This window comes from Polypterus senegalus, chromosome 14 (genome assembly GCF_016835505.1).
Source record: "Polypterus senegalus isolate Bchr_013 chromosome 14, ASM1683550v1, whole genome shotgun sequence".
NCBI lineage: Eukaryota > Metazoa > Chordata > Cladistia > Polypteriformes > Polypteridae > Polypterus > Polypterus senegalus.
The window spans coordinates 139,305,742-139,377,830 of record NC_053167.1 but is presented as its reverse complement, the minus strand read 5'-3'; the positions used below and the strand labels follow the sequence as shown (position 1 = coordinate 139,377,830).

General features: G+C 43.4%; 1 protein-coding gene across 1 annotated transcript; it reads right to left on the bottom strand.

The window, feature by feature from the left end:
* Positions 1-13,042: 13,042 nt before the first annotated feature.
* On the bottom strand, positions 13,043-49,997 carry LOC120514892 (tetraspanin-1-like). Its single transcript, XM_039735523.1, has 8 exons — positions 49,837-49,997; positions 45,072-45,134; positions 29,029-29,235; positions 25,035-25,109; positions 24,332-24,430; positions 19,968-20,111; positions 14,986-15,069; positions 13,043-14,905 (listed from the first exon to the last, which is right to left on the bottom strand). Exons 2-8 carry the CDS (start codon positions 45,126-45,128, stop codon positions 14,843-14,845), a joined length of 729 nt encoding a protein of 242 aa, XP_039591457.1. The 5' UTR covers positions 45,129-45,134; positions 49,837-49,997; the 3' UTR covers positions 13,043-14,842.
* Positions 49,998-72,089: the final 22,092 nt, after the last annotated feature.

Below are 72,089 nucleotides of genomic sequence, written 5' to 3'. Positions count from 1 at the left end.
TTCTCAAGTTAAATAAAGAGAAAACTGAAATCTTAGTGATTGGCAATAATGGATATAATGAGGTTATTAGAAATAAACTTGATCTGTTAGGATTAAAAGTCAAGATGGAGGTAAAGAATTTAGGGGTAACTATTGACTCTGACCTGAATTTTAAATCACATATTCATCAGATCACTAGGACAGCATTTTTTTCACTTAAGAAACATAACAAAAGTCTTATCCATTTATCTTTATCCGCCTATTAAACTCATCAATTTATGTATTTTTACAAGCTTTAAGTTTTACTCCATTGGCCATGCTCTCTTTCTCAGGAGTGGGGGTTGATTTGTTTTCAATCCTATTTTTTGTAAAAATCGATCTACCTGTATGGAATGATTACAATAAAATTAACAAAAAAAAAAAAGAAATATAGCAAAGGTTAGGCCTCTTATAACATTACAAGGTGTTGAGAAACAAGTTCACGCTTTTGTTTTCAGTCGACTAGATTACTGTAACGCACTCCTCTCAGGACCACCCAAAAAAACATTAATCGATTACAACGAGTGCTAGAATCTTAACTAGGAAAAGAAAATCCGAGCACATCACCCCAGTCTTAACGTCACTACACTGGTTACCTGTGCCATTTAGAATTGACTTTAAAATACAGCTGATGGTTTACAAAGCCTTCGATAATCTGCTCCATCTTATATCTCAGAGTGTCTGTCACTTTACACTCCAAATTGTAACCTTAGATCTTCAAATGAGGGTCTGCTTAGAATTCCAAGAGCTAAACTTAAAAGAAGTGGTGAGGCGGGCGGCCTTCTGCTGTAATGCACCTCAAATCTGGAATAGCTGACCGATAGAAATTCGCCAGGCTAATACGGTGGAGCACTTTAAGAAAGTCATTACTTTAACATGGCTTTCTCACAGCTTCATCGTAGTTTAACCCTAATATTCTGTATATGCATTGAATTCTCATTATCATTCATGGGGTCTCCATAATCCATACTCACCCCCACTTTCTCTTCTATTCTTTTTCTGGTTTTCTTTGGTGTTGACCTGCACCCCCAAACCACCCAATCAAAGCACCGTGATGTCCCTCCATTGATGGATTAAAGGCCAGAAGTCCATATGACTGTCATCATCAAGTTGTTCCATGTGAACCCTGAATACCATGAGGACTGATTGAGGTCATTGATGTTAGGTAGAATGCCTACAGTGGGCTGGGTGGTCTTGTGGCCTCGTGGCCCCCTGCAGATTTTATTTTTTTCTCCAGACATCTGGAGTTTTTTTTTTGTTTTTTCTGTCCTCCCTGGCCACTGGTCCTTACTTTTATTCTATGTTAATTAGTGTTCCCTAATTCTATTTTCTAATTTATTTAGTCTTATCTTGTCCTGTAAATCACTTTGAGCAACATCATGTATGAAAATGTGCTCTAGAAATAAATATTGTTGTTGTTGTTGTTCCCCACAGGGTGACAACTCTTATACTAAACTGTAAGAGCAGCCGGCTGGCCAGACAGAACTATATGGCGTTATTTCAGTGCCACTATTCTGAGTGCACGTAAAAAAATATTGCAAGTGCAAGTGTTGCATTTTGAGGAGAAATTTATTTTGAGCGTACAAAAGCTGAATTTGAGTGAACAAAATTCATTGCTGCGTGCAAAAAATGTATTTCAGTGTTTGCGCTTATCCATATACACACACACAATAGCACCTCCTCTCGCTCAGTTTTTTCATTTGCGCTTGCGCAATGTGTTGCTTGCGCTCACAACATTCTCTGCTGCGAGCGCTCAACTCTCTGTACACCGTTATAAGTGTGCCACAAAACCAACCAATCACAGACTTGGTTTCAAAAATTCTGATTGGCTCTTACGGTTTTCAATCAGCTGCTGTTCAGTATTCGACGACATAAAAGAGAGCTACTCAAATATAATTTGGAGAGTCAGTTGGCATGGTTGTATAATGCAACTACATTATACTACACCAACGATAGTCTTAACAAATAATATATTTTAAAATAAAATAATTAAAGATATTATCCGCAAATTGGGGTTTAATTGAGTTTAGCTGGATTTAGCTACATTTCGGACTGTTTCCGGAATGCAGCAGCTAGCGAGCTGATTGGAGACCGTAAGAGCCAATCAGAATTTTTGAAACCAAGTCTGTGATTGGTTGGTTTTGTGGCACACTTATAACGGTGTACAGAGAGTTGAGCGCGCGCAGCAGAGAATGTTGTGAGCGCAAGCAACACATTGCAGCAAGCGCAAATGAAAAACTGAGCGAGAGGGGGTGCTATTGTGTGTGTGTATATGGATAAGCGCAAACACTGAAATACATTTTTTGCACGCAGCAATTAATTTTGTTCACTCAAATTCAGCTTTTGTACGCTCAAAATAAATTTCTCCTCAAAATGCAACACTTGCACTTGCAATATTTTTTTACGTGCGCTCAGAATAGTGGCACTGAAATAACGCCATAGAACTAGTCACATGACACGACCAATCGCTACTCCTCCTTCCCGCCTTCACCGTTTCCATCAAAAATATGACCGTGCAGAAACTTTTTGAACACACTTGTGTAAAAAATTCACAAAACAAGTGTCCCAGAGTGGAAGGACTCAAAACATTCAGGAAATAAATAATCCATAAAAAAGTGACTCTGTGGAGGTTAAAATCAGAATAAATCAAGCAAGGTTAAAATTCCAATGGGCAGGAAACCATACTCTTCCTAAAAAGCCTAGTGCCTTCCTTTAATGGGCAGCTCCCTTGCTTATCCCATACGGGCCTGGCAGTTGAGGAGTCGCCCTGCAGACAGACACAGACACAGCTGACCTTCAACAGGTCCGTGTTCCTGACGTCATATTGCTTCAGTAACGGGACGCCAACGGCCATCCCGCCTTACGATGGAGCTTTCCACCCAAGTCTACTCGACCCCTGCTGCCTTCCTAGCCTTCTATGATGAGCCTTCCAAACTTCTTCTCGTGCTCTCCCGGAGTTTCCCATTTCAACTGTAAAAAGTGTCGGCCACACACTCCTATCCAGGGCTCTTTTCCCAGCTGCCTGCCTTCTCTCCCTTCAGCTCATTCACACCGGCTCCTTCCATCTCCTGCCTTGGTCTCTTACTCTCATTAATTCCCATTACCTTCTGATTCTCTTCTCGATTCTTTCTTTCTCGAATCTCCTCTCTCACACGCGTGCTTCCCTTTTAAAATGGGGGACGTGGCACAGCTATGGCAACCAGCATCAATTAGGGTCACAGATGATCCTAGACCTGTGCACTAAGTTTCCGTATTGAGCACTGTAAACCGCTCTCGCCATGCTGCCACATCCCTGCACAAAAACCCGAAGAGCTCTGATGATTTATTTAAAATGTCTCACCTGCATGCAAAACCCACAGAGCGGGACAGTCGAGTGCTGAAATGTGTAGCAATGGCAGACCCTCGGTAGCATCACTCACAACAGACTTACAAACTGCGTCTGGAAGCAACATCAGCACAGGAACTGTGTCAGGAGCTTCATGAAGAGGGTTTCCATGGAGTGTCATACAGCAGGTCACCACAGGACTCTGGAATTGTGTGGAAATCAGTGTGGATTGTGTGGAAATCAGTTAACGCCTGGGAGATGTTCATTTCAAGCACATTAAAGTTCATTGTCATTTCATCAAAATAAACGCGAATTCAGAGGTTTAGTAGATTCAAGGAGTGTGTTGTGGTGCTTGAAGGGGTAGGCGAAAAGAAACCCTTCTAGTCCTCTCAGTGTAAATAAGATAAGATACAAACAATGGAGTTTTTGTATTTATTACAGAAAGCACAGCTTGATATTTCAAGTGAAGAAGACACGAAATACCACTAACACTTTCAGCTCACAACAAAATGGGAAAACTGCAGGTCCAGATGGCTACCCACCTGAATTTATGAATAATTCTGTGTTCCAGGAGCTTCACAAAGAGGGCTTCCTTGGAGTGGCATACAGCAGGTGACCACTGGACTCCAGAGTGGCGGACTGATGAATTGTACTTCACTATCTCACAGTCTGGTGGACCAAGCGGAGTTTGGAGGCAGACTCTACCTTCAGGGCTGCATAGGAGCTACTGTAGAGTTTGATGGAAGATGAATGATGGATGATGTCAGGGTTTTGGACTCTGCCCTTTAGCAGACAAAGACATTTCAGACAATTGACCGCTTCAGTTTGTGAAATCCCTTTTGTGTTCCAGCATGACTGTCACCCCCTGGTCCATAAAGACGTGGAGCAACTCTAGTGGACTGCACAGAGCCCTAACCTCAGTTCCATTAAACTCCTTTGGGGTGAAGTGGAATTTCCGACTGTCAGTTAGGTCTCCTCATCCAAATATCCCACACTCCACAGTAATGCCCAGGGTTTTGTAATCGGGATCCCATCAAACTCACGGACGTATGATGGTCAGCTGACCTGCAAGCTTTTGGCCATAAGGTAAGTTTTTAAATTTTATATTTCTTTAAACCAAAAAGTGTGGAATGATATGATGAGATGTCAAAAGCAATAGTGGTTACATAAAAGTAATATTAAAACTTCCTACTGAATACATTCCAGAACTTTATAAGATTGTACAGTAAATAAAATGTAGATAAGTGTAACATGAGATGAAATCACTGGCCACATAAAATGATTTAAAAAGTATATAAAAAGCTTTATAGTCAACATATTTTATTGTTATAAAAGATTAAAGTTCAGTAAGTATTGAGATGGGTGGGTGAATGGCTAACTTTATTAACCATATCCAAAGCCCGTTAAATCCAGAGCAGGATCACAGGAAGTAAACATTGGGTACAAGGTGGGAACAACCCAGTAGAGGGCGCCGGTCTATCACACACACATACACACACACACACACACACACACATCAGGGACAAATTTAGACTCACCAACCCACCTAACCTGCATGTCTGTGGGAGGAAACCCACACAGACACAGGGAGAACATGCAAACTCCATTTAGCAAGGAGCTGGTTTGTAAACTATGGTCTCCTTACTGCGAGACAGAAACTCTACCACTGCACCCCATGAATTACAAATACCACAGCTTGATATTTTAAGTGAAGAAGAACTTGAAACACCACTAATACTTTCAGATCACTCCGAAATGGGAAAACTGCAGGCCCAGATGGTTACCCACCTGAATTTTATGAAAAATTCTCAACCAAGCTGCCTCTGTCATTGTTAACAATGTTTAAAGAAGATAAAGAAAGCTATTTTTTACCATACAAATCCCAGCAGGGCATTAGTAAGAGTTTTCCAAATAAAAATAAGGAGTTCATAGTGTAGCATATCGACTGACTTCACTCCTGAGTAATGATGTTAAAATACTAGTGAAAGTCCTACCTAGAATAACCGAGAAAGCGTTTCCTTTGGTAATATCACTGACTTGTTAAAATACACAGAAAACATGGTAATATCACCGGATCAAACCGGATTTAATAAGTGCAGACACTCAACCTTCAGTGCATGTAAAATGTAATATACTCGTCCACAAAATCCAATTAACCAGACATCTTATTACCTCTGAACACAGAAAAAAGCCTTTGAGTTAAACGGAATTTTCTAATTACTACAATATACAGATTTAGGTTCGACCCCAATCTATTTGTACAAATTAAATTACCCTACCAGTCCGGAAACCTCAGTCCACATTCATGTAACAAACTCCAAATACTTCAAATTAGAAAGGGGTACTCAACAAGGGTGCCCCCTTTCACCAGTGCTTTTTGTTTTATCCATTGAACCACTGGCAATTCATCATCAGTATAAAGTAGAGATAAAGGGGATTTTCAGAGAAGGACTCGAACAGTAAATATCACTGCAAACTATACTGTGCTTAATACATCAGACCCACAATCATCTTTACCGCCAGTCTTAAGCATGTTACTAGAATTTCATAACATCTAGAATTGAGAACGAGCCTCCCTTGGTTATATCATCACATCAATCCAGATTTATTAAGGTCAAACATTCAACATTAAATATTCAGAGTCTGTTTAATGCAATATGTTTGCCCACAAAATCCAATTTACCAGATGACCTATTATCTTTGGATACAGAAAAAGCCTTTGATAGAATTAAATGGGATTATCTGTTGTCACAAAGATCACACAAAGACATCAAGAGGGTTTGGGGCAGCCACTTGTATATTATGCCCTGGCTGCAAAAGGTTAAAGTATTGCACAGATCTTTACAGATCGGAGTCCACAACTGAACTGATTCTTGTAAGTAAAGATGACATCTTTATTTGCCAGCACCAGAAGTGACATCATCGGAGGTTCCCAGAACCGGAAGTGACGTCGTCTGAAGTGCCAGAACTTGAAGTGGTGTTATCAGAGGCTCTGGAACCCAGTAGGATATCCAGAGAAAGGTCTGCAAGGGATTGAGAAAGGCAGTTAGTGCACCCCGTCGCCCCCTGGTCGGATGTGGAATTACCATTGTTCAGCCCCTTTAGCTGTCTCTTACACGTGTGTGACACTATTTATTATAATGCAGAAATTTTGGTTTGGTCCCAATATGCCTGCATGGATTAAATTACCAGTCCAGAAACCTCAGTCTGCCTTAATAACACAAACTCCAAATATTTCAAATTAGGAGGAGGTACTTTTGGGATGCCCCCTTTCACCAATGCTTTCTGCATTATCCATTGAACCACTAGCTATTCATCTTCAGAATAAAGCAGAGATAAAGAGGATCAACAGAAAAGGATTTAAACAGAAAATATCACTGCAGAAAATATGGTGCTTTATATATCAGACCCACAATCATCTTTACCATCAGTTTTAAACACATTACTAGAATTTCATAACATCTAGAATTGAGAAAGTACTAGCCTTGGTAATATCATCACATCAAACCAGACTTATTAAGGGCAAACATTCAACATCAGCCCTTCACTGTCTGTTTACTGCAATATACTTTGTCACACATATATGCCTGGGAAGCAGTCAAAAGGCTTAACCGGGCGTGAAACGGTGAGTCAGACGTTGACACTGTGCAGTAACACCTCTTCTCCTTCCTCTACAGATCACCAGGAAACAACAAGACCTAAGTCTTAACCAGCTTCCTCATTCCTCTCTAGACCACGCCCTCTTCCTGACCTCACTTCCATCTCTTCCCTCCTGGACCCGCCTCTTCCTCTCCACTGGCTGTAAAAACCCGACCTCTATCCTTCTGTTTCAGTCGCGTGTTGGACACAGTCTCGTCTCAATACTCGCTGGCATTATATTATATGGGGAGGAATCCCCAAATGTTTTCCTATCTTTGTGTTCTTGTATTTACAACTTGCGCACAAAATCCAAATTAGCAGACAACCTATTATCTTTGGACACAATAAAAGCCTTTGACAGAATTACATGGGATCATCTGTATACTACAATGCTCAGATTCTGGTTTGGCCCCAATATGTCTGTATAGCTGCGGTGGGCTGGCACCCTGCCCGGAGTTTGTTTCCTGCCTTGTGCATTGTGTTGACTGGGTTTGGCTCCAGCGGACCCCCATGATCCTGTAGTTGGGATATAGCACGTTGGATAATGGAAGGATATCTATATGGATTAGATTACTCCATGTCAGTCCAGACATCTCAGTCCGCATTAATGACACAAACTCCAAATACTTCAAGGATGGACAGGATTAGAAATGAGAACATTAGAGGGTCAGCTCAAGTTGGGCAGTTGGGAGACAACGTTAGAGAGGTGAGATTATGTTGGTTTGGACATGTGCAGAGGAAAGATGATGAGTATACTGATAGAAGGATGCTAAGGGTAGAGCTGCCAGGGAAGAGGAGAAGAGGAAGGCCTAAGAGAAGGTTTATGGATGTGGTGAGAGAGGACATGCAGGTGATGGGTGTGACAGAACAAGATGACAAGGACAGGAAGTTATGGATCTGCTGTGGCTGAAGAAGAAGAAGGAGTGGAAATCAGGCAGGGGGCTAATACTTTTTCCCAGTCCAGCATTTGTTTTATTTGTATAATAACGGTAAACAGTTCCCTGATGCCAGCAATGGACGAGTGTCCCACCCGGGGTCCCGCTCACTTTTTGAGACGGACCTCATCCAGAAGAATGGCGGTCGGTGCTGCTCGTGAAGTTTTCTCTAGAAGACGCCATCTCTGCTGGGCTAATTGCAGAAGGTTTTGTAATTAAAACAATTGTTTTTTTTTTTATTCCTAAACAAGCCTTTTCAGTTATTGTTTTGTTTTATCTTCACAAATATTTTAAGGGAAGTTGAAAATGATTTTGTTTTGTTTTCGGCTCACGATGTAAAAGATTAGCTAAGCAGAAACTGGTAGAACTGGAAGAAGGAGCAGCGGGTCTTCCCGATTTGGTGCGATTTTCACCGTTTACCGCTAAAGCCATTTCAGTAGCCAGGGGCACAAATGAGGACTGAGCAGAGTGTGTGTTGCGTGGAGGACATCGACCACTGCGGGACTTCAGGAACATTCAAACCTAAATGAGACAAAAGGGTGATTTCCACGCCAACACCCCCGCAAAGAGCCTGTGATGACAACGATGAGATGAAAGTCCATCCCGCTGTGCCCGAGTATCACCCGCAACTTAAAACGACTTTCGGCTCACATCCAATTTTTTTTACCTTGGCTGATCAAATTCATTTTTTGGACACAATTAAAATAAAGTAAATAATAGGACACCGAGTATTTTTTGGGGGTGGTTTGTCATTTGATTGTCCTTGCAAGGTGTCAAGAGGAAGAACAAGCGCTGTATAGACGTGAGACTCCGCTGGTTGATCCCAGATTAGGACCCGAGTGAAGCTTTGAGACGGGCGACACCTCAGCACCACATTTGTTCAGATGGAATGGAACCAGTGGGAGGAGTTTTATGGTGGGTAAGCGGCATAGCGAGTCAAACGTGATATGAGGATGTACGGATAATTGTCTTTAAACAGCAAAATAAAGAAAAAATGCATTCATCCTGTAGAAGTGGCCTAAAAGACCAGAAGGAATACCAGGAACTCCCCAAACTGACGGGCATGGAAAGGGGGAATCGCATCACAGAGTGAACTGTGGAGGTCCGAGGGCCCCGTGGTGGTAAGGCTGCTGGCATTGATAAAATCCGAGCAGGGATGATGAAAGCACAGGATGTTGTTGGCATAGGGGTGTCCATTCAGTGTCGCATGGAAGGCAGCAGGAACAGCAGGCCTGGTTGGTGGTCCTCCTATTTAAGAAAGGTGACCAGCTACAGACGGACCACACAAAAGGCACACGCAAGGGTACTGGAGGGAAGAATCATCCGATGGTCGAGCCAGAGATACAGGAGGAACAATGTGGAGTCCATCCAGGCTGTGGAACATTAGTGAAGACCTTCTCCCTGGCACGGTTGCCAGAGGGTTCATGTGGGCGTGATAACCCAGTCTAGAAGTGTTGTGTAGATATGACAAAAGCGGATGGCCGTGTTACTGCAGGAATACAGGGGAGCAGTGCTACAACTTGATGGACATCATTTCCCAGCTGCCCCCAAGGGTATTGCCCTCATTGGACTTCTGAAACGGGCACAGGGGCTGCTGGGGACAACAGGGGCCAGCAGGAATCTTGAAAAGGAGCAGCAAGAAGGGCTGTCTGTGTTCCTCTTTACCCGTTTGTCCCATCTAACATAACCCCTGTGGAATGTCATTTATACACCCGTAAGGATGGATGGAGCGTCCCACAAATCTCACCCCTCGCCACTCAGGACTACTGGTAGGACTGTTTATTGCATTATTTATGGAAAGCCATTCCCGGGACTGTCACCGTTCACTCCATACCACTTCTTCTGTTACTGCTGCGTTGGGACCGACTCATAGACATTGTTGTGGGTGTTGTGTGTTGTATTTGTTATCACTGAAGAGGAAGAGGAGGGTTTGTCTGATTCTCTGTTGTGTGCAAACTGCTCAAACAAATGAAAGGAAAACAGAATCAGATCTCAATGCAGGTTATCTCTACTGCGATGAACTGATATGGTGATGTGTGAGGAATGAAAGGACGGAAATGGAAAGGATCAACCTACAGAGACACACCCCGAAAATCAAAATGAAAAAATGATGCAGCAGGCAGGCAGCCGAGTCCATTTGGCCGAAATGTCATTGCAGCAACTCCAAATCATACTCAGTAGTTTGTATGCCCCCCCACCCACAGGCATGACAACGACCTAATGAGATGACAGATGGTGTCCTGAGGGATCTCCTCCCAGATCTGGACCAGGGCTCCACTGAGCTCCTGGATTGGCTGAGGTGTCAGATGGACCGAAACATAATGTCCCATCCAGAGGTGTTCTATTGGATTGAGGTCAGGCGAGTGAGCGTTTTATGGGGGGAGAGGGGGCAGTCAATGGAATCAATTCCTTCATCATCTCTCCACATGGGGCCGGGCAAGGAGGAATCAGCATAGGGTCTGTCAATGGGTCCAAGGATTTCATCCCGATACCTAATAACAGTCAAGGTGCCGTTGTCCAGTCTGTAGAGGTCTGTGCCTCCCTCCATTAATATGCCTCCCCAGACCATCACTGACCACCCCACCACACCAGTCAGGCCGAACGATGTCACAGGCAGCATAACGTTCTCCACGGCTTCTCCATACCCTTTCACGTCTGTCACATGTGCTGAGAGTGAACCTGCTCTCATCTGTGAAAAGCACAGGGCACCAGTGGTGGACTTGCCAATTCTGGTATTCTATGGCAAATGCCAAATGAGCTCCACGGTGCCCACTAGAGGATGTTGGGCACTCAGGCCACCCTGATGAAGTCTGTTTCTGATTGTTAGGTCAGAGAATTTGCACCAGTGGCCTGCCTGCCTGCTGGAGGTCATTTTGTAGGCTCTGCCAGTGCTCATCCTGCCCAAAGGAGCAGATACTGGTGGGTCCTGCTGATGGGTTAAAGACCCTCTACGAGGGGCCCTGTCCAGCTCTCCAAGAGTCACTGCCTGTCTCCTGGAACCTCCTCCATGCCCTTGAGACTGTGCTGGGAGACGCAGCAAACCTTCTGGCAATGAATCGTATTGATGTGCCATCCTGGAGAAGTTGGACTACTTGTGCCAGCTCTGTAGGGTCCAGGTATGGCCTCATGCTACCAGTAGTGACGCTGACCGTAGCCAAATGCAAAATGAGTGACAAAACAGATAGAGGGAAAAATGTCAGTGGCCTCCAGCTGTTAACCCATTCATTCCTGTTTTGGGGGGGTCGTCTCGTTGTTGCCCCTCTAGTGCACCGAAGCAGCTGAAACTGATGAACAAGCCCTATCCGTGTCTCTATCCGTGAGTGGGTGAGAGTCAGGCAGGCCAAGGTTGGTTGCGCTCCTGGAATCCCCACCAAAAAAAAGAAATAAATCACCATCCCGCCGTGTGAATCTGAGCAGCACCGGACTGCTACGGTGGGGTGACAGGGCTGCTCCTGGGTGCTGCTCGTTTCCTGTAGGCATGCAGTGAGAGTTGGCATCACGTTGGATTTGTTCACTCCGTTCAGGTCAGTCCATTAGGCAACAAAGGCAGCCACTCATCTGAGGGGCATCATTTATAAAAGTTAAAGGGGGTTGTCTGATGGATTCCCCCAGAGTAGTCAAACTCTGATGATGCTGAGTGAACACTATGTACCCGCTGGGCACCAGGACCTTCTTAACAGCATCATTGACCTCCTGGGCGAAGTAGTGCACTGATGCCCCATTTTTGATTGCAAAACAGAAATGTTCCTAGACATCGGAAACTTGGTGGACCCCCAGCCAGTGCCCATTATGACCATACATTAAGACAGCCCTGCCCAGTGGGCACCATTTATTAAAGTAAAAGTGTGCACGTTCTATACACCAAGGAGCATGTGCTCCTTAAGGTCTGTGGTATATACACTAAGGGACACCAATGGTGCTACTGAAGGGGTACATGACCCAGACACTGAGGGGGACCCCCCACCCACAGGTTGTCCGCAAACCTTTTTTTGATGTCTTTCAACTATTATTGTGACACCATTCATTTGCTAACTCACTTATCCAGTTTTGGATCACAGGGGGCTGGCACTGCTCCTGGTAGTGCTGGGATGCAGAAGGGCAGCCAGCTTTGAACAAAGCGCCCGTTCCATTGTGGGCACAACACCAACTAGTTCATTGCCAGTCTTGTGCTGCCCATAAGCACGCAGACATTTTTACGAAGTCAAGTGAAACCCCCTACACAGATACGAGGGAGAACATAAAGACCCCCACACAGGCAGCTCCCCCAGACCCTGGTCTTTGCACCATCAAGCTTACCCTTGAAAATATAAAATAAAAAACTTAAAATGGCAAAAGATGCCCAGATTGGACTGAAAGTTAAATTGTGCTATGCCATGGAAGGTGCCATATATTGTAGATGCCAAGGTGAATGGTCTGGCATCCTGAATGGGATGGAGGCTGGGAGGTCATAATGGAAGGACAGCATTAAAGGGGCTCCAACCTGGCTGAGATGGTTAGCACCTGGTATCCTAGTTGGGGTAGAAGGGCAATGGATGAAATGGGCAAACATGGAATGTTGCTGGCAGTTCATTCCTCAAGGCTGGTTCCAGTTGGCACTCCCGCAGGGTTTGCATAGGAGTTGGAGTGTTGAAGAGCAGCCATGTCGGGGTCCATGGGTTGCTGCAAGAGGGCACTGCCATTGCCCTGATTTCCATACAACCCAGAAATGCTCTGGATGAACCCTGCTCTGGCACTGGAAGCATTCCGGGGTCCGGCTTAAAAGAAATTCGCAGCCCAATCTCAGGGAGTTGGAGTCCGGGGGGCAGTGAGCAAAACGTATCTGGTGGTTTGGCCAGAGGGGAGAAAAAGAGAGAATGCTTTTACTTTTTGTGTAACTGATGTTGTGTTCACCATTGAGTGTTGTTGGGGAAAATAAGAATCCTTTATTTGGGGTTCAGTGGGACCCCCTACTGGTTACAATGTGTAAATTCAATAAGAGCCAGCATAGTGAAGGAGACTCGTCTTTTTTGGGTAGATTGAACTTCATGGGCACTCCACTGCCTGTTAAACCTTGCTATAGCCCACCCCCTCAACCCCCCCTTCCCCCCATCGTTTAATCGAGGTAAGACACCCCAAGGGTCAGAAGTTGCAGAGGTGCGTTTTTATTACATTCTTGTTTTATCGTACAAAACTCAGGCAAGTTAACAATAAAATAATCATCTTTTATTATTCACATTTTCATAAAACGACAGCAATCAAATAGACGAGACAGAAACAAAATCACTGAGCGCGTTCGATGCGGGACCCTCACGTCACACTCTCGCTCCTTAAACTGTCAGGCCATCTTGATTCATTCTAGTGGCTTTGATTTTTGTTTTGTTTTATTTTCAAAATACCAAAATTACAGGAGGAGCCTTGGAATCGGAGGATGTCTGAGAAGCGGCGGGACCTCGGACCCCCCGCCCACTGAGCCCCCCCCCAAGGTTTAAGAGGTCCGGCCGTTTGGGGGCTAGCAGCCGAAGTAAACCCTGAACCTGCAGGGGTTGGAGTGGCAGAGCTAAGTGGGCCTTGATGGCAATAAGCACTGATGTGATAGCCCTGAGGTGGACAAGAAGCCCCTCCGCCTGTGGATTGGAGACCCTCAAGTCCATGAACTGCTCTACTTAACTTGATGGGCAGGTGACAACATTGTGATGGTCACAGGTAGAGCTGGAGCTGCATGTGAGCTTCGAGGTAATGATGGGCATGAATGAGAATTAGAGCTGGATGGGTCACCTGCTTGTGATGGACAGCACTGTGAGGAAGAGGTTGCCACACACGGGGGCACATGAGGGGCAGCTGAAGGGCTCACAAAGGAACAATTCCATGCCAGACCACGGGGTGGCAGGGTGCACTAATCCTCCTTCTTTTTCATCGGCAGACCAACCACGGGAAATTTCATCTGGACTGGAAGGCATCACTTCTGGTTCCTGACCCGATTACATCACTTTTGTGTCCTGCACCCAATGACATCACTTCCAGTTACTGGCCCGATGACGTCACCTCCGGTTTCTGCCCCAACGACTCCACTTTCATTTCCTGTACCTGATGACGTCCCTTCCAGTTCCTGCCCCGGTGACATCACTTCCCCTGCCCTTGCTTTAAAACCGCCATCTTTGCCTGTTAAGTTTGTTCTATTGTTGGACTGAAGTCTGTTGACGCCTGCTCTATGGAACCGACTTTTCAATTCTGCCCCGAAACCTCTTCCTGCGTCTGTCCAGTCTTTTCACAAGGTGGACCATTCTGTTTGACTTTCCTTGGTGGGCTTGTTTTGGATCTCCAGGTCTGCTTTGAGGCTGACAGATCCCCAGTTATGGAGAAGGGCACCTTGACGTGACCATTGAAGGTTATAGAAACGTCGCTGAGCAAAGTCTGCACACGTCCATTGGTGGTTGATGGGGGTCACGCCAATGCTGGAGGGCTGCAGTAGGGGCATTTTGAGGTTGTTATGGAAAGATGCAAGCAGAGCAGTCCTGGTTTCTAGAAATTGGCACTGTACTCCAAAGGAGGTGGCACGTGGTGGTGACCAATGGCCTGTTGACTGGAGCGGGAATGTCCCTGAGGCTTCAAGTAGGACAGTTGCAAGGCACTAGTTGTAGAATTGTCCATTTCTCATGAGGAGTTCCGCCAGGATTGCCATCTCGCCAGTGTCCCTCAGCCGTGGCCATTGACATGCTGGCACATGGGTGGTTGTGGGGTGGGGTGCTTGGTCCCAGCCAAGTACTTCATGAGCCACTGCTTCTTCTTGGCCTCCTGGGAGACATGGCAGAGCCATCAGACCTCAGTCCTCTCGATTCCAATAAACGCTAAGGGCAAAGATCACAGCTGGTGAGCGACAGCGAGTTCAATCAGGTTTCATTCCAATCCCGCTATGTACAGACAGACCCCCCCCGACCCCCCTCCTCTTCTAGGCCCTTTCTCCTTTGTCGATCTGGCAGTACAGGTACATGGACACCACCAGGGACGCCAGCTGCAAAAAAAAGAGACAAGTAAGGTGGGCGAGTCAAGGACACTTACCACTTCGAAACCCCTGCTTAGGCTCCATCTCACCTCCAGGGCACAAATGCCAGCAGCGATTCCACCCACGATTTTGGCGTCTTTCTTCAGTTGGTATAGGAGTGAATCGAAGCAGCCCTGCGGGTGGACAAAGGGGACACTGGTGAGTTTAAACTAATGACTGCAGAAGGGGCCGTCAAGGGGGGTGCCAGGAAGGGGCAGATTCTCCAACCAGGACTGGGGAGCCCATCCTGTGCCCAGCTCAGATGAGTGGACAAGCCGTTTGGAGGAGATGTCCTCAGCTTGTCATGGACCCCTACGGCTCATGCTGCTGGCTAACTCATGTTTAGGCCTAAGACCCTCTGACATTTTAAGCTTGATCAGCAATGATGTTTTGTACAGTTTTATACACTAGGGGCGCTAGTGCGCCACCTCACTAGCTTTTCAAAGCAAATAATAAGAATCATAAGGAGACCCCACAAAGACCACCTACATTGCCTTCAGCTTCTCCAGGATAGGACAAAAGCCCACACTGAAGATCAACAAGCAAGAAGGCCAACCCCACTTGACTTGGGGTCACCTTTGACCAAGCGACTCACCTGGAAACCACAAACTGAGAAAGTCAAAGCCAAAGCCAAGGCACGTTTAGCACCCATGGAGAACTTGACTGGAATGAATTGGGGTGTGGGCACTGGAATGAAGCTAATGAAGCTGTGGACTGGCAGGGTCAGTGCTGGTGTTTGGTTTGAGGGCATGGGGCACAGCTTGGAGAAAGCTAGCAGAGTGCAGAACCAAATTACTGGAGCCATGAGTTCCACACCAGTACAAGAACTTTCAGACCATCAGAAGACAACACAAAAGCAAAGCTACTGGTCCAAACCACCAAATTCAAAAGGGGTCCGGGGTCCATGGGGGGGGGGCTTCACCCATCAGAGTGTGACAGTGGGAGGACAATCAGACCACATGTACATACGCGTGTGAGCTGACAGATCTGCTCTTCACATTTACACACGGGCCACTGGAGGTGAAATAAGTTTGTGCGATTGCCATAGAGAGGAAGATGCAATTATTTGTTTGTCTTGGCACCGATTTCTACATTTGCATACACTTACAATATTTGCATAAGGAAACGCCCCCTTTCCCAATATTGTTCCTAGTGAACTGAGGACCTTTGCACAGTGAGGTTAGGAATTAATCAGAGTTAGCGAACTTATTATCCTAACATTAACCCCCCCTACACACACACACACACTCAAAAGACCCCACAGACCCCAATTGCTGAAGGCTTTTTGAGGTTAGGGAATCTGATTTATGGTGGGTTTACAGACAAACCAACATGTCTACTTTGCTTGTTGTTATTTTACTAATGCAAAACATATGCGGGTCTACGCTTCTGATGACATTTTTTGATGGTTTAATCTTCTTCTTCTTCTTTCAGCTGCTCCCATTAGGGTTGCCACAGTGGATCATCTTCTTCATATCCTCCTGTCCTGGTCATCTTGCTCTGTCACACCCATCACCTGCATGTCCTCTCTCACCACATCCATAAACCTTCTCTTAGGCCTTCCTCTTCTCCTCTTCCCTGGCAGCTCTATCCTTAGCATCCTTCTCCCAGTATACCCAGCATCTCTCCTCTGCACATGTCCAAACCAATGCAATCTCACCTCTCTGACTTTGTCTCCCAACTGTCCAACTTGAGCTGACCCTCTAATGTCCTCATTTCTAATCCTGTCCATCCTCGTCACACCCAATGCAAATCTCAGCATCTTTAACTCTGCCACCTCCAGCTCAGTCTCTGGTGCCACCGTCTCCAACCCATATACCACAACTACCGTCCTGTAGACCTTCCCTGTCACTCTTGCTGATACCCGTCTGTCACAAATCACTCCTGACACTCTTCTCCACCCATTCCACCTGCCTGCACTCTCTTCTTCACTTCTCTTCCACACTCTCCATTACTCTGTGCTGTTGATCCCAAGTATTTAAACACCTCCACCTTCACCAACTCTGCTCCCTTCATCCTCACCATTCCACTGACCTCCCTCTCAATACACACATTTATTCTGTTTTGGTGGTCCTACTGACCTTCATTCCTCTCCTCTCATATCTCCACCTCTCCAGGGTCTCCTCAATCTGCTCCCTACTCTCACTACAGATCACCATGTCATCAGCAAACATCACAGTCCATGGAGACTCCTGTCAGATCTCGTCTGTCAGCCTGTCCATCACCATTGCTAATACGAAAGGGCTCAGAGCCGATCCCTGATGTAATCCCACCTCCGTCACTCCCACCGCCGACCTCACCACAGTCACACTTCCCTCATTCATATCCTGTACAACTCTTACATACTTCTAGAGATCAGAAATGAGGACATTAGAGGGTCAGCTCAAGTTGGACGGTTGGGAGACAAAGTCAGAGAGGAGAGATTGTGTTGGTTTGGACACGTGCAGAGGAGAGATGATGGGTATACTGGGAGAAGGATGCTAAGGATAGAGCTTATTGATAAAAATCAATTTGGAATAATGAAGAAGAGCTGGTGTGCGATTGTTTTGTTAAATGTTAGAAGGGTTGTTAATGAGTACTGAATACTTACTACAGACTTGTGTACGTGACTTAATGTGTGGGGTAGGAGGCGTGGAGGAGTAATGTCATTATTATTTGTAGTGGGAAATTGTTATTTGTATTGATGTGTTCATGTCTTCTGCTATTGTGCAAAATAAAGTTTATATTAAAATTAAAAAAAAATTTGATTGGTAAGAGGAGGAGAGGAAGGCCTAAGAGAAGGTTTATGGATGTGGTGAGAGAGGACATGCAGGTGATGGGTGTGACAGAGCAAGATGACGAGGACAGAACGATATGGAAGAAGATGATCCGCTGTGGAGACCCCTAACGGGAGCAGCCGAAAGAAGAAGAAAAAGAAGAAGGAAGTTTTTCAAAGCATAAAGGACAAACTTCATATGCAGAGAAGTTGTCTACAAGAATGAAGTGGTGCTTCGTCAAGCAGAGGTTCAATAAGGAACCACACAACTCAGTAAAGAATCATAAAGTGCCAATTAAAAGCAACAGTTTTTAAGAGTGGAGGTGACAGCAGTCTTAACGAGGCTGGAGAATAAACGGTGAGTAAGTGGCCATCTTCAGCCTCCTGCGATCTTAATTAAAGATTTGAATTCCAGACTGAAGTCAAAGCGGCTCTTCAGCTCCGGATATAAACCGCGAGTCCCCGCTACTCGTGGCCAGCGCGATCCGATCTTCTGTCTGCCGATCAACTGCATTTCCTTTTCTGGATGATTTGCTGGGGGGTCTCAGTCCCCTTGTATGATTGTCGCTCGGTGTTACAAATAGATACAGATCTGAAGAGCGGGGTTTCACGAGACTCGTACGTGTACGTAAAGCCTGCCCACCCCCAGATGTTTCACGCGAGTCGCACGTGTATAAACCGCTGATCAGGGGCAATTTTGTATACGGTGGGGCAAGAAGCATTGCTTTAAAAACTGCCGTTGCTACCGCTGCTCTGTGTTTTTATCAGTCAGGGCAGCTGCGCCTTTCTCGTGTTATTTATTAAGGAGTTCAGACACAGTTCGGCTGCAGGTTGATAACGTCGGTTCATTTCAGTAACAGTCAGTAGATAATATTGTTCAGCAGATGCAGTCTTTTTAATGCTTACATAATTGCCTTCCCTTTGCAGGTATTCCTAAAGAAGCGACTTTTTTGTCCCCTATTAGTTAACGTATTTAGAGCAGAAGGAGATGTCGCTGCTGTGTGAGCTCTTTGCGCAGGCGCGCGCTGGACCCGCCGTCTGACTCGCCGGCATCAGAACGGCTGTCAGACGAAAAAAACAGAAACAAATACAAAATAGGCAAGATCTGGCAACCATTGTCAAGGTCGAAGTGAAATAGTAAACTCATTCCTATAGTTAACGTCGCACAGAACGTTTCTCCATTCCAAGACGGACGAGATCGCATATTCGCCAACGCTTTTCAAAGGGCGATTTTGGAATTTCAAAACTTTGCACAGAGCAACTACAGTATACCTCGACACATTTTTTGAAGAATAAACTTGAAATAAATTGGCCTACAGTTGGGGGGCGAGTTATTTCCAGACAGAAACGGACTATTTGCATCATTTGCAAAAGAACCTGAAAACACACACACACACATACTTCATGGGGTACCTTTACTTTTTCACACGACTGTCTTTAAATATTTAGCCTCTATTTCTCCTGCTCTCCTTTTCAGAATTCCCAAAGACTCACGCTCTCCTTTTTTTTTTTAATATTTGAATGTTTCAGGCTCCAGCGCTCCCCTCCACTTGTCGCCTTACATTATATGTCTGTGATCCACCTTCTTGCACTGAGGTTAAGGTTAGGGTCGTGTTGGGTGTGAACATTAGGTGACAAAAATCTGTAATGCATTTGGCAGTCCAGCGGAGCGACAGAATCGCGGAACTACGGAGGTCTGCAGCTGGACCCATCTTGAAGGTTCGCCATCTGTTCTCCACCTTAAGCCAGTACTGATGGCTCTCAAGTTATAATTGAAGTTTTGGCATTTCATACATCCATCCATCCATTTTCCAACCCGCTGAATCTGAACACAGGGTCACGGGGGTCTGCTGGAGCCAAACCCAGCCAACACAGGGCACAAGGCAGGAACCAATCCCGGGCAGGGCGCCAACCCACCTCAGACATTTCATACACTTTCTTCATATTTGCTCATCACCTGTGTTTTGTGTGGCTCTCCATTCCCCCGTTGCCAGCTCTCGGCTCTCACACTATTTGCTGTTCTTATGAAGTGGCTGTTCAAGTGCAGTTTCTCCAAAATTGCTAGTTTTTCTGTGAGCCCCTCATTACAACCAGAGTGGACCTGATCACTGCTTCAAGCCCAAGGTCTCCCTAACCTTTCCAGTCTGCCCCACATGTCAGTCATATTTATCAAATTGTACTTCCATCGAGATTACGGTAGAACACTAGAATTTTCTCCAAGCTCTCACTCATTTGCATGTGACTGTCCCACCCACCAATGGTGCCACGCCCACTTACTGGTATTTTGGCGCTCGAGACTTTATTGAGGGTGCAGTCCCCTGTCTGGTTCTTTTTGCAGCAGAACGTCGGGTAAGATTTGTACTGTTGCATGAAGGTCGAGTCATTAAAGTCGGTGTAGTTGTTGAAGCCGCAGCACTTCAGCTGAAACACAGGAGAGACAGTTATTGTTTTTTTTTTATTATTTTTCCTATAACCTCTGAGCCCACCTACCATCTCCAGAGTGAGCCCACTTGAAGGAATGCCCTCAGCTATCTGTGTGTTCCAAACAGTTTGCATATGGCGCCCCTTTGGTAGTTTTCACATTTTATTGACATACAAAACATTGAATCACAATGGGTTTATTTTGGCTTTTTGACAGTGATCAAGAGAAAATGACTTTTTAAGGCCAAAATGAAAACAAAGTGGTCTAAATTAATTACAAATAGAAAACACAACATGGCATACTCTGTAAAATGACACATCACTGGCGCAGCCCTTTGCTTCCAGATGTCATTTAGTCAATGGAGGGCACCTGCCTGGTGCTTCACCTCAATGAACGTGGAAGGGCCTACTTGGGAAGAGTCCATATATGTGTGTATACACTGACACACATACCTGTACATACACACACAAACACCTATACACACGCACACACACACAGACAGACACACGCGTATACACTGACACACATACCTGTACATACACACACAAACACCTATACACACACGTATATACACACATATACATATATACACGCACACACACATACGCACACACACGTATATACACACACAAGCATATATACACGCACACACAGACACACACACACGTATATACACACACACACACACACGCACACTCACACACACGTGTATACACACACACACAGACACACACATCTCTCTATCATAATAACACATTCTTGGGTCGAGACGTGATCTTCTCAGAAAGACACTTTGACGTCCCGCGAGACGAGACTTTACAATCTTTGAATGTAAGACCCATGAGAAGGTGACTTTTGCACGTCCCGCGAGATCAACCAATTTAAAACAAGATCACGGACAACGACAAAGCGAAGAAGAAGGAGCAGCTATGTGCAAATTCTGAAAATAATGAAAGTAATAATCAGCCCGGAGCAAGTGGAACTGAAAACCTCGCAGGTCTGATCGGGGTCAGAAATCAAAGACTTCATAAAGACGTTCAAAAACGTTGGAGTGACACACGTGCAGAGCAGGTTAGAGATTATGAAAGTAGTAAAATTCGAAAGGCTCAAAAAAAAGAAAGTAAAGATCGCATTAATACAAACAAACGGAAATTATTACACAATGAAATAACAGAACAGCAAAACGAGATCGAATATATGGACACAGGTGATATGTCAGAAGTACGTAGATATTGTAAGGTTTTAAACTTTAAGTCGAAGACTTGTAGATCGTCTAATTCGTGTTGCCATCAGGAAAAAGTTGTGCTGCCTCCCAATGAAGAGGACGATCCGCGAGAATGAAAAGATTTGTTGTTTGGAGAAAATGAAACCCACAAACACTACAAGCAAAATATCCAAATCTACAATAATCTGTTCGCGATCGCATCATTCAATGCTCAAAATGTAGATTTACACAATAACGGACCATACGCTGTGAGAATTTACGGTCCTGCAACAGTTAACTCAAGTAACTCAAAGGAATGCCTCCTAAGTACTTCCAGTAAAACCTGTGAGGCTGTCGCTGTATTTTTCAATCAAAAAATTAATGATATTAGAAATAACATAGTATATCTCCCCAACACTAAGGATCCTCCTAAACCCCAGCATCCTGTTATAAACAAATTAAACTCTTTCACCAGGATAGATTTACCTGAATTACATAGTATAATCTCTCAACTGAAACCCTCCACCTGCGTCCTTTACCCGATACCAACAAATTATTTTAAAGAAATATCAGGCGTGCTAATTGATAATGTTCTTGACATAGTTAATTCGTCACTAGATACGGGGGTCTTCCCAGACTGTCTTAAGACTGCTGTAGTTAAACCCCTACTTAAGAAACATAATCTTGACCCCTCAGCTCTCCAACCTGCCCTTTGTAAGTAAAATTCTAGAGAAGGCAGTCATTATGCAGTTAAATGACCACCTCAATAAACCTGCTATTCTTGATAAATTTCAGTCAGGTTTTAGAACAAATCACAGCACAGAAACTGCACTCGTTAAAGTAGTAAATGATTTGTGGGTGAATGCAGACAGAGGCCATTTATCTGTTCTCATCCTCTTAGATCTGAGTGCTGCATTTGACACCATTGATCATAATATTCTTAGAAATCGCCTTAGTCAATGGGTGGGCCTCTCTGGCAGGGTCTTAAATTGGTTTGAATCCTACCTGACAGGGAGAAAATTCTTTGTTAGTTGTGGGAATTACAACTCAAGACACATGATATCCAATATGGTGTTCCACAAGGCTCTATCCTGGTCCGCTGCTCTTCTCAATCTACATGCTTCCGTTAGGTCAGATTATCTCAGGGCACAACGTGAGCTACCACAGCTATGCTGATGACACACAGCTGTACTTATCAATAGCACCTGATGACCCCGATTCTATTGATTCACTAACACAAAGTCTGACTGGTATCTCAGAATGGATGAATAGTAACTTTCTCAAGTTAAATAAAGAAAAAACTGAAATCTTAGTGATTAGCAATAATGAATACAATGAGGCTATTAGAAATAAACTGGATACATTAGGATTAAAAGTCAAGACGGAGGTAAAAGCTTAGGGGTAATTGTTGACTGTAATCTGAATTTTAAATCACATATTCATCAGATCACTAGGACAGCATTTTTTCACTTAAGAAACATAACAAAAGTTAGACCTCTTATATCACTGAAAGATGCTGAGAAATGAGTTCACGCTTTTGTTTTCAGTCGACTAGATTACTGTAACGCACTCCTCTCAGGACTACCCAAAAAAGACATAAATCACTTGCAATGAGTGCAGAATGCAGCTGCTAGAATCCTAACTAGGAAAAGAAAATCTGAACACATCTCTCCAGTTTTAATGTCACTACACTGGTTACCTGTGTCATTCAGGATTGACTTTAAAATTCTGCTTATGGTTTATAAAGCCTTAAATAATCTCGCTCCATCTTATATATCGGAATGTCTGACACGTTATATTCCAAATCGTAACCTCAGATCCTCAAATGAGTGTCTCCTTATAATTCTAAGAACAAAACTTAAAAGAAGTGGTGAGGCAGGCGACCTTCTGCTGTTATGCGCCTAAAATCTGGAATAGGAATTCACCAGGCTGATACAGTGGAGCAGTTTAAAACACTGCAGAAAACACATTACTGTAACATGGCCTTTTATAACTTCACTTTAACTTAATCCTGATACTCTGTATGTTCAATTCATCATAATAACTATTCATGGTGGCTCTAAAATCCGTACTGACCCCAACTCTCTCTTCTGTTTCTTTTTCCGGTTTCTTTGTGGTGGTGACCTGCGCCACCTCCACCTACTCAAAGCTCCAACATTGGACTAAAAGCCAGAAGTCTACGTGACTGTCATCATCAAGTCCTTTCATGAGAACCCTAAATCCAAAGAGGACTGTTTCATTTATATTAGGTAGATTGCCCAGAGGGGACTGGGTGGTCTCATGGTCTGGAACCCCTACAGATTTTATTTTTTTCTCCAGCCGTCTGGAGTTTTTTTGTTTTTTCTGTCCACCCTGGCCATTGAACCTTACTCTTATTCGATGTTAATTAATGTTGATTTATTTTATTTCTTGACTGTGTCTTTTATTTTTCTATTCTTTATTATGTAAAGCACTTTGAGCTACTGTTTGTATGAAAATGTGCTATATAAATAAATGTTGTTGTTGTTGTTAAAGCTGCGACAAGTTTAATTTCAAAGAAAATACAATTCGGTCAGGTGTATATTTGTGATCACAGAGAAGCGATGCAACATAGAATCAAAAGAGTATGTAACAATTCCCATGTAAATAACAATCTCTTTAAATTGTATATGCGGTTAACCAAACCCAGGGGTGGGCAAGCAAAGCGGGCAGGGGGCAAAGCCCCTTAGTAATTATAAAAAAATTTATAAAAAAATAAAATTTGTTTTGTTTTTTGGGTGGAACTCCAAGAGGCGGGACCACAGTGATGTCATTACTATAGGACCGCCTCCATCCTATTTAGTCAAGATGAGGGCTTTTAATACTTATGAGTGTTTTATTTTTTGCCCGCTTTTGGCCCGCTAATTGAGTTTGGGGCCACGCTGCCTGGGGTGAGGCTCAGATGAAGTGGAGACCTGATCTGGCTGGCGATATTTTCAGATCTGCGTCTCCTTTTATAAACTGTTCTGGTGTTGCTCTGTCACAATAGCCCCGTACCTCGGTCATCGTGGCATTCCAGATCTTGGTGACTTCATTATCATTGCCGTATTTGGACTTCAGTTCTGGCAAGACCAATGCCTTCAGTACGCTCTCTGCCTGCAGAAAAATAAAAATAAAAAATGTAATCAGGGGAGTAACCTCCCATCTGCTGCTTGGTTCCTGGCATTTGTGCTCACTGCTGCCAGGATGGGCTCCAGTTCCACAGCCCTGAATTGGGCGAAGTAAAGTTTAGAAATGGAGGGATGTGAACTGGTGGGGTTTAGCAGGTGAGATTCCCAGTTTAACCCACTTTATCAAAAAGAATACACTTGAGGGGGCTATATGAGAAATGGTTCAAGTATTAACCTTATTTTTACAGCAAGGAACAAACTGAGTGGGTACGTCTTCTGCCAGTCTGTTGTGCCACCCAAGTCTAAGCTCAGAGGCATAGAGGACCTGAAGTTTTCACTCAGGCACCTTCTTGCTTCATCACTTCAACTCCACTGCCTGATGACGTTTGTGACACTGCCCTTCTGATGCCTTTGCTGCCAACCTGATGATTGTTCATGGAAATTGCATGCAAATGATCTGATTTGCATATTTGTGCAGACTTCCGTGTCATTTACCAGACTGTGAAGTGCATTACATGAGTGTGAGTGTGTTGTGTGTGCATCTTCATTTGAGGTGGGAGAGGAGCCATTAGAGCATTGAGTGGACTTACGAAGGAGGAGTAGACCAGGGCTACCACAGCAGCTGCCACCTCGGCGATGAAGATGATCAGCACAATGGAGAAGAACTGGAAGAGAAGGAGAGACAGGGGATCAAGTTCAAGGTTAAGAGAGAGGGGCGTCCCCTGAAATATCAGCTCAGCCAGCCCACCCTTTAAGTGGACAGGAGTTGAAAAAATACCTGGTAGCCTTTAAACACCAAGAGTGGTCCCTCAGGCCAACATCCAAAAAACATCCCACTAAGACGGGACAACTCAGGCCAGGCAGACCAAACAGAGCCTGGACTGGACTTACTAACTTACTATACATATCAATGTCTCAAAACTGGGCCTGGACCCTCAAGATGGACCACCTGGAAGAAAACCCCTCCCAAAAAAATCACCAGTTAAATACCAAGTATGGACCCTCAGAATGGATTCTAATATCCAAATAAGGGAGTGGACGTCAGCAGACCTCAGCCCTCATTACACAATAAACATCTACAGCCCCCTGTCCCCCCCTTACAATAATGACAAATGTGACTCACTGATCCCCACAGACTGGAACCAACGTCGCCAACTGAACACTGGGATGTGAATCCTCAAACTGCACCACCAGCACCAAATTCACTTCTAGGGTAGACTCCAGGATGCTCCGTCACCAGTTTAAGCACCCAGAGTGGAGCCTCAGAAAGGACTTTAATATTCAAAACAGAAAGAGGACATCCGCAGGCTTGAGCCCCCCTGTCACCCAAACATTCCCCGTCCTCCAGACTATAAACCCAGGCTGATCCCCAGGCCCAGAAAGCACAGCATGGAGCCATAATGCCAACTAAATACTTGGCATGAACTCTCACACTGACCCCCAACACCTGATCACATCAGCAGGCCTCAACCACACACACACCCCATCAATCAATAAGTACCCACATGTGCCCCTTTACCATCCCCCATTAAACATCTAGTGTGGGCTTTCAGAAAATACCCAATTAACATCCAGCTGGAACCTCATGGTGGGCCACTACATCTTAAAACAGAGAATGGGCATCACCAGAGTTGGACCCCCATGATCCAATAAACACCTAAAGTTGTGCTTGAAAGTTTGTGAACCCTTTAGAATTTTCTATATTTCCGTATAAATATGACCTAAAACATCATCAGATTTTCACTCAAGTCCTAAAAGTAGATAAAGAGAAACCAGTTAAACAAATGAGACAAAAATATCATACTTGGTCATTTATTTATTGAGGAAAATGATTGAATATTACATATTTGTGACTAGCAAAAGTATCTGAACCTCACAGATGATCAGTTAGTTTGAAGGTGAAATTCGAGTCAATGGGGTGCCAATCAGGTGTGAGTGGGCACCCTGTGTTATTTCAAGAACAGGATCTATCAAAGTCTGCTCTTCACAACACATGTTTATGGAAGTGTATCACGGCACCAACAAAGGAGATTTCTGAGGACCTCACAAAAAGAGGTGTTGATGCTCATCAGGCTGGAAAAGGTTACCAAACCATCTCTAAAGAGTTTGGACTCCACCAATCCACAGTCAGACAGATTGTGTACAAATGGAGGACATTCAAGACCACTGTTACCCTCCCCAGGAGTGGTCGACCAACAAAGATCACTCCAAGACAAGGCACGCGTGTAATAGTCGGCGAGGTCACAAAGGACCCCAGGGTAACATCTAAGCAACTGAAGGCCTCTCTCACATTGGCTAATGGTCATGTTCACGAGTCCACCATCAGGAGAACACTGAACATCAATGGTGTGCATGGCAGGGTTGCAAGGAGAAAGCCACTGCTCTCCAAAACAAACAACATTGCTGCTCGTCTGAAGTTTGCTAAGATCATGTGGACAAACCAGAAGGCTTTTGGAAGAATGTTTTGGGGACGGATGAGACCAAAATAGAACTTTTTGGTTTAAATGAAAAGCGTTATGTTTGGAGAAAGGAAAACACTGCACTCCAGCATAAGAACCTTATCCCATCTGTGAAACATGGTGGTGGTAGTATCATGGTTTGGGCCTGTTGTGCTGCATCTGGGCCAGGATGGCTTACCTTCATTGATGGAACAATGAATTCTGAATGATATCAGAGAATTCTAAAGGAAAATGTCAGGACATCTAGGGTCATGCAGCAAGACAACGACCCTAAGCACACAAGTCGTTCTACCAAAGAATGGTTAAAGAAGAAGAAAGTGAATGTTATGGAATGTCCAAGTCAAAGTCCTGACCTTCATCCAATCGAAATGTTGTGGAAGGACCTGAAGGAGCAGTTCATGTGAGGAAACCCACCAACATCCCAGAGTTGAAGCTGTTCTGTACGGAGGAATGGGCGAAAATTCATCCAAGCCGGTGTGCAGGAATGATCAGAAGTTACCGGAAACGTTTAGTAAGGGGGGTCACAGCAGATACTGAAAGCAAAGGGTCACATACTTTTGCCACTCACAAATTTCCATCCATCCATTTTCTAAACCACTGAATCCGAATAGGGTCACGGGGGTCTGCCGGAGCCAATCCCAGCCAACACAGGGCACAAGGCAGAAACCAATCCTGGGCAGGGTGCCAACCCACCACAGGACACACACAAACACACCCACACACCAAGCACACACTAGGGCCAATGTAGAATCGCCAATCCACCTAACCTGCATGTCTTTGGATTGTGGGAGGAAACCGGAGCGCCTGGAGGAAACCCACGCAGACACGGGGAGAACATGCAAACTCCACGCAGGGAGGACCCGGGAAGCGAGCCCAGGTCTCCTTACTGCAAGGCAGCAGCGCTACCACTGCGCCACCGTGCCGCCCACTCACAAATATGTAATATTCAATTATTTTCCTCAATAAATAAATGACCAAGTATAATATTTTTGTCTCATTTGTTTAACTGGTTTCTCTTTATCTACTTTTAGGACTTGAGTGAAGATCTGATTATGTTTTTGGTCGTATTTATGCAGAAAGATAGAAAATTCTAAAGGATTCACAAACTTTCCAGCACAACTGTATGTCCTCATTCCTCAGACTGTTAAACAATACTGGAACCCCTTCAATAACAGAGCATGAGGACCTTCAGATTAGACCTCCATGTCTGAACACATCAGTAGACTTGAACCCCAATTTCCAAATAAATACTCGCCCCACAAACAATAATACTGATCTCTCAATAAACATCCAGAGCAGACCCTCCATAAAGACCCCAAAACATCCAGCTAAACTATCACACTGGACCCAACATCTGAAAACACAGAGAGTAGATTTAAAATTTCATCACCCAATAAACGCCTACACCCACCATTTGTAACCCTCAGACTATAGTGCCACCCTGAAACCCTCTGAACATTTTGCCTAAAGAAATAGTACCAACTGAACACCTGGCGTAGACCCTCAGACTGAACCCCAATATCTCAATACATCTTCAGACTTGAACCCCCATCCCTCAATAAACCCCCAGACCACATCTCCCCCAACTATACTATTAGGCTGGACCCTCTGAACACCAAGCATCAACACACAGACTAGAAACAGCATCACCAACCGAACATTGTGTGTGGACCCTCAGTATTGACCACCATCAAAAAATTGACCCTTACAGCAGACCCCAAGACCCCCAACCCAGAACTAACACCATGTTCTGACCCTCAGACTGGATTCTAACATCTAAAAACAGATAGTGGACATCACCAGACTAGACTCACAGTCCCTCAATAAACAGTCAGTGTGGACCCTCATGGAGGACCCCCTTTCCACCTTACATATACAGTATATACCCCACTACTGGATTCCCATCACTGACTGAACACTTGCTATGGATCCTCAGATTGGACTGTAATGCTGAAAACAGAGAGTGGTCATCACCAGACCTGAACCCCCATCACCCATTAACAACCCAGTGTGGACCCACTCAGCGCTAGCCCCCTGGCATTGCACCTTTGGGTCTCCACTTGTCCCTATCAATGTCCCCAACTCCCCTGCATATCAGACCAGTTGACAGTATGGCCACACTTACGATGAGGAGGAGGCATTTGCTCTCCCGCAGAGCACCGCAGCATCCCAAGAAGCCCAGAATGACCAGGACGGCGCCAACGGCAATGCAGAAGTACCCAACGTTCACGAACTGCATGACTTGAGTGGAGTACGGCCCAACGAACTTGAGGAAAGAGCTGCCATCTGCGGTGACCCAGATGCCAACAGCCAGAAGGCCTGCACCTCCAAGCTAAAAAAGAAAAAAAATGTTAAGACCGGGTGTGCCATCTGAGCTTGGGCATAGATGCTTGTGCATTGCACCCATAGCACATAAAAAGCAGACAGCACCACCTGGACCTGGTACAACTCAATAAGGCATTAACCCACAGATAGGTGCCCACCTATCGCTCCCTCATATGTCCCTTTTGGTTTCTCTTCTTTTAATTTTTAACGTGACGCCATCTTCTGCCCAGCTCTGTCCACCTCCACATTTTATCAGCTCCTCACCCATTAATTAATGTGTGACTTGGGTCAACTTCCTGATAACTCCCAAACATATTCTTTGGCACTTTCCAGAAAATTCCCCTGAAGAACAAACAACCTGAGTATTTCCTTGAGGCCAACATTTGTTTTGAGTGAAAGCCAACACCTTGTGTTGATGGGTGAGCCATCAGAGCGTTTATGGGCACCACAGGGTGATGTTCATCTGAATTTACTGGCCACTGTGTAAACATATTAACCAGATAAGGACTAGAGACAGAACAGCCAATAGTGGAGCAGTGATCACATCGTGTGACCTTGGCTATGTCCTTCATGTCCTGTTGACCTGAGGATTTGAAACGAATGTTACTTGATGAAATGAACAGCCACCCATACATGGCAGTAAAGTGCCACCTACTGGCTGTGCCCCTCTGGCACCCCTACTGCTTGCTTTATTTGTATTTACTGTGCATCCCTTCTGGGGTTTCTGGACTTCTTCCTCTGCCTTGTCTTAAAACACGAGCAGATGAATGTTAGAAACATCTCTGCTGACCTGGCACCACTGAAGGGTGGCATCAAAGTGGGCGTCTAATTGCACCATCCAGTAATAGAGCTGTGACACCAATGAAACCCTACAAAACAATAACACTTTTTTTACGAAAGGCTTGGAGGGATATGGGCATAGCCAGATGTCGGGTTTGAACCTCCTGAAATATAATTTAAAATGTACAGTCATAGATGGAATACGATTACGTGCTTTCTCACCACCACCACCACAACCCTATCCCCCCCTAAAGTTCATTGCTTGCCAACCCTATGGATGAAGACAACAGTGAACACTGCCAACATCATTCTGTGCCTCCCCAAACGAGAGCAGATAAACTCCTCTTCAAAACATGAATATCTTTTTCTATTTAGTGCCATTAATGGAACGCATCACAGGGCTGGCAGAGAAAAAAGAAAATCCTTCAAGGCATGGCGACCAGAAGAATGGAGTTGACTGAGGAACACTGGCATAAGAATTGGCAATGAAAAGGAGTCAAAGAGAAGATGAAGGAGCAGATCAGAACTGGCCAGTCAGAAATTGAGGACGTCCTGGAATTTACGCATCTTGGCGCTGCTGTGGCTTGTGATGGGGGCACCGATAATGATGTGACAGCAGAACTGGAAAGATGACGTGTCCACAGACGTTCAGAGACTTCACCCGATCCTCCCCATCGATCCACACAACTATGAAGATTTTGGCTGTACACTCTGATTGATCTGTGCAGTCATATGAAAAAGTTTGGGAACCCCTCTTAATTCTTTGAATTTTTGTTTATCATTGGCTGAGCTTTCAAAGTAGCAACTTCCTTTTAATATCTGACATGCCTTATGGACACAGTAGGATTTTCAGCAGTGACATTAAGTTTATTGGATTAACAGAAAATAGGCAACATAACAAAATTAGACAGGTGCATAAATGTGGGCACCCAACAGAGATATGACATCAATACTTAGCTGAGCCTCCTTTTGCTCCTTTGAGCCTCCAGACGCTGTCCTCCTATAGCCTGTGATGAGTGTCTGGATTCTGGATGGAGGTATTTCTGACCATTCTTCATACAAAGAAGACAGCCTTCTTCAAATCATCCCAAAGATTTTCAATGATATTCACGTGACGGCCATTCCAGAACATTGTACTTCTCCCTCTGCATGAATGCCTTTGTAGATTTCCAACTGTGTTTTGGGTCATTGTCTTGTTGGAATATCCAGCCCCTGCTTAAGTAACTTCAACTTTGTGACTGATGCTTGAACATTACCCTGAAGAATCTGCTTTGGGTTGAATTCATCAGACCATTGACTTTAACAAGGGCCCCAGTCCCTGAACTGGCCACACAGCCCCACAGCATGATGGAACCTCCACCAAATTTGACAGGAGGTACCAGGTGTTTTTCTTGGACTGTGGTGTTCTTCTTCCGCCATGCAAAGCGCTTTTTGTTATGACCAAATAACTCCATTTTTGTCTCATCAGTCCAAAGCACTTTGTTCCAAAATGAATCTGACTTGTCTAAATGAGCATTTGATACAACAAGCGACTCTGTTTGTGGCGTGAGTGCAGAAAGGGCTTCTCTCTCATCACCCTGCCATACAGATGTTGTTTGTGCAAATTGTGCTGAATTGTAGAACGATGTCCAGATACACCATCAGCAGTGAGATGTTCTTGCAGGTTTTTGGAGGTGATCTGTGGATTGTCTGTCACCATTCTCACAATCCTGCCTCTCCATATGCCGCTCCTGTAGTTTTCTGGGCCTGCCAGACCTGCTGCGTTGGTTTAACAGCAACTGTGCCTGTGGCCTTCCATTTCCTGATTCCATTCCTTACAGTTGAACCTGACAGTTTAAACCTCTGAGATGGCTTTTTGTAGTCTTCCTCTAAACCAGGAGACTCAACAATCTTTGTTTTCAGATCTTTTGAGAGTTGCTTTGAGGATCCCATGCTGTCTGTTCATCTTCAGAGGAGAGTCAAAGGGGAGCACAACTTGCAACTGACCACCTTAAATACCTTTGACCACTCATGACTGGACACTCCTGTCTATGAAGTTCAAGGCTCAACAAACTAATCCAACCAATTTGGTGTTGCAAGTAGTCAGCATTGAGCAGTGACAGGCATTCAAATCAGCAAAATGACAAGGGGGGCCACATTTGTGCACAGCCAGTTTTTCACATTTGATTTCATTTCATACGACTAAATACTGCGTCACTAAAAATCTTTGTTTGGAAAACACCGCAGTGCTCAGGTGTTCCTAGGAAATGAAAGACATACCACTGTTATCTTTTTCGTTGAAAGGAGGGTCAATTATTATGCAGGCTGAGAGGGGTTCCCAAACTTTTTCATATGACTGTATATATATATATATATATATATATATATATATATCCATCCATTATCCAACCTGCTATATCCTAACTACAGGGTCACGGGGATCTGCTGGAGCCAATCACAGCCAACACAGGGTGCAAGGTGGGAAACAAACCACAGGCAGGCAGGGTGCCAGCCCACCACAGGGCACACACACACACACACACCAAGCACACACTAGGGACAATTTTGAATTGCCAATACAACTAACCTGCATGTCTGTGGACTGTGGGAGGAAACTGGAGCACCCAGAGGAAACCCACACAGACACGGGGAGAACATGCACACTCCACGCAGGGAGGACCTGGGAAGCGAACTCAGGTCTCCTTACTGTGAGGCAGCAGCGCTACTACTGTGCCTTGTTGAGAAGCCTGGACTTTGAGGGAGTATTGGGTTATGTGCTGCGCTGTAAAAAGATTATGTACAATAAACGTGTGTTGGGTGTTCAACCTACGGTGTTTGCCTGTCTGTGTCCGGGCTGTTTCCCACATATATATATATATATATATATATGTTATATATATATAATGTTATATATATAATGTTTTATATATATATATACTATATATATATATTTTTAAAGGTTACTTTAACACAATGAATTAATTTAACACTGGTCATGTTGAAATGTAATTTGCATAGTCAGAGCTTCATCCTCAAAAATGCAACACGAAGAGAATAAAAGCCCAACTGCAGCACCGTCGGCGCTTTGTCAATGATTTGAGTCTGCGAATCTCCTCTTGTGCTTGTTCCTTGAGTCATGAAGACACGCGTCATTTGAAACTGAGGTGGTACTGCAGATTCAGAAACCTCCAGTAAACGGCCGAGTTCGTGTACCTGATGCATGCGCAGGTCGCCTTCTCCTATTTACAATCCCACCCATTATAATCTCATCATTCAGCTCACTGCCACCAAAGTAATATTTGCTAGAAGTACAAGTGTCCAAGTACTAATTAAAGAACAGATAGAAATGAAAGGCACGAGATCAGTGGTTACCAAACTCGATCCTAGGGACCCACTGTGGCTGCAGGTTTTTGTTCTAACCAGATTTACAATCAATGATAATAACCGATAACAGCTGATCTCAGTTAATTTGCTGCATTCAAAAAAACAGAACAACATTGTTTTTACATTTACTGTATAAAACATTCAGAAATATTTCTATGTGATTAAAGTAGAAATAACTCTCTTTTGTTGTTTTCCTATTATTTTTCCCTTTTCCTGTGTATTTTGCTACCCTTCATTTAACCCTAATAGTGTCAATTAACAACCAGCACAGCAGACACCCGGGATGATGAACGCTGCAGTGTCAGACCCGCTAATTAGTAAATAATCAATTAAATAACCAGAACACCTGGAAAAGCAGAATGAAAATTAGGTTGAAAATACTGCTAACAACTAAAAAAAAATGATGTATTCCCCATATAACTGCTTATTACATTTTAATAAAAAACTTAGACATAGTTTGTAATTTCTACATTAACTCAAAAACACAGAAACTGGTTAATAACGACTCACTTCATTAGGCTAAGAGTCCAATGAGAAATGAGCGTTGGTTAGAACAAAAACCTGCAGGCACGGGGGGTCCCCGCAGGACCAAGTTTGAGAACCACTGCACTAGATAGATAGATAGATAGATAGATAGATAGATAGATAGATAGATAGATAGATAGAGTGAAAGGCACTATATGATAGATAGATAGATAGATAGATAGATAGATAGATAGATAGATAGATAGATAGATAGATAGATAGAGTGAAAGGCACTATATGATAGATAGATAGATAGATAGATAGATAGATAGATAGATAGATAGATGATAGATAGATAGATAGATAGATAGATAGATAGATAGATAGATAGAGTGAAAATGCTAAAGATGAAGTTACATCACACCCCAAAGTTTTCAGGTGCCACTTTTCGACATTGTTACAAATAAACTTGCCATGTGATTGTAACAGACGCTGGCACTTCAGACTGATGCCACTTTGGTGTCCTTGATTTTGGTTTCATATTCTATCTTCCACATCATAAAGGTTCAGTAAGGGGGGGCGTTAAGGCATAAACTGTTTTAAGAGGGTATCCTGGACATGTTTTTAGCCCAAACTCCAATTTCTTCATGCTTTTTATAAAGTAAAATTTTCAAAGAAATTAAATTCTCTATGTATGCTCGGTCTGGGGGTCTCTATATTCTGCCTGTCCCCTCTGAGATCCAATCCGGAAAGAGCGTTTTATTTATTTCGGTCCGTGACAGGCAGGCAGGCTCTGTACGAAGCCATAAATAAAAGGTGACAGATTTGTGAAACACCAATGGCCTCCTCATTTTAAAAGGACACATATAAAAGTAACGCAGGCTAAGTTCGGGTTCTGGATGATCTCGTAGTATCCTGCTAGGTAGCCTACATAAAAATAAAACGACATATTGGATTTATTGAAAAAAAACTCAGGCATTTCTGCTTGCCCTTTTTAAGTAAATTCGTCATAAATTAAGGTGTCTAAGCAGTTCTCCAGTGCGATGCCACAGGGAGCCTTTTTCGTCACATGAAGGACCAGCAGACAGAACTGTAGCTCCGTGACTGCAGGCTCCACCATCAGCCCTAACAGATGAGGACAGATTTGTGAAACGCCAAAGCGCTCCTCATTTTACTGCCGCCCCACTGGCTCAGTCAGGCGTTCTTCGTCTTTCAGTGTCCTGCTAGCAACTCTTATATTTGATTTATAAAAGATTTCTATTGTCTTGTATTAGGACTTTTTTCATAACCCAAAGAAGTTTTCCTCAAGCAATGGAGCTACGAGGACAGTCAACCCACGGAGCAAACCGAACCGTTACATTATTAAGAGAGAGGAAAAAACGTGCATGATACATTTAAAGTTAAAATAAAACGGTAACTTAAAAAAGTTTCCTTTACTAACTCAACTACAAACCTACAGCTGAACCTTAGTTAAACATTATTATTTGAATTATTTCAGTACATTTAGTATTCATATTAGTGTCAGTGAATAAAATAGCGAACTTATAAAATGGTAATAGCTACGGGAGAAGAAAAAGAAATAAATTTGGAATTTCAGGCTATATATATTTACTTAGTAATCAGTGAACAAAACATTTCTGAAAATGTTAATATGTACCTTTCGCATAGTCGTCTGGATTATAAAATGATTTATTTGCATGCGGAAGGTAAACACGTTTAAATTTGCATTGACTACGCTTACTGATTAATCACAGAATTACAGTAACTGCCTTGTTGCATTGGAAAGGAATAAAAAGATGATGCAGGGCGTTTCAAAAAGTCATAAATCAGCTTCAACAAGAACAATAAAACAAAAAGACAATCGGGGTAAATAAATTACGTTTACTAAAAGTCGTTAACTTTTGTTTCAAGTGCGCAACATGCATTGAGCTATATTTTGTTTCTTTACGCAAAATATCATACTGTATAGAAATATCGGATATTTGTTTACATAAAACTTTTTAGACATTAACTTAACTTAGATGAATAAATTAAGCATCCTCAATAAGTTAATTGTCTGAGCGCTTTTTTTTTAAATGCACATCGCAAAGTTATTTAGCTGTAACCAATTTTATTGGTCTATTCTACTTGATTCGATATAAACAGTCATTTTACAATTAATGGAAACTGTTTGCATATGCAGGTTTAGTTGATTGAATTACTATTAAAATATCGATTGTAGTATCGATGGTCGGTCAGTATATCAGCACAAATAGTTCAAAGCCCATATGAAGCCCCGGGCCTTCCTTCTCGGTGTTAGATTTCGAGGACGGGTATGGGGTATGTCGGGGGATTTCTGAGAAGCGAGACGGGTCTAATTGCAGCCCATAATACCAATGAGGTCAGTCACGTAACGCCAATATCGCCAGTCACTGACCGCCATCTGATGTCAGACTCGACCATAGCAGTTTAGCAGCAGACCTCCGGAGCTCCGCTGTTCATTCAGAAGTTCTGCAGTACAAGCGAACGGATCGCACGTCACTGATCGGGTCAGATTACCCTCCCGACCTCCTAACCTTAACCTCAGGGACGGAGAGGCATCTGGAGGGGCTAGTGGATTGGCGCTTCGTGACTGACATTGTGGGCGTGGCGTGGCTGACGTCATAGGCATTGCGGGCTGCCGTGACACGGTTGTTTTTAGCGTCTTTTTAATTTCATAAAAGGCGCCCCTCGCGTGACGACACTCAACACGCTTAAAAATAATAAGGACACTTTACTGAGTTGTGAGGCTCCTCGTAGACCAATTGTTTGACAAAAAATAATAATAATTCTCTGAAGATTTCGATGCAGGTGAACTGGTTCTTTGGGCTTTGAAAAAAAAAATAAAGCTGTAGCCTTTAGAGTATTGTAGGCTCTCTATCAGGATGCTAACCATTAAAATACAATACAATACAATACAATACAGTTTATTTTTGTATAGCCCAAAATCACACAGGAAGTGCCGCAATGGGCTTTAACATGCCCTGCCTTTTGACAGCCCCCCAGCCTTGACTCTCTGAGAAGACAAGGAAAACTCCCAATAAAAACCTTGTAGGGAAAAATGGAAGAAACCTCGGGAAAGGCAATTCAAAGAGAGACCCCTTTCCAGGTAGGTTGGGCGTGCAGTGGGTGTCAAAAGTAGGGGGTCAATAAAATACAATATACACAACAGAACAATTCCTTAAGACAGCATAATAATAAAAATTTTAGAATTACGGTTTAACAGTAGATGATATGACATAATTAGGTTTGGATATTTTTAGAGTCCTGGAGACCTCATCCATCTAGCTGCATCTCCATTTGGCCATGCCACGGCTGAAACGTTGCTCCGATGAAAGGACCCCTCTCTAAAATAAAAGCTGAACATAGCCTGTATTAGGGTATGAAAAAAGTCTTTAAAATCAGGAACCCATTTGTTCCTGTTTATCCATTCAAAGCTCTTTCTATAGCCTGTTACAGATCTACATAAATAAAAATTCTTTCTGGAAACTCATATGGATGGTACTTTTGGGAACCATAGATTTTTGCCGTACAGCATTTCTAAGAAGAACCAGTCTGGCGCCTTTAATTTTAAAAACGAAGGTGGCAGTGTAATGGATCGACTAGCTCTGGTACTATAGGAAACAAACTTTCTTTCTTTCTTTCTTTCTTTCTTTCTTTCTTTCTGTGAAATACTAACCATTATGTTACATAGAAAGCAAAGAAATAAGTGCTTTTCTGACGTTGGCAGGGTAAACAATTGGCTGGTATTAAAAAGAACCCTATCATAAATCAACTTTCACAACCACACAAATCCCACGACATTTGTGAAGACAGATCAGTTTCTTAAAGGTGTTTCACTTCTTTCCGACTGTGCAGAGGTGTGGAGAGCCCTTGGACCACAATGAGATAAAAGGGGTGGAGCTTTGAGCAAATACAGGATCGTCACGGACCTCCAACTTGATAACTTTTAGTTAAATCAACTTAATTCAACTGTTTACATCAACGTGATTCAAGTACGTTAATGTGACTTTAGATTAGATTAAACTTTATGAATCGCTTGGGGAATTTCAAATGCATAGAGCAGCAGATGGATGTTAAGGATAGAGCAGTGGCGTAGCTCGAGTTCGTGGGTGGTACTTCAATTTGCCGCCCTCTGTAATATCTGAATATGTTAACCTATTTAAATAGAAAATGAAAACGAGTTCATCAAGAACACGAGGACAGAGTTGGAAACTTGTTAAGGGGAAATTTCGCACAAACATTAGTAAGTTTTTCTTTACACAAAGAACGATAGACACTTGGAATAAGAGACCAAGTAGTGTGGTAGACAGTAAGACGTTAGGGACTTTCGAAACTCGACTTGATGTTTTTTGGAAAAAATAAGTGGAGAGGACTGGCGAGCTTTGTTGGGCTGAATGGCCTGTTCTCGTCCAGAGAGTTCTAATGTTCTAATAATCTATGATTGCAAACTTATTAGTTACTGGCCATGTGCGCCCAACTACGTTGTGCGTGTTAAAGTTGTCTGTGAAGGGCTCCCTGTTTAAACGCGGCTGCCAGTCATGAACTGGACTCTTCGTCGCAACAAAATTACAAAAGAAAACCCTTGAACATTGATTCGATAGGAACAGCCTGCTCGGAATCTCTGTCCGAATCGTAATTATGTGGCGGTGTAGGAGCATTTCTGCTTCTGTCCGTTCACAGTCCGTCTCGTTTTCATGACGCTATCATTTCCTATCACGATGTCTTCTCAACCTTTCTCCAATCTCGCAGGGTGCTTTGTGGTAATCCAAAGAGTAAGGCAATATACACGGATCAATATTTATAAAAGGGGGACACATAGGTATCCAGGCTCTTTAAAGCATAAATAGGGATCACTTCACTGACATGTGAGCAAGCCACGGTACAACTGTGAGACATGCAGCACTCGCCGGCTACAACGTAACAGTAATAATTTCCGGAACGTGCTGTTACGTCGTCATTCATTGTACCCACTGCCTGTCTTTCATTCAGATGTTACGTAGTCACGTACCTTTCATCTTCGGCAATCTCATTCTCTAAGCAGGCCTCAGGAGCTAACCAGCGTAACACTGTCCACCACCCCTTTCATATTCTGACACATTGTTGACATCCGTAAGTAACACCAACGTACTAAACTGGAAGGTGGTCTGCGCATGCGTGGAATTCGCGGACAAACAAAGATCAAGATCTAAATGAAGATCTCTTTAGTTAATTTAAAGCACAACAATTAGTTTGAATGTCTGTGTTTTGAGGTGTGACTGGCGTGCTACAGTCTTCAGTAGTATAAGCCTGGAGGAGATTCTTAATGCAATGCCTATGTTTTAGCTGTCTCTCTACTGCCATCTAGTGCTTCTTCTAATTCATTCACGGACAAACAAAGATCAAGATCCAAATGAAGATTATATATAGAGATTACATCTTTCCACTTGTGGCAATCAACTTTTGTTACCTGTCCCATTACACTTGCTGAACAAACAGGCCCTCGCCTCATGTTACCCGATTATGTTTACCTCTTTTGTAAGTTGCGTTGGATAAAAGCCTCTGCCAAGCAAGTACATGTAAATGTAATCTAGCATTTATCAGGTTGTATGGCTGCCAATATTCACATTATATTCGGCTTCATTATTACTGTTTTATGAATATTATCAATTATATGTTATTAGAATGTAGAACTGAATGCCTGCTTATCTTTTGCTCGTCTAATTGCCTGAGTTTTGTGGCGTACGGCCGGTGCCCTTGCCAGTGGCATAGCTCAAGTTCGTGCCTCTTGGGTTCGTGCCGCCTTCCAACACATCTGAATATGTTAACCTATATAAATATAAAATTTAAATGACATATAGAGAAAAAATAAAAAAATTGTGCATATATTTATTTGTATATAGAGAAACAGCAGTCATTTTAAATATATAATTATTTATAAGCATCAACTAAACAAGAATATAGTGTAGACGCACTGATAAGCCGTATTCTAATCATTAGTGTAATATAATTATGCTGCGAAAACCATAACCAGTGTAGTGTACAAGTGATACGTGGGGATGTTTTCTGCGTGAGACAAGAATCGTCTTGGATTGATAACGAAACAAAATTATAAATTGTAAATTAGTTCTTTATCTTAATTATTATCAGTGTAATGTTTGTTTATTTTTGTTATTGCCTCCTAAATTTCAACTGCTGTATCTGAAGCCCTCAGAGAAGGACAGTCTGAAAATGATTTTTGAAGCATTTGTGGATAAAAATCAGAGAATCTTACTTTTTTCATTCATGAGTGATATTTTTCCGAACCCTGCTGCTAAAATGTGATGCCCGGGGCGTACCACACCTCCGCCCACCCATAGCTACACCACTGGGATAGAGCTGCCAGGAAAAAAGAAAAGTGGAAGGCCTAAGAGGGGGTTTATGGATGTGCTGAGAGAGGACATGCAGGTAATGGGGGTGACAGAAGACGAAGATGACGAAGACAAAATGATACGGAAAAAGATGATCCGCTATGGCGACCCCTAATGGGAGCAACTGAAAGAAGAAGAAGAGCAGCAGAAACATAAAAACACAAGAACACAGACTCACAGGACAAAACATATATAGCCAATCAATCAATTAATCAATCAATCAATAAACATAAGAAGTACACTGGATGGAAGCACTGAACTCCTCGATGGCAGTGGGCAGAAAAGACCCCCAGAGGCGCTTCTCAGCACACCGTGCTGCAATGAGCCTGTAAAAGTGCTCTAAAACAGCGCCACCTGGAGGGATGAAGGGAAAGGGAAAATACGTTTAGGAAAATGATGACGAGAAAAGCTATATATATATATATATATCTAATATCAACAAGGATTATTATTTTAAGTTATATTAACCGAAATTAGATACGTTGAAGAGAACTAAACAAAATAAAATAAAAGAGAACACCAATACTGTTAGCCAACAGGGCGCTGGTGGAAATTGGGCTACTGTTGGTTGAAGAAGGTGAAGAAGATGGGGAAGATGTGTCTGGAGGCAGGAGGAAGGTTAAGAGAGTGGACCTGAGGGCAGGAACTTTGAATGTTGGCAGTATGACTGGTAAGGGCAGAGAGTTAGCAGATATGATGGAGAGAAGGAAGGCTGATATATCGTGTGTGAAGAGACTAAATGGAAGGGGAGTAAGGCCAGGTGGATCAGAGGTGGATTCAGATTGTTCTGTCATGGTGTGGATGGCAGGAGAAATGGGGTAGGAGTTATTCTGAAGGAACAACACATCAAGAGTGTCCTGGAGGTGAAAAGAGTGTCAGACAGAGTGATGATTATGAAGCTGGAAATTGGAGGTGTGATGATGAATGTTGTTAGTGCATATACACCGCAAGTTGGGTGTGCAATGGGTGAGAAAGAAGATTTTTGGAGTGAGTTGGATGAAGTGATGAACAGAAAGTGGTGATTGGAGTGGATTTCAATGGATATGTTAGTGAAGAGAACAGAGGAGACAAGGAGGTGATGGGTAGGTATGTTGTCATGGAGAGGAATGAAGAAGGTCAGAGGATAGTGGATTTTGCCAAAAGGATGAACATGGCTATGGTGAAAATGTATTTTAAAAAGAGGGAGGAACATAGGGTGACGTACAAGAATGGAGGAAGATGCACACAGGTAGATGACATCCTATGCAGAAGAGTTGATTTGAAGGAGATTGAAGACTGCAAAGGGGTGGCAGGGGAAAGTGTAGTTAGGAAGCATAGGATGGTTTTCTGTAGGATGACATTGGAGATCAAGAAGAGGAAGAGTGTGAGGGCAGAGCCAAGGATCAAATGGTGGAAGTTGAAAAAGGAAGACTGCAAGGTTGGGTTTAGAGAGGAGGTGAGACAGACACTGGGTGGCAGTGAAGAGTCACCAGACAGTTGGCAACTACAGCAGAAGTAGTAAGGGTGACAGCAAGAAGGGTGCTTGGCATGACATCTGGAAAGAGGAAGGAGGAAAAGGAAACCTGGTGGTGGAATGAGGAAAAATAGAAGAGTATACAGAGGAAGAGGATGGCAAAGAAGAAGTGGGATAGTCAGAGAGAGTCAGAAAGTAGACAAGAGTACAAGGAGATAAGGCACAAGGTGAAGAGAGAGGTGACAAAGGCTAAAGAAAAGGCATACGATGAGTTGTATGAGAGGTTGGACACTAAGGAGGGAGAAAAGAACTTGTGGGCTACAGAGAGGGGCTGATCTGGGAAAGATGAGCAGCAGGTTAGGGTGATAAAGGATAAAGATGGAAACAAGCAAGGAGAGTGTGTTGAGCAGATGGAAAGAGTACTGTGAGAGGCTGATGAATGAAGAGAACGAGAGAGAGAAGAGGTTGGATGATGTGGAGATAGTGAATCAGGAAGTGCAACGGATTAGCAAGGAGGAAGTAAGGACAGCAATGAAGAGGATGAAGAATGGAAAGACCGTTGGTCCAGATGACATACCCATGGAAGCATGGTGGTGTTTAGGAGAGATGGTAGTGGAGTTTTTAACCAGATTGTTTAATGGAATCTTGGAAAGTGAGAGGAGACCTGAGGAGTGGAGAAGAAGTGTACTGGTGCTGATATTTAAGAATAAGGGGATGTGCAGGACTGCAGTAACTACAGGGGGATAAAACTGATGAGCCACAGCATGAAGTTATGAGAAAGAGTAGTGGAAGCTCAGTTAAGAAGTGAGGTGATGATTAGTGAGCAGCAGGATGGTTTCATGTGAAGAAAGAGCACCAGAGATGTGATGTTTGCTCTGAGGATGTTGATGGAGAAGTTTAGAGAAGAACAGAAGGAGTTGCATTGCGTCTTTGTGGGCCTGGAAAAGCAAATGACAGGGTGACTGAGAGGAGTTGTGGTCTTGTATGAGGAAGTCGGGAGTGGCAGAGAAGTACATAAGAGTGGTACAGGATATGAATGAGAGGAGTGTGACTGTGGTGAGGTCTGCGGTAGGAGTGACGGAGGTGGGATTACATCAGGGATCGGCTCTGAGCCCTTTCTTATTTGCAATGGTGATGGACAGGTTGACAGACGAGATTAGACAGGAGTCCCCGTGGACTGTGATGTTTGCTGATGACCTTGTGATCTGTAATGAAAGTTATGAGCATGCTGAGGAGACTCTGGAGAGGTGGAGATATGAGAGGAGAGGAATGATGGTCAGTAGGAACAACATGTGTGTGAATGAGAGGGAGGTCAGTGAAATGGTGAGGATGAGGGAGTAGAGTTGGTGAAGGTGGAGGAGTTTAAATACTTGGGATCAACAGTACAGAGTAACGGGGATTGTGGAAGAGAAGTGAAGAAGAGAATGCAGGCAGGATGGAGTGGGTGGAGAAGAGCATCAGGATTGACTTGTGACAGACGGGTATCAGCAAAAGTGAAAGAGAAGGTCTACAGGACAGTAGTGAGACCAGCTGTGTTATATGGGCTGGAGACGGTGGTACAGGAGACAGAGCTGGAGGTGGCAGAGTTAAAGATGCTAAGATTTGCATTGGGTGTGATGAGGATGAACAGGATTAGAAATGAGGACATTAGAGGGTCAGCTCAACTTGGACGGTTGGGAGACAAAATCAGAGAGGCGAGATTGTGTTGGTTTGGACATGTGCAGAGGAGAAATGCTGGGTATATTGGGAGAAGGGTGCTAAGGATAGAGCTGCCAGGAAAGAGGAAAAGAGGAAGGCCTAAGAGGAGGTTTATGGATGTGGTGAGAGAGAACATGCAGGTGATGAGTGTAACAGAATAAGATGCAGAGGACAGGAAGATATGGAAAGAGATGATCTGCTGTGTCGACCCCTAGAAGAAGAAAAAGAAGATAAATAAAAGAGAAGAACTCTGATAGTTCATTGTGATCAGCCAGTGAAGGTTGCTGCGCCAGCTACTACCTCAATAAAGAATATCAAAATGTCTCCATTCTACATGGTCCCAGTATCGAGACATTTTGAATACACTTTGAAAAGACAAATGAATCAATTCCAAAGTACAGAAGGTATCTTTATATTTATCTATGTGTGCCATTACTCCAGTAGAATATGTCTGCTAGGCAACGTGGTGCCAGCGTGTGCATCTCAACTTAAAAACATGTGCAATATGAGTTAACTATACAGTTTTATTTTATCTTATTTATTTTTTTCCACATAGTGTCGCCTCGCAGCAAGAAGATCCGAGCTCGTGTACCTGCGGTTTGTTCCTGCCTTGCGCCATAGGCCAGCTGGGATCGGCTCCATGAACCCCGCGATCCTGTTTTGGATTAAGTGTGTTAAAAAGAAAATGCCATAAAATAATTCATGTATTCCTCCGAGTTTAGTGTTTAATCCAGTCTGTACGTTAATCTTATACTATAACATCTTCAGTCAATCTGAGCAGGTGATCTCATTGAGTGGGACTTGTTGATTCTCATAAGTTTCGCTCGCTGAGATGATTAATTTTTTTGCAGATTATGCTAAACATTGATGATTTCTGCTTAGCGCAAATATTAGGATCTTTTTCAAAGTCTAAATAACCAAATTCATATGCAAAGAACCGTTCCCAGAATTAAAGGTTTCTTTGTTAAGCAAAGGCAGCCACACTACTCGGTTAGGAGCCACTGAAGAGCCTTTATTCGTGAGAGTGCAGGGCGTTCACGTGAAATTTCAGACTCGAGAATTCGGAGAGCACGTGAAGGGCCCATTATTCTATTTTCAAAGAAAAAAAATATAAAAAGATGTAAATTGTAATGTAAATGAAGTGAAAAGAAAGAGACCGGAACTGTTAATGTTGTACATGAGTAATGGATTTTAGACAAAGCTGATGGAGATTAGCGCAGGACTGCAAACGCGGCGCACGCGCAGCAAAACTGAGAGAACGAAAAAGGAGAAACAGAAAAGAATCACACCTCGTACATAAATGAATTCATACATTAAAAAAAAAAAAAAACGTTTGGACTCAGTTTTAGCCCCCACGATGCATTCACATTTCCGACACCGCCCTCCCCTTTGATTTTTTTTTTTATTTCCACCAATAAGTGTCCTCACATTGACAGGACAACAGATCTCTTTATGTAGACACTCATCGGTGGGCTGTCCGGTCAGACCTCTTTGATGTTCTCTTTACGATTCCCTTAACAAAGAGGGCTCAGTTTAACATGTTCACAAAATATACAGGTTTGAATACTTGTGCCCGGAGCCACACCTCATGGGCACGCTATATTGATAAGAGAAACACACGGCGGCACGCACAGCACTACTGAGACTACTGGACGGAAAAAAAGTGCAGATACTTACAAAAATTAAAAAGTTGAATAAAAACATCATGCCTTTTAGGAAGCTGTAGCAGCTCATTTTGACCTGAAAATACAAAAGAAAAAGACAATGTGAGGCGACGGTTCTCAACCTGTGGGGCGCGCCCCCTTTTCTGTTACTAGGTGATGTGAAGATGTGATAAAAAGAAAACAAGAATCAAAAATATGAAAAATCCATCTATTGAAACCAAAGCAAATTGACTTAAACTACATTCTGATACTAGAAAAATAAATATATAGTTAGATCAATGTCGATAAAAGTTAAGTAGGTATAATAAAACTTGTAGCGGTGTATCGGCAGCAAAGAATATAGGAATACATTTTATTAGGGTTTCAAAAAAACGTTAGGGGGGCGCGATTAAAACTGTTATGAAAACTCGGGTCACAAATACTTAAAGGTTGAGGAACGCTGACATGAGATGAGGCAAAGAAAAGAGTCTTTCTTTCTTTCTTTCTTTCTTTCTTTTTCTTTCTTCCAGCTGTAATTTGATGTAATCTAACACCGGTTTCACACAAATGTAGAAAGCCCTCTTTTATGCAAGAGGAACTAATAGTTGCCTGGTGAAGATTAGCACCCTCGGGGGATTTAGAGCTCAGCTCCACTTTTTGTCGTGTATTCCGGATGAATAGAAATTGAGAGAAAACGCTGGCGACTGCATAAAACAAAACAATGTAGTGTATATATATATATATATATGTGTGTGTGTGTGTGTGTATTTATGGGACAGTATATGATTAACAGTATATAATATGCGCTATTTATATGATAGTATACACTGAAAAAAGTCTAACATTGATGTTGTTCATTCAACGTAAATTTTCTCTTTCAAGCAACTTAAGATCAGTCATTTAGTGTTGCAGCTTGAAATATTTGGTTTCAGATCACAATCAAAGTAAAAAAAATGTTTGTATAAGTTATGGTGGAGGGAATAAACGTAAAAATCCTATTTCATTTAACTTAATATGTTAGGTTGTTCATGTGCTGTGTTTGGGGGCCGTTTGTATATTCTTTCGGTCGAACCTTCCAGTTTGATGGCTTTCCAACTGCCCAAAAAGAAGAACAACTTAAAAAATAGATTTACTTCAGTAAAAAAACAAGTGAATTGCACCCAATAACTCTAAATGATTTGCCTCAACTTAAAAATTGTGGGATCAATAAGCTAAAAAGAATTATATCAGATTGAAAATATTAAGTGTGAATCATTCACATTTTTTTTCAGTGTATAATTGACAGTATATGCGCCGCCATAAACACCAGATTGTGTCGTTTTATAAAATGCATACTATGGCCAGTTCTAGAAGGGTTGCTGGGAATGGCTCCCAATAGACCCTATATACCTCCATGATGCCCCACCGCTGAAAGTTGCCGAGAGCCTCACACTTGTTGTACATGCGTGATCGAAACTACAACGGAGCCGTCCCCATGAGGCCTCAACTACCTGTGCTCTTCGATAACGTCATTCGAAATGACGATGTGGACGGATTCCCCCGACGCCTCCGCTACCAACCCCGCTCTTCAAGAAGCCAGAGGGGAAACCCGGGGAAACCAAGATTCGTCAATCCGTGCGAACGAAACTGCAAGCAGGTCCAAAACCCTCAGGTCTTGTCACACGTCAGGAGACCCCCAGCTACAAACGCTCGGACTCGACACAACTTTTCGATTTCCATTAACCTTTTTATGTGGAGCCACATGCAGGTGGTCTTCCAACTCCTCACATGCACCGCGCTCAGCTTCACAAAGCCGCCTTTTTTTCTTTCGGTGTACGTTCGTTGGTTTTACTTTTTAGTGCTGTTTCCGTTTCGATAAATGTGTTCTTTCTCTCATTTTCCATTCATAATTTGACAATGGATTGGTGCAGATTTTCGGAGGTTTGAGTGGAGAGCCGGAAGTGTGATTGTCTTATGTTAGAGAAATAACGAGCACCTCAAATGTTAAGAAATACAGCGTGAAATACACGAATCGGCGGGGCTACCGCATCCCTGACATAAACAGAAGACGTTGCTACTGATGCAGCATATCAAAGAAAAACAGAATCCTCTTTAAAAATTAGAGCTCCTTTATTTAACTTTATTCAGTATTTAATACGGATATTATTTGTTTCCAAAGCATAAGCCCTGTTGCTCATTTTGAATTTCTGTGAATTGTAGGAAAGGCGCTATATAAGTTACATTTATTATTAAAGACAAAGTTTAGCACGGGAAAGACGCCATACAAATAACACACATTATCATTATAGATAGAATTATCATGGGAAAGGCGCTATACAAATATGTTTTTAAATAATAGAGTTGAGCATGAGAAAGGCGCTATATAAATTATGTTTTTATATGATAGAGTTAAGCATAGGAAAGGCGCTATATAAATTACATTTATTATAGATAGTAAGGATGGCTAGCACTGACTACAACAGAAGGTGATAGGCGGATAGCTGCCGAGGTCTCCAGAACGGTATCACTGTGTGATTTATTATTATTATTACTATTATTATTAAAAATATTTATTTTCATTCCTTCCTATATTTTGCAGGCACTGTTATTGACATAATGAGCGCTTGTATAGATGTGCCCAATTGGAAAAAAAATATAACATGCAACCACACCGGAAGATGAACAAAAACACTCTTGAATTGCATGTTTAATACTTACTATATCATGTCTATTTTATATTGTTATTATTTTTATTCTGTTAGAAGTAGTATCTCGTCACAATTATTATTATTATTATTATTACTATTATTAATGAATATTTTACAAAAGCCATTTCATAGATATCAGGTGCCATTTCCAGCTTCGCCTGGGGCAGCCTACATGTTAGAGCCGGCCCTGCGCTCGCGTGTGAGAGTGGGAGAGTGAGTGTGCACGAGTGCCGGCGCGTGCGCGTTTGCGTGTGTTACGTCATCTATTTTACAAAATAACGTAGCACTCCAAGTGTAAAGTGTGATCACACCCTGCATCATCAATCCATGCTATGTGTCTACTAAATCGTTTCATTATACTTTTTTTTGGCATATTTAAATTAATACCAAATTATGCAGATTTGAACGCTACGTAAAAGCCATTTTGACGTTGACGCCCAATGACGGAAGTCCCGTCCAGAGTTGGCCCCATGCATGGCTACAGGAAGGATCATTTAGCCGGGCTAAGTTGGACCACACCCACCCACCAAAAAAATTCACAGTGACCGCCCCCCAAACCATTGGCAAACTGTCTCTTGATGGGTAAAAAATAAAGCCTTACGGGAACCAGTTCTGGTTCCCAACAGAACCAGTCATCTGAAGGTTCGAGAAAGAACTTTTGTTTAGATCCGTAGCAGGCTCTATAAATAACCATGAACAGGAAATAACAGATTTGTGATCCCACTGGAGTCCGGATTTTAACAGGACAATAAAATAGCACAAGCAGAGTTCCGATTTTCTCCATCAGTTGTATCCTGTTACGTAGCCTACTACACCGTAAAGATTTCTGTTTTTGTCCGCATATTAGAAATATTTTTATGGCGCCAAGAACCAACTTCATATTCAAAGAAATTGTTCTTTGTCAAGGAAAGGTTCAAAGAGGAACCACCCAACCCAGTAAAGTGCCATTTCAGACGGATAATTTTTAAGAGTATTGCAGGCTCCCCCTTACTATTCTGGTCTGTAGCCCTGGCTACGGGTGGTCCCCGCCTTGTTCCCGGTCCTTATATATACTTTCTTGTAACCCCGACCACGTACAGTATAATAAAGGTAGAAAGCGGACTGATGAACATTTCTCGTCGGTGGCTCGGTGGTGTAGTGATTAGCGGCGCTGCACACCATTCTGAGAACTAATGTGCTAATACCCCTGTCCGGGTATTTATCGATCGATAGATTGATTGATTGGTTGGTGGAGTCAGGTCGGCCTCCACCTCCTTCTATGGGTCATATATATCAGGGTGGCGTAGTGATTGACTTTTTGGACTTTAAACCCTAATGTTGAGGGTTCGAATCCTGTGTGATTAGCACGTCATTTCACCTGTCTGTGATTCAGCTATAAACGTATTGTTTCTCAAATGCTGCAAGTCGCTAAGGGTGTCAGCCGTATAAAGTGAATGTCACGGGGTGTGAGTGCGCACCCCTCAGTAGTGGGTGGGCTTTTTTGTGGATTAGCGGAATCAAGAATCCAATGTGATATTTTGAATTTGTGAGATAGAATAAGCAAACTTGTAACGTTCGTGTTTATTCGTAATAAACATATCGAGATTTTTCGTCGCCCCTACCTGTTCCTCGCCTAATGTTAGTGGAACTCTAGGATTGATGCTTGGAAGTCGTTTAAACACGACGGACTACAACACATTCATTTGCATACACTTCCCAGGAAAAAGGATGCGCTGGGCATAAAAACAAAGACCGCGTGACCCTGAAGAGATGGACACGGGAATGGAGAGAAGACAGAAAGAAGAACGAAACGCAGCGAACAGCTGCGCGCGGGCTCATCATTGTCCGTCTTTATACTCCCCGTCGTTCCGTTTTCTTAATTCATCTTAATTTACAGCTTTACAAAAGAAAGACTTGTTTACGAGAACACCAAGAACGGCAGCTGTAATTTAAGAACTCGCGTAGGTTTAAAGAGAATAATCCCTTTTTTCATGTATCTGTGTGACTGAACTCTGCGGACAGCCCGGCGATATAAACCGCTTTGTACTCCGGTGAACTGCAAAGGTGGGATCGCACAGGTGGAGCGCAGAGGAAAGAAGGGGCAAACAAACCCTTGAGGGTCTCTTGTCTTACCTGAGCGGTGGGAGCTTTGCGCTCTGCTGTGACGACAATGGAAGAAGTGAGACCCACCGGCCAGCTGGGATTGTCGCTAACTGCTCGCTCTCGCCCTGGTGCGCCTTTAAGCCAGTGGCGCTGGGGAGGGCCCGTGTGATTGAAATACTCGGAAAGGTGTGGCCGTGGTTCAGCAGGTGAGGGGAAAGACGGTAAATGCTGCCCCCTGGAGGAAATCAGAGGAGTGATGATCACGAGTGCCGCCTGTTATTACTCATTCTGGTCGCCTCGTATCACAGTCTGTTTTGGGGAGGCGGGTTAGGGCCACCCGTGGCGTGGCAACAATCACATCTTGCTATGTCACCACTGAGCACCGACGCCTGCCAACACAGAGCGAAGGTTGAGAGCTGGCACTTCAGTTTGTACATCCACCCATTATCCAACCCGCTATATCCTAACTACAGGGTCATGGGGTTCTGCTGGAGCAAGGGAACGAGGCAGGAAACAAACCCCGGGCAGGGTGCCAGCCCACCGCTTTGCCCACTAGGGACAATTTAGAATCGCCAATGCACATAACCTGCATGTCTTTGTGGGAGGAAACCGGAGCACTCGGAGAACATGCAAAGTGAAGTGAACTCGGGTCCCCTAACTGCGAGGCAGCAGCACTACCCACTGCGCCAGCATGCCACCCTCAGTGTATACAGTGCCAGCGAATATAAACTGCGTCCCATATTTGGGTCGTACTGACTGGCATCCTGTCTGAGACGGTGTACGCACCAAGATAGTGAGCTCGCACTTTATTTCGTATATTGGTAGTGAAGCGAAACTTCGTCCTGTCCAGCGATTGTTCCTGCTTTGAGCCCGATTACTGCTGGGATGGGCACCAGCTGCCCCGCGACCCTGCTCTATTAAGCAAGCTAGGAAAATAGATGGATGGTATAGAAAGTGGCAATGTACTGGAATCCTGTCTGAGACTGGGTTGGCATCGTGTTGGTGAATTCACTTTAGAAACTGCCAGCCAATTTAAACTGCACCCAATATTATAATATTGCAGTGGCATCCTGTCTGAGACTGGGTTCGTGCCAACTGGGTGGGCTCAGACCTTATTTTATATTTTAAGGTGTTGCTCCTGCCTTGAGCCCCCGCAACCAGGCCCCGGATAAGCGGATTAGGAAAACAGTTGGGTGGAATATAAACTGGCAATGAACTGGCATCCTGTCAGAGACGGGGTTCACGCTGAGCTCGCACTTTATTTCATAAACTGTCAGCGAAAGTAAACTGTGCCCTGCCCATTTTCTGTTCCTGCCTTGAGTCCTGTGGCTGCTGGGGTAGACTCCAGCTGCCCCGTGACTCTGCCATATTCAAATAGAAGAATGAATGAAAATAATATAAATTGGTAATAAACTGGAATCTTGCCTGAGAAAACCAAATTAATAAAATCAAACGTTATTTTGTCTGCGGTGGGCTGGCGCCCTCCCCGGGGATTTGATCCTGCCTTGCGCCCTGTGCTGGCTGGGATTGGCTCCAGCAGACCCCCGTGACCCTGTAGTTAGGATATAGCGGGTTGGATAATGGATGGATGGATCATGACTGACTGACTGACTTTATTTTGTAAATTGTCAGTTGATATAAACTTTGCCCGATACTGAAGCCATATTACCGGGCAACGACCTGGCATCCTGTCTGAGACTGCACGTTTTGCACCATGTGAGTTCACACATTATCTCGTAAATTGTCAGAAAGTGTAAACTGCGCCCGTCCAAGTTCTGTTCCTGCTTTGAGCCCCATGGCTGCTGGGGTAGACTTCAGCTGCCCAGCCCTGGACAAGAGGGATAGGAAACAGACGGATGGATGGGATAGGGCAATGAACTGGCATCTGAGAGTGGGTTCGTACCAAGTTGGTGATCTGGCGCTTTATTTATAAATCCTCAACGAATATAAACTGCGCCAGACATTGAAGCCATATTGTCAGGCAACAAGTGGGCATCCCGTCCGAGAGTGGGTTCTGCCTTGTGCCCAGTGCTACAGGGACGGGCTGTAGCCTTCCGCGACCTTGTAATGTTAAAGCGGCGCTTTCTTACGTGGAGGTGAGAACACACACAAGGAAGCAGATATCGCACTGAATGTAGCGGGAACTCGATAAGGAAGGCACACTTAAGTGACACACCTGCTCGAGTCACAAGATGACTGTCAAGTAAGACTTCTTTTTTTGTCCTGGAATAAAGTTACAACACGGAAAGAAAAATGCATTTCCTCACTTGGAGTCACCGAGGAGCTAAGTTTAGAAATGTCGTCATTTTCTCGCCTTTATTCTGGGTTCTTTCCTACTAACGTTGCATTTATTTGCCAAGCCCGTAACAAGGTGGCTCACCTCGTCACTGACACTTCTTGAGAAAAGCGCTTCGCTAGTCGGCTCTGAACGTCCACTCCTGGGGCGACTGTCTGCGCATGCGGCACGTCCAGGTTGGCATGAGAGCCCCTCACAAACACAGAAGTGGGCAAACGGCTAACGAAAGGAGATAGCAATGAGTTGAATACCCGAGCAGCTGGGCACGGTGCCCGCGTGTGTCTATTAGTAAAGCTATGAGGGACTGACAGATTTATTTACCGTAAAGACCTGTGATTATTTAACGGCTCTCGTTTTTAAAATCGACAGGATAAAGACATGATGAAGGACTCGGCGGCTTCATTGTTGCAATAAAATGATTGAGTCGTATTCAAATGAGTGAAAATGGGAGGTGGGGGTCCGTGAACCTTTACATAATTCACTCGAAAGTCTGACCTCCTGACGCAAGGCAAAAATAAACCTGCTGCCACCCGGGTTGTGCCTACAAAGGACATGGAACCTTTGCCTTACCCTTTGGGTCTCTAATGCACCTGCTAACTCCACTAGACACCCATTACCCCAAATTACCTCTCACACTCACTGTCCCCTTGGCTGCTTTTCCTCCACCAGCCAATTACTTGTCATTGTCACTCCTCCGAACTCTACACTCACAGTAAGACAGATAGATAGATAGATAGATAGATAGATAGATAGATAGATAGATAGATAGATAGATAGATAGATAGATATTTTATTTTTAAAATGACCTTTATTATAAACATAAAAAGAAAAATATTAACAATATACACAGTCAAAAGACAAACATGTCCAATAATCAGGATAAAACAAAAAGGTATATATCAGACAACCACCACTACTCCCCCTTTACACTCCTCCTACTCCACACATTAATAAGAAATATGAAAGGCACTATATAATAGATAGATAGATATGAAAGGCACTATATAATAGAAATATAGATATAAAGGTACTATATAATAGATAGATAGATAGATAGATAATATGAAAGGCACTATATAATAGATAGATAGATAGATAGATAGATAGTGTAAAATACAGACCGTGAGATGAACAAATAGGCAATCACATTAAATAACAGAAACACTTTATAATTGGCTTAATATAAATAAAGGCAATACAGGCACTACATGATAACTGAATATGAAGGTCAATCTGAAAGGCGCTTTATTGCGAATAATTAAAGCGTCAACAGGTTAATACTTCTGAATGCGTGTTCAGTGCCAGCCTCAGGTGTGCGGCAGTCTGTTCAGGTCTCTACCAGCCTGGCACACCTGTACTCTCTGTTTAGTAACCCGATGCTACACACTGCGTTTTGAGCTTTTTCAAGGACCGGTGGCACAGGTTTCGAGGCGAGCCGCTTCTGCTCACTTATCATGGCGCCAAAGACCAGTGACGTGTTGCATGTTGGTTAAGACGTGAAAGTATGGATTTCGTTGAGCCTCTGCAGACGTGACGCTGGTGGGCTTGTAAGACTACACATAGAGCTCCCCCTGGTGGCCCCAGATGCCGTTGCACTTTTGAGCCGTGGAGTCTATTTGTCAGACTGAGGAAGCATTTCCTCCTCTCAGGGGTTCTTAGACTAGAAGAGTCTAGGTGTTAGTTTTTATTTACAGTTGACAACCCCTCTAGCGACAGCAGATTATTCTGTTTTTATTCCATTGCCTGGAGTCCCAATCTCTCTCTCTCTCTTTCTCTCTGTCTGTCTCTCTCTCTCTCTATTTTCTTTTACTGATTTTAATTAAAAGCAAATAAACAATCCATACAATAAAATGAAACTTAACAAAACCAAAATTCAACCCCCACCAAAAAGAAATAGAGGAGAGCCAATAAAGCAGATCTTTGGAGCAGAAAGGAAGAAAGGGTATCCTTTTCCGCGATATAGAAGTTTATTCTAAAATGTTATTGATTAGATCCTGCCATATTTTTAAAAACTTTTAAAAGATCCTCTGAGTGATAGTATAGGACATCAATTATCCACTGACTTAAAGGTGGTGGGTTAGGATTCTTCAAATTGAACAAGATACGACTTCATGCTAGAAGTGAGGTAAAAGCAGTTATGATCTGTTTGTCCTTCTCCACTTTAAGCTCCACTGTGAGACCCCCAAACACACCTGTTAATGGGTTAGGAGTGATTGGGACACCAAGGCTGTCTGACAGGCATGAAAAGATTTTTGTCCAAAATGATGTTAAGAACGTGTGGCCCAGTGAGGCTGGAGCTGGACAGCAACATTCACAAGTTGGATGTTAGCCCTGGAAACATTTTGGGCAATTCTAAGTGAGATAAATGCACTCGACACAAAATTTTAAGTTGAATGATTGAGTGCCATGCGCATATGGAGCTCGAGTGTATTCTGTGCATGGCTGCCCTCCACTCCTTTTCTGTAATGTTAAGTGAGAGATCTTTTCCCCAGTTGCACCCTGGGATCTTTGAAAGGAAGGGTCTTTAAACTGTTTTAATAAATTGTAAAGATGCCATCTGAGTCTTCAAGACCAGTCAATAATTCTTCTGGAATAGAACAAGGTGGAAAGTGAGGAAAATCGGGCTTCTAGCTTGAAAATAGTGGAAAAATTGTGTGGAAGAGAAGTTAAATTAGAAGTGTGATTGCTAGTAGGATGCAAAAATATTATCGATGTGCAAATCTCTAAATGTTTTAATCCCAAACGTTATCTAAGCATTAAATACTGTGGATGTCTGAGAGGGTGGAATGTCATGTAGAGGTGCGACAGGTAAGAGCTTCTCTGCCTTAAAGTGCCTCCTACATTGGCTCCATATTTGAGAGAAGGAAGGGCAATTGGATGATTTGTATTTACTGGGGCACAGAGCAGGAAAAATAAAGAAGTAATGCAAAATTCGAGTTCAATTGCAGGCCAGGCTTGTGTGTGTTCATTGATTTGTGTCGATGTCCAGGGGGCTCGTGAATAAATGGTGTGTATGCACAAAAAGATTACTTGCGAACGTTTCCACGTTCAAATCGCGATGTATAAAACCTAAACTTGGCGTAAAGCCACACACATTTCCACGGTAGCTCATACCCTGGCGTGCGCAAGTTCTCCACTCGGTTTCGCAGACTGGCGGCACCCAGCGTCAAAGCAGTGCTACTGTTCTTGTGTGGTCATCCTTTCTTTTCCTGACGCAGCTTTATAAATACACTGAAATTAACCACATATTGTTTACTAGCAAAATACCCGCGCTTCGCAGCGGCGAAGTACTGCATTAAAATTTTTGTTAAGAAGAAAATAAACCTTTTTAAACTGAGGGAAAATATACCAATAATTATATGTTAAGGATCTCTTTGTATACCACGTTGTTAGTTCGGCCCTCCGGTTGTAATATGACCAAGCTGTGCGCTGAGCTTACTCTTGAGCATGTAACGTACAGTCGGCCTTGTGAAGAGTAATCTTGTCTCAAATCTCATAGCTTGGATTGCTGCTGTCATAATTGGTTTGAGTTTCATGGTTTGTTTCAATGACGACAGTATTTGTAGGACTTGTGCTGAACAGACATTCAGCATCTGTCAAGCGTTGTAAGTATACTGTACAACCGGTTTCATCGATAACTTCACATCCAGCTTTTGAGAATTTAAACATCCATAAACATCAAAGTGTTCTCTACTGAAATTGTCACCTGTCAATCTAAGATGTTTAAGAGGCATTGGCGGTTGTCCAAAGGTGTAAAATATTTGGCCATTTCGGTACACTTGAAAGCGACAACCGAACAATTCAGCGGCAGCCATCAACTCACATGCAGAACCAGAGGTGAAGGGCTTAAGCATTTCACTCTTCTAGTGCTCCTGTGTAGTCTAATTATCTCCTGTACGTCATCAGTCCACACCTTGAACCTGTCCAGTCACTCAATACATAAGACACAATGGATATCAAGAGTGAGCCTGATATGGCCGTGCAATATGTAACACAGAGAATGGAAAAGGTAGGTGCCATCTCCAGGCCTGGAAACCACTCGGTAAGTGACAGTTCTTTGATCGATGGTGATCACCTCGATAGACATGTTAATGGGGGTACGGTTGGAATGATAAAGGAAATGGGTACCTGAACAATGTAAAGTAAGTCTAAAATACCTACACAATAACTATAATTGTAATAAATGAACAATAAAACAGCGGAGAAGCCATGGATTAAATAAAAAGGCTGTAGTTATCAGCAGGGAGACGTGAATCCCGTGGCGAAGCAAGGAAGGGAATGTAGAGACCGGAGCGGCGGACGGCCTTATATAGGCAGGCAGCCAACAACGTGGGAGGCGTTGAGATGGGGGACCCAACGCCACCTCACACGGTGACCGAGCTGCAGGCTATGGACGTATATATGTACGTAAGTAGGATTCAGTTAGCATTGGGAACCCATGTACCAAATATCTTGAAGATGGGCCCATAAGTAACAAAGGCCATGGGAAAGTTCAATATGGCGGCCGACAGTGGCGTTATACCACCGAAACAAGTACGTACATTGGTTTCGGTTAGCTCAGGGAAGCCGCCTACTAAATTTCGTGAAGATGGGGCCGTAAATAAGAAAGTTTAACATGGCGGACGTTGTTGACCGTTATGACCGTTAAACATAGAATTTCTAAATTAAACCTGCTCAACTTTTGTAAGTAAGCTGTAAGGAATGAGCCTGCCAAATTTCAGCTTTCTACCTACATGGGAAGTTGGAGAATTAGTGATGAGTCAGTGAGTCAGTCAGTGAGGGCTTTGCCTTTTATTATTATAGATTACTTTAATGCATCTGATTGTAGATAGATAGATAGATAGATAGATAGATAGATAGATAGATAGATAGATAGATAGATAGATAGATAGATAGATAGATAGATACTTTATTAATCCCAAGGGGAAATTCACAGTAACAATAATGATATAATGTAACAATATAATGGTCCACAGAATGGTCAAACTATTCTAAATACCGTTGCTGCTGTTGCGTTGTTACTCTTACTGCACCTTCTTCTTCTTCTTCTTCTTCTTTCAGCTGCTCCCGTTAAGAGTTGCCACAGCGGATCATGTTTTTCCATATTACTGTCACTGCACCACTCTGAGTATTTATATCACTGTATCTGAGTGTGAATCACAGCAGCAGCTGATCAGAAAGAGAGTTATCGGTATACAGCATCAAGCACACACTACCACAGCCATGCTGTCTATTTGAACTGCCCTCATACGATAAACACTTTAGTGCCTTTCCTGTACGGACCTTGTGGTTCACAAACAGTTTCATCCCAAGAACTCTAAACGCACTCCATCAGTCCATCAAGTGCTCCTGGTAGAACTGTTAGGACTTATAAGTACAATCACCTCACTGTAAACCTGTACTACAGTTATAATATCTCATAATCTGAGCCACTTTATAAAGCACGTATTTACATATGATGACCATATCATTTTTAAGATGAAATGCAGCAAAATATGTTTATTATATTATAGAGATAAAACTTTAACTTCATTTAAATAATCTATATCGTTAATAATTAAACATGTGAGGACATGGTGTCGCAGCACTAGCAAGCCGCTGGCGCTCCATTCACAGATTGTTACTGCCTCACGCTGTATTCTTGCTGGTGCTGGCGTGACACTGGAAGGATAGATGGATAGGATAATTAAACACGTACTACAAAGATATTTCAATGTTCCTTAAATGTTTTGAAGCTTACAGATGGCTTAACGTTCATTACAGAGCTGATTGTGTGGCAATTGGAGAAAGAAAAGTGAGGACAGGAATTGGCGGTAAGTATGTTTGAAAGTGACTGCACTGCTGCAATAAATTATTTAATCGAAGGTCGCACATGGCGCAGCAAGCATCTTGCGTGAGACATGAACAGTCACTGCGCCACCGTGTTCCCATGTTTAATAACATGCTTTAACTCCTATCATCATGAAAATGATATCACGTATACATCTCAGTGTTTTAATTATTCAGAGAGCTGTAATATCACGAATGTAATGGATTCTGTGTCCTGTCGGAGGAAGAGAAAGCACATAGTGATTCACACACATCAAGCACATAGAAGATCAAATACAAAACAAAGCATTTAACGTGCTACTTTAGTTACGATGGGATTTGAGAAACTAGTAAATTAAACGATTTTATTTTTTATTTCATAATAATTTTATTGTAATCATTCCATACAAATCGATCAATTTTTACAAAAAATAGGATTGAGATTGAAAAAAAAGTCAACCCCCACCCTAAGAGACAGAGCGTGGCCAACAGGGTGAAACTTAAGGCTTGTAAACGTATCTAAATTGAAGAGTTTAATAGACCAATAGAGATGAATGGAGAAGACAAAGAAATACAGAAATAATTGCTTCCCCGGTGCTTTAAGAGCTTATTCTAAAATATTACTGATTAGATCCTGCCATGTTTTGAAAAAAATCTGCACAGATCCTTTAACTGAGTATTTGATTTTTTCCAATTTCAAATAGTATAAAACATTAGTTACCCACTGACTTGACTTGAGGAGAGTTAGGATTCTTCCAGTTTAGCAAAATAAGTCTGCGTGCCAAAAGTGTAGTGAAAGCAATCACAGTTTGTGTGTCCTTCTCCACTTTAAGCCCCTCTGTGTGCCCACCAGACACAGCTGTTAGTGGGTTAGGAGGGACTGGGACACCAAGGCTGTCTGAAAGGCACTCGAAAATTTTGGTCCAAAATGATCTTAATTTGGCGCAGGCCCAAAACATGTGACCCAGTGAGGCTCGGACTTGATTGCAGCGTTCGCAGGTTGGATCTCGAGTTTTAGACGAGACAGATGTGCTCGATATATAATTTTGAGTTGAATAATTGTATGCTTTGCGCATATGGAGGTCGAGTGAATTCTCTGCATTGCTACTTTCCACTCCTTTTCTGATATATTAATTGAGAGATCTTTTCCCCAGGGTCCTCTTGGATCTTTGAAATGGAGGGACTGTAAAATATTTTTATATATTGCAAAGATGGTGTCCGAGTCCTTGAAATTGAGCAATATTTTTTCCAGCATGGACGAGGGTGCAAGATGAGGAAATTCTGGAAGGTTCTGTTTAACAAAGTCCCTGACTTGAAGATAGTGAAAGAAATGTGTAGCCGGAATGTTAAATTTGGAATGTAATTGTTCATAGGATGCAAAGACGTTGTCTATATAATGATCTCTAAGCAAGTTAATCCGAAATATTTTCCAGATATTAAAAACTGCATATGTTTGTGAAGGTTGAAAGAGGTGGTTCTCATGTAGAGGTGCCACAGATAAAATATTCTCCATCTTAAAATGCTTCCTACATTGGCTCCATATTCTGAGTGAGTGAAGCCCAACTGGATTATTAGTATATTGGCGATAAATTGCATTTATTGGGGCACAAAGCAGGGAATACAAAGAAGATTTTACTTCTATTGCGGACCAGGCCTGTGTATGTTCTTCTATTTGTGTCCAGGTTTTTACAGCTTGTATGTTTGCTGCCCAGTAATAAAACCGGAAGTTAGGTAGAGCCATGCCACCTTCTGTTTTAGGTCTTTGTAGGGTCGCTCTTTGGATACGTGGATGTTATGAGTTCCAAATAAATGAGGTTACTGTTGAATCTAATTGCTTAAAGTATGATTTATCGATGTATACTGGAATGTTTTGAAATAAAAAAAGGAGCTTAGGAAGAATATTCATCTTAACAGTGTTCATTCTTCCAGCTAGAGTGAGATGAAGGGTTGACCATCTATGCAAGTCTTGCTTAATTTTTTCCATACAGACGGTGACATTTTGCTGATAAAGAGCTTTATGTTTACTTGTGATGTTTACCTCGAGGTATTTAAACTGATCTGCAATGATAAAAGAAAAGGAGTCCAATCTAATATTGTACGCTTGAGAATTCACTGGAAAGAGTACACTTTTATTCAGATTAATTCAGAGACCAGAGATCTTTTGAAATTCTGTGAGTGCTGCTAAGACTGCAGGCTCAGTGTTTTGTGGGTCTGATATATACAGTACCATATCATCTGCATAGAGAGAAATTTTCAGTTCCAGTCCTCTGATAATCCCCTTTATCTGATCAGTATTTTGACAGTGAGCTGCCAGTGGTTAAATGGCGATTGCAAACAGCAACGGTAAAAAGGGGCATCCTTGTCTACTGCCACGTTCTAGTTTAAAGTAGTCTGAGCAAATGTTGTTAATACAAACTGAAGCTTCTGGATTGGTATAGCGTAGTTTGATCCATGCACAAACCCAAATTTCTTCAATGTAGTAAAGGTATTTCCATTCAATCATGTCAAATGCTTTTTCTGCATCCAACGATAATAATATCTCTGGTCCCACCATCTCCCAGCGACTATATTAGAGTTGTTTCACGTGATGGTGAGGAGAGTGTATAAATGTCATAGCAAATATCAGCACTGTACTTCTCCGATACCCTAGGATGATACTCACAATTAAAGGCACTCTATAAAATAACATGGGCGCAGGTTCAAACTGAGTGCTACATGAATGGGGAGTACAGGAGCCTAATCAAGGACTTTGTTAAAGGGTGCGACTCAAACCACCTACACCTGAACACCAGCAAAACCAAGGAGCTGGTGGTGGATTTTAGGAGGACCAGGCCCCTCATGGACCATCATGGATCATCAGAGGTGACTGTGCAGAGGGTGCAGACCTATAAATACCTGGGAGTGCAGCTGGATGATAAACTGGACTGGACTGCCAATACTGATGCCCTATGTAAGAGAGGACAGAGCCGACTATACTTCATTAGAAAGCTGGCGTCCTTCAACATCTGCAATAAGATACTGCAGATGTTCTATCAGACAGTTATGGTGAGCGCCCTCTTCTACACGGTGGTGTGCTGGGGAGGCAGCATAAAGAAGAGGGACAAACTGGTGAGGAAGGCAGGCTCTATTGTAGGCAGGGAGCTGGACAGTTTGACATCCGTGGCAGAGCGAAGTTCACTGAGCAGACTCCTGTCAATCATGGAGAATCCACTGCATCCACTGAACAGGATCATCTCCAGACAGAGGAGCAGCTTCAGCAACAGACTGAGGAGACCCCACACTATGTGACTCTTCAATTCCACAAACGGGGGTAAACGTTAACATTATACAAAGTTATTGTCTGTTAAAGCAACATTGTTATCACTCTTTAATTTAATATTGTTCTTTATCAGTATGCTGCTGCTGGAGTATGGGAATTTCCCCTTGGGATTAATAAAGTATCTATCTATCTATCTATCTATGTGACAGGAGGGCACATGGGATTACAGGGGTCATTGTACCCCCACGCCAAAGGTCAGAACATCAAAGCTCTCTTCTGTTCTCAAGTTCTGCCTTTCTGTATTCGATTTGGCTCACCTTTATTTCCACATTACATTTTTAGGGGGTCATAAATACAAACCAGATTCCAAAAAAGTTGGGACACTAAACAAATTGTGAATAAAAACTGAATGCAATGATGTGGAGATGGCAAATGTCAATATTTTATTTGTAATAGAACGTAGATGACAGATCAAACGTTTAATCCGAGTAAATGTATCATTTTAAAGGAAAAATATGTTGATTCAAAATTTCACGGTGTCAACAAATCCCCAAAAAGTTGGGACAAGTAGCAATAAGAGGCTGGAAAAAGTAAATTTGAGCATAACGAAGAGCTGGAAGACCAATAAACACTAATTAGGTCAATTGGCAACATGATTGGGTATAAAAAGAGCTTCTCAGAGTGGCAGTGTCTCTCAGAAGCCAAGATGGGTAGAGGATCACCAATTCCCACAATGTTGCGCAGAAAGATAGTGGAGCAATATCAGAAAGGTGTTACCCAGCGAAAATTGCAAAGACTTTGCATCTATCATCATCAACTGTGCATAACATCATCCGAAGATTCAGAGAATCTGGAACAATCTCTGTGCGTAAGGGTCAAGGCTGTAGAACCATACTGGATGCCCGTGATCTCCGGCCCTTAAACGACACTGCACCACAAACAGGAATGCTACTGTAAAGGAAATCACAGAATGGGCTCAGGAATACTTCCAGAAACCATTGTCAGTGAACACAATCCACCGTGCCATCCGCCGTTGCCAGCTGAAACTCTACAGTGCAAAGAAGAAGCCATTTCTAAGCAAGATCCACAAGCTCAGGCATTGTCACTGGGCCAGGGATCATTTAAAATGGAGTGTGGCAAAATGGAAGACTGTTCTGTGGTCAGACGAGTCACGATTCAAGTTCTTTTGGAAATCTGGGACGCCATGTCATCCGGACCAAAGAGGACAAGGACAACCCAAGTTGTTATCAACGCTCAGTTCAGAAGCCTGCATCTCTGATGGTATGGGGTTGCATGAGTGCGTGTGGCATGGGCAGCTTGCATGTCTGGAAAGGCACCATCAATGCAGAAAAATATATTCAGGTTCTAGAACAACATATGCTCCCATCCAGACGTCATCTCTTTCAGGGAAGACCCTGCATTTTTCAACAAGATAATGCCAGACCACATTCTGCATCAATCACAACATCATGGCTGCGTAGGAGAAGGATCCGAGTACTGAAATGGCCAGTCTGCAGTCCAGATCTTTCACCTATCGAGAACATTTGGCGCATCATAAAGAGGAAGGTGCGACAAAGAAGGCCCAAGACGATTGAACAGTTAGAGGCCTGTATTAGACAAGAATGGGAGAGCATTCCTATTTCTAAACTTGAGAAACTGGTCTCCTCGGTCCCCAGACGTCTGTTGAGTGTTGTAAGAAGAAGGGGAGATGCCACACTGTGGGGAAAATGGCCTTGTCCCAACTTTTTTGGGATTTGTTGACACCATGAAATTCTGAATCAACATATTTTTCCCTTAAAATGATACATTTTCTCAGTTTAAACTGTTGTTCCAATGATTTATGTTCTATTCTGAATAAAATATTTGAAGTTGGCACCTCCACATCATTGCATTCAGTTTTTATTCACGATTTGTATAGTGTCCCAACTTTTTTGGAATCCGGTTTGTACAGTGGAACTGTCAGTCTGGAAGGCCTATGCTATCTAGTTGCCCACAACAGGGCAGCAATGTCTTCTTTCCTGTGGCCTTGATCACTGGTTCATCTGGGCATCCTTTAGAGGGCACTGGAGTCTGCATTTATGTGTCTTCCACCAAATCCACCAAATTCTGCAGATGTGTCCCTGTTAAGGAGACCACCAGAGGGCAGAAGAGTCACCTGTCAATTTGAATGTCCATTAGAAACAGCAGAGTCTGCGGTTGTGTGTCTCAGGCACCAGTCTTCAGTGGGGTCCTTAAGCAGCGTTCCTGGTTGTATCCCTCTGTGTCAATGTTTTTAAGTGTTTGTCCATGGTGCAAGTCATTGGAGATGTTCAGAAGAGGGGAGCAGGGCCTACAGCTCTGTGTCTGAAGAGAAAAGCCTTTAGCTGTGTCCACCAGAAACCAAGACAGAGAGGTTGGGAGCATCCACTGATAGCACGTTGTCACACTCACCACACAATGAACCACCGGGGTTGGGAGCCGAGTGCAGTGAGTAACCAGGCAGGGTTTCTAATTCTGTGTTTGCACGTGCCATGCGCAGGTCTGTTGGAGTGTCCACCAGAAAGCAAGCAGGGATATCAAAACAGTTTTCTGTCTTAAATGCTGCTCTGTTGGGATGTCCACCAGAGCTAACAGAATCTATGGTTATGTGCCTCAGATGCCATTGTTCAGCTAGTCCACCAGAGGGCAGCAGAATATTTGATTTAACCTGAGAGGGCCTAATCCTGGTCTGTTGCAGTGTCCACAACAGGGAAGCAGAGTCCACAATAGCATTTCCATGATGCAGTTCTATTTGGATGTCCACCAGAGGGCAGTAAAGTCTACAGTTTTTGTCTTGGGTGACGACAGATAGATAGATAGATAGATAGATAGATAGATAGATAGATAGATAGATAGATAGATAGATAGATAGATAGATAGATAGTGTAGTGAAAGGCATGATAGATAGATAGATAGATAGATAGATAGATAGATAGATAGATAGATAGATAGATAGATAGATAGTGTAGTGAAAGGCATGATAGATAGATAGATAGATAGATAGATAGATAGATAGATAGATAGATAGATAGATAGATAGATAGATAGATAGATAGATAGATAGATACTTTATTAATCCCAAGGGGAAATTCACATACAATTTCAGAATGAGGTAGCATGACTGTGCCCATGACATAGGGTGACTCACTCAGACTCAACACATTTGACTCCCTCACACAATGCAGACATCTATAATAAAATCTGACTAGGACTCTCAGCCAATAGGCAATAGGCAGGTCACTTCAAAATGTACGCAGTCTTTTCAATTAACTGTTTGTCCCCCCTTGTGGCACATTCACAGCGCCAGTCCAAATCACTGGAGAACTTCAGATGTCATGTTAGGCAGACAGGCGGAGGAGGAGTTCTCCTGTGAAAGGCGCTATAGGAATTCAAGACTGCAGATTTTTTGTACCTTCTTAATGAAGCTCAGGGTTTCTTGGCCTTGAGTGGCACTCAGTGCCACTCTCATCTCTACAAATAAAGCGGGTGCCCGTGTGCCGCAGACGTGGGTGCTGACGTGTGCAGCGCTCCTCTACTGGTGCTCGTCTCCCTCTAATGGCTCTGAAGAGACCCTCACCATGGCCAGCAGTGAGCCTCCTTATTCCGGCTCTTTGAAGAACACCAATTGACCTTCAGGAAATGTAAACGGCGCCTTTGTTCTTTCGTTTCGTAGGAGGATGACGGCCTTGAGATGAAGAAAACAAAAATATCCAAGGGGAGCGGCTGAGACGATTAGAAATGTGGGCGCAGGGAAGAACCCATCTGCAGCCTTGAGGATGATGTGACTTCAGTCGGTGCCAGCTAAAAAGTGATCAGCCATTTCAACGTTTCCTTCCCTTGAACCCGTAGTGCTGCAGTACTTCAACCAGGGGCGGACTGGCCATTAGGGCATTTGGGCAATGCCCGTGTGCCGCAGACTCTGGTCTGGTCATGGGCTGGCGGTTTCATGAAATAAATTTTATGTACTGGTTACTGTTTGAAATTAAAATTAATTTTCTGAACTACTTTAACATTATACAAAGTTATTTTCTGTTTTACCTTTTGCCAGCATTGTTATCACTCTTTAATTTAATATTGTTCTTTATCAGTATGCTGCTGCTGGAGTATGTGAATTTCCCCTTAGGATTAATAAAGTATCTATCTATCTATTTACTAAACATCATCTGTCCGCTACTGCGATTTCTATAGTGCTTTATAATATACCGAATCACGTCATCAAGTTGTTTTAGTTGTCAGTACACAACGTTGCAGGGAAACATTTTGTCCAAACTGCCTTTTGCCGATTTCTGTTTTGATACCGCTACATTTCGGTTAGCATATATGTTATTGCAATTTCTTTTATCTCATATCCATCCATTATCCAACCCACTGTATCCTAACTACAGGGTCATGGGGGTCCGCTGGAGCCAACACAGGGCAAAAGGCAGGAAACAAACCCCAGTCAGGGTGCCAGCCCACTGCAGGGCACCCACACACCAAGCAATTTAGGATCGCCAATGCACCTAACCTGCATATCTTTGGACTGTGGGAGGAAACCCCCGCAGACACGGGGAGAACATGCAAACTCCATGCAGGGAGGACCCGGGAAGCGAACCGTCATCTCCTAACTGCGAGGCAGCAGCGCTACCCACTGCGCCACCATGTCACCCCTAAACAGACTTGCAAAATTTAAAAAAAATATACAATAAAAATTAAATGAATGAAATAAATAAACGTTCAAATTAGAATAAAAATTATGGGTTGCATACTTGATCTCATATCTAGTATTTAAATTCTTTGGTACTAATAATTAGTTTAGATTATGCATTATGTATTTTATTGTTCTCTGGTCGACGGCGTGAGTGATAATTAATGGTTTTCAGCTGCGATTTTTAGTATGATGAAATAAAGTTATAAAGCACAGGATAGGAAGTTTTCATATTAGGACGAAACATTTATAGTTTATCGTTAAAGTTAATGGAACATTTCAATCATGTGAGGTTTTCATTATCATTTATTTCATTGTAAATGAGCAGCTACTAGCCTACTAGGGTACCGGCACTTGGACATGACATTGACATTTGACATGTACTCTAAGAACGTGTAAGCCGTGTTACTACATTTTTATTTTTCATTAAATTTTATTTCTAAGCATGTCGTCAAATTGTAAGTTGTGTCTAAACAACAGTGTGCAGATTAAGATTGGCGACAGTTTAGATAAGAGTTCATATCCTAGGCTCATAGCAAGTAGCGAGCCGCGGACTCATCACAAATTTTAAGAAAGTTACAATGAATAACCGGCCGAGTGGGTCGACCTCGTCACCTCCCCGGGCCGGTTTGGAGACCCAGTCCGCTCCTGACTTCAATGCCTTGCTAAGCTCGCCTTTTCACTCCTTCACGGTGACGTGCGGTGAGGCTCATGGCTGCTGAAGTTCGGACTCCTTCAGAGTCGGATTTACACATTTATGAACCCAAACGAGTCGCTTATTGACTATTTAATTGGGCAGCCTGCACGTTGACTACCGGTTATGTTTCATATCTCATCAGAATTCTTTACACACACATAGACAGGTAAGGCGCATATTTGGCTAAGAAAGAACGTTACGTTTCTAGCGGCGAGAGAGCGCGCATTTGCTCCTCACTCCACGTGTTCTAAATTTGCCGTTGCAATTCAACAATTCACATTCATTCAATACAAATGAAAGTATAGAGTGGTGTACAAAAAAAAAAAACGGATTTACATTTTGACCTTAATTGACATATTTAGTTGTTTTTAAAGCTTTTAATTCTAATGTTTTAATCAATTTTAATACAGACTGTTCAACTAAAGGATAACAAGAAAAATCGCAGCTGAAAACCGTTAATTATCACTCACGCCGTCGACCAGAGAACAATAAAATACATAATGCATAATCTAAACTAATTATTAGTACCAAAGAATTTAAATACTAGATATGAGATCAAGTATGCAACCCATAATTTTTATTCTAATTTGAACGTTTATTTATTTCATTCATTTAATTTTTATTGTATTTTTTTTTAATTTTGCAAGTCTGTTTAGGGGTGACATGGTGGTGCAGTGGGTAGCGCTGCTGCCTTGCAGTTAGGAGACCCAGGTCCTCCCTGCGTGGAGTTTGCATGTTCTCCCCATGTCTGCGTGGGTTTCCTCCCACAGTCCAAAGACATGTGGTTTGGCGATTCTAAATTGGCCCTAGTGTGTGCTTGGTGTTTGTGTGTGTCCTGCAGTGGGTTGGCACCCTGCCCAGGATTGGTTCCTGCCTTGTGTCCTGTGTTGGCTGGGATTGGCTCCAGCAGCCCCCGTGACCCTGTGTTCGGATTCAGCGGGTTGGAAAATGGATGGATATTACATTGTTTTATTTTTTTCTGTTTCTGATCTATTCCTTTATAAAATTGAAAACCTTTATTTCTAATTGAAGTCAATGCGCGCCGATCATTTTCCACGGAAATCTCCGTCACTTTCTTATAAAAGTCCTCCTTATTTTCCTTTAGCTTTAAAAATCTTAATCTTCCATTTTGGCAGTCAGTTGGAAGAAACAATAAAAATAAACGGAGCGCTGCAGTGCACTTGACTTTCTGATATCGCTAACTTATTGGCGCCTCTGCGTAGAAGAACTGCAGTAATCAGCACCTGTTGGGCTCACAAGCGCCCCCTTCAGGACAGCACAGTACTGTCTGCCTCACCTTGAGCCTTTTCACTGCGCTTTTGTGCCCGATCACCAAGACTAAATATGTCACACACATTCATTAAAGATATTAGCCAGACTGTGGAAAGTCAGGGTGTGTAATAAACGTGTCTGCACACATTATATTGGCGACATACAGAGAGACAGCAGCAGGCACGCGCCAATCGCAGGCATCAGCCCCGTCAGTGTGTGAGGGAGAGTGCAGTCTGAGGTGAGGCTTGCCGCTGCCGCACCTCACATTTCTACCGTATATTTCAACAGGAAATGCACAAATGCAACGATTTTGACACTAAAAATCCCTCCATTCATTATCCAATCTGCTATATCCTAACTACAGAGTCATGGGGGTCTGCTGGAGCCAATCCCAGCCAACACAGGGTGCAAGGCAGGAAACAAACCCAGGGCAGGGCGCCAGCCCACCACTGATAAGCTGATCAATATCTTGCATGTCTTTTTTTGTAAGCAGAACATACCAATTGTAATTTTAGTGTTTCATTAAGGCCTCGCAGTAAGGAGACCTGGGGTCACTTCCCGGGTCCTCCCTGTGTGGAGTTTGCATGTTCTCCCCGTGTCTGCGTGGGTTTCCTCCCACAGTCCAAAGGCATGCAGGTTAGGTGCATTGGTGTTTCTAATTCCCTAGTGTGTGCTTGGTGTGTGGGTGTGTGTGCCCTGCGGTGGGCTGGCGCCCTGCCCGGGATTTGTTTCCTGCCTTGTGCCCAGTGTTGGCTGGGATTGGCTCCAGCAGAACCCCATGACCTGTAGTTAGGCTGTAGCAGGTTGGATAATGGATGGATGGATGTTTCATTAGGCTTGTTGTACTTCTGTGTCTAAATAACCAGCCAAACCAGAATGTGAAATTTATTACAGGGTTGTGATGGCAAAGTGGGATGCGCCTGAAACCGATTTGGCAAGGGGGATTCTGTGCAAGATATTCTATGAGACTTCCCACCAGAAGGCCATAGCTGGCAAGCGTCAGCTAAACAAATGGTATCCATTACAAGAGGACAGCTGTGCAAGGCAGTGTGGGCACCCATTGGTCAGAAGTGTTGGTGTTTGGGGTTGGTTTTGAATCAGAGGCCATTCTGCACTACAGCACCCTACTGGCCTAAGGATTGGGACAGAGAATGTTGTGGCGGGTGGCAGGGAGGCCCTAACTGTGGAAGAATCGGGAGAGAGATGATTTTTCACAACAGTTTCTCCCCCTGAGCAACAGACCAAGGGCCACGGGCCATGAGCATGGCAGCTTAACCCTGCTAGGGCCTGTGGCCACCAACAGGATGCGCTTGGTAGCTTGTAGGGCACAATTCTTGCATCACCCCAGTCCCAAAGTTATCACATGTTCCAGCCTGTCACCCTGATGTCACATATGATGAAGACCATGGAGCGGCTGCTGTTTCATCACCTGAGGCCACAGGTCCGCCCTTGACCCTCTGCAGTTCGCATACCAGGAGAAGGTGGGCACGGAGGATGTCATCATCTACATGCTACACCGATCCCTCTCCCACTTGGACAGTGGTGCTGTAAGAATTATGTTTCTGGACTTCTCTAGCACCTTCAACACCATCCAACCTCTGCTCCTTAGAGACAAGCTGACAGAGATGGCAGTAGATTCACACCTGGTGCCATGGATCGTGGACTATCTTACAGACAGACCTCAATATGTGCGTCTCGGGAGCTGCAGGTCTGACATTGTGGTCAGCAGCACAGGAGCGCCGCAGGGGACTGGACTTTCTCTGGTCCTGTTCAGCCAACATACATCAGACCTCCACTACAACTCTGAGTCCTGCCACGTGCAAAAGTTCACTGACGACACTGCTATGGTGGGCTGCATCAGGAGTGGGCAGGAGGAGGAGTATAGGAACCTAATCAAGGACTTTGTTAAATGGTGCAACTCAAACCCACTTACAACTGAACACCAGCAAAACCAAGGAGCTGGTGGTGGATTTTAGGAGGCCCAGGCCCATCATGGACCCCGTGATCATCAGAGGTGACTGTGCAGAGGGTGCAGACCTATAAATACCTGGAAGTGCAGCTGGATGATAAACTGGACTGGTCTGCCAATACTGATGCTCTGTGTGAGAGAGGACAGAGCCGACTATACTTCATTAGAAGACTGGCGTCCTTCGACATCTGCAATAAGATGCTGAGATGTTCTATCAGACGGTTGTGGCGAGCGCCCTCTTCTACGCGGTGGTGTGCTGGGGAGGTATGATAAAGAAGAAGGACGCCTCACGCCTGGACAAACTGGTAAGAAAGGCAGGCTCTATTGTAGGCACGGAGCTGGACAGTTTGACATCTGTGGCAGAGCGACGGGCGCTGAGCAGACTGCTGCCAATCATGGAGAATCCACTGCATCCACTGAACAGGATCATCTCCAGACAGAGGAGCAGCTTCAGTGACAGACTGCTGTCACCATCCTGCTCCACTGACAGACTGAGGAGACCCCACACTATGCGACTCTTCAATTCCACCCGGGGGGCACATGGAGTCCTTCCAGGTGCCCTATAAAAAGAGCCAATAACTACCACTCAATGGCCAGAGTTGGCAGGAAGAAGGACAAAGCCTGTGAGGATGACTGGAGGTGAAAAGGTCTGTGCTGTCTGCTGTGGACATTGTGCTCTTGTGGGGAGCGAATGAAGCGCCCCCACATGTAAATTAAGGTGTGAGAGTCTGTGTCTCGGCCTGTCTGTGTCAGGGTTAGGGTGGCTGTACGCGCCCCTGGGCTTCACAATGTATAAGGTTGGTCACTTTACCGCTCTCTCTCTCTCACTGTCTGACTCTCTCACACAGTGGCCATGAAGAGAACACAACGAGGAGCACATCTCGGCAGCCATTTTGAGACAGGTATGCGGCCTTTGCTGAAGAAGGCTGACTAGAGATGATGACCTGACCGGAGACATTTGAGTATCTGTGTGCCACCTGAAATTACACAACTAGAGCTACACATCTACAGCTCAACCTGGCAAAAAATGAGCTTCCTGGGATCCTGGCCAGCCATTCTGTTCAACTCCCCATCTCTGGCTCTGTCACTAACAGGCAGTTCCCTTTTTCTGACGCCATTTCTACAACATCCTCCAGATCAGACCTTACCTGACAGAGTAGACAGCACCACCTCTGGTCGAGGCTTTGGTCTTGTCACGTCTGGACTACTGCAACTCGCTTTTGACTTCTTGATTTTTTTACCAAGGTGGTCCAGAATGCCGCGGCCCATCTTGTGGTCAAACCAGCCGAGTTGGGCACAGATCACTCCGCTCCTCAGGGCGCTATATTGGCTCCCTGTAGCAGCACACACATGAAGTTCAAATCCCTGATGATTTGCACCTCTGTGTATGGAGACACTGGTGAGGTGCTCTGCTCCTTCTCGCTCACTCAGGTCTGCCAGTGAACAACAACTGGTGATGCCAACCTCTGTGTGGCATCAAGTCTCAGTCCTGACTATTTCCCTATGTATAGGGTGGTCCAGATTAATTATGCCATTTTCATTACGCTATAAACTTTTTTACGTTTCATTGCTTTATCGATTATAATCCGTCAGAAAATCGAGAGTCCACCTTACGAGAAGGATTTAGGAGTCATAGTGGACTCAAAGCTATGGACTGCCAGACAGTGTTGAGAAGCCATTAAGAAGGCTAACAGAATGTCAGGTTATATAGCGCCTTGATGTGTGGAGTACAAGTCACAGGAGGTTCTGCTCAACCTTTATAACACACTGGTGAGGCCTCATCTGGAGTCCTGGGTACAGTTTGGGTCTCCAGCTACAAAAAGGACATAACAGCACAAGAGAAGGTCCAGAGAAGAGCGACGAGGCTGATTCTGGGGCCACAGGGGATGAGTTATGAGGAAAGACTAAAAGAGCTGAGCCTTTACAGTTTAAAGAGAAGATTATTAAGAGGTGACCTGAGTGAAGTGTTTAAAATGATGAAGGGAATTAGTCCAGACGGTGACTTAAATGAGTTCATCAAGAGCACGGGGACACAGTTGGAAACTTGTTAAGGGTGAACGTCGCACAAACATTAGGGGGTTTTTCTTTACACAAAGAACGATAGACACTTGGAATAAGCGACCAAGTAGTGTGGTGGACAGGAAGACGTCAGGGACTTTCAAAACTCGACTTGATAGGACTGGCGAGCTTTGCTGGGCTGAATGGCCTGTTCTCGTCTCGATTGTTCTAATGTTCTAATAATCTATGATTGTAAACTTATTAGTTATTACATCTTTT

What these genes read in the sequence shown, in the direction of transcription:
- LOC120514892 (XM_039735523.1), bottom strand. Translation starts at nt 45,128, where the DNA reads ATGAGCTGCTACAGCTTCCTAAAAGGCATGATGTTTTTATTCAACTTT. An exon ending in CCCTGGTCTACTCCTCCTTC is followed by an intron (nt 24,431 to 25,034) that starts GTAAGTCCACTC and finishes ATTTTTCTGCAG; the next exon opens with GCAGAGAGCGTACTGAAGGC. An exon ending in CTGGCATTTGTGCCCTGGAG is followed by an intron (nt 14,906 to 14,985) that starts GTGAGATGGAGC and finishes TTTTTTTTGCAG; the next exon opens with CTGGCGTCCCTGGTGGTGTC.